Below are 72,089 nucleotides of genomic sequence, written 5' to 3'. Positions count from 1 at the left end.
CAGCTAGACACATGGTATTCATAATCAACAAACAGAGATACACTATGAACCCAGCCCAGGTGATGATGCCATGTGCATTAGGATAGGTCTTCTAACCTCAGTTAATCTAATATAGATAATCCATGAAAGAAAAGTTCACAAGCTCCTCTCTTTGATGATTCTAAACCCTGTCAAGTTGACAGTATTGACCATTATTATTCATAATCATCTATCCTTGTCTTGGAAACAGGGTAAATAAGAGAGGGGAGGGAAGTCAATGAAGAGAGAGAAAGGACAGAGGCTTAGTACAACATACTTGCACACAGGACTATAGATAAGAAACCCCATTATCTTCCAGTGATCTTTGATTACAATGACTACAGTCCTTAATCTGGAAAACCAATGAACCTATGGTCCAACTCACGGAAAAGTTTCCACAGGGAAGATGTTCCCTTGAAAAGCCATTCTTGATATTTTACAATTTAAGTTAATGTCTTTCTTTGAAGAAGGTTGGTAACATGGGTGGGTATTATGACCCTGGAGATCACCAGATGCTAGAGTACTGGGTACTGAGAAGGTATGGGAAGTCAGAGCATGACTACAGCCTTCAAGTAAATTATCAGCTCCAGAAAATCCACAGAGATCTAGCTCCAGAATTCACTTACAGAATATCAGAAAATGCAATACATTTATGAACTCACTTTCTCCTGTGAGAAAGTGAGTTAGAGAGCCCTCATCTCACTCATGAAGTGGTTTTCATTATCTTCTGCCTTTCCTTCCCCCCTGTCTCTGTCTCTCTGTCTCTATCTCTCAGTCTTTCTCTGTGTCTCTGTCTCTGTCTGTGTGTCTGCTGTCTCTCTCTCTCTCTCTCTCTCTCTCTCTCACACACACACACACACACAGAGTTCATTCTTTCAGAGAACACCATCACATACATATATTTGAAAAGTGATTACAGTGGAGGAATTACTGAAAAATATAAAAGGTGATAAAAATGCTTAAAATCTAAAAACATGAAGCACTGATGTACCAAAGAAATTATATTAATCTGATAGATTCTAGAGTTCAATATTTTCTTACTCTGTTATGAAAATAAATTGTTATCTTCCCTGGTTTAATTTTTTTAGAAAAAAATGGTTGACTAGCATTCTGTTATGGTGTCTGTAGAATTTTTCTTTTCTACAAATACAGAATATTTACTTTAATAGTCAAAAAGAGACTTAACAGTTTACCCCAGGACCTGTGGATCTCAGGGGATCAGCACAAATCACAAGTAATGCAGTTACTTACCTACAATGATATAGAACCTGCATACAACCTACACAACTCTAGTCATGTCAACTCATTCCTAGATTAATGATTATGCCTCACAGAATGATGATGAATTGTAAACAGTGTTGTATTCTTAAGGGAATAAAGAGAGCAAAAGGTATCTGTATATAATCATAAATATGTGATTCTTTTGTTAAATATACTTTATCCACAATTGATTTAAAAACGCAAATGCACAATGCTTTGACATGGAGGATGAAGTGTATATACAGCTTTATGGTTGTTGTTTATTGTGTTGTAAGGTGATGATACTGACCAAATAATCAAGTGAGATAATCTGTCATATTATCCATATATATCATAGCTTGGAATTGACTAGATGTCTCTGTATTTCTTTCAGGTTTCCTGATTTAATATCAAGATCATGTGGGAGTTAATTTCAGTTGTCAATTTGAAAAACAAAAGAAATTATCTGGGAGTGCGTACTTCTAGAAATTGTCTTGCTTAGGTTAACTGATGATCCACCCACTATGGGTGGCACTATTTCCTAAGCTTGTGTCCTAGTATGATATGTTTAAAAAAATAGAAACAGGGCTAAGCACAATTGTCTTCTCCTTCTTGACTGTGAATGTTATGTGACCACCAGTCGAAGTTTCTGTTGCTGTGACTTACCCACCTTCATAGACTAGAAACTTGACCTGTGAGACAAAATAACCCCTTCCTTCTTTAAGTTGCTTTTGTCTAATATTTTAGCACATCCACAGAAAAGGAACTAACACATGGATTTTGCTATCACAACCTGATGATTTTTTGCTCATCTCAGAGAAAGAATGAGTAGAGAGAGTCTAGGACAAGTGCCCATTCAAGGCAAAGCAATGAACTAGAGAAACTTGGAGCACAGTGGGGTCAGTAACGATCAGTAGGTGTTTAGAATGACAGTTTTTATAGAAGGGGATGGTTTTGATGCAAATTACTATAGTGACAAATTGTCATTTACCCTCCTATGCCCCAAAGAGGTATAACCACATCCAGGGTATTCTGCAGAGAAGCAGAATTGTTCTTCATGTGCTGTCAGAAATTTTAAAAAGGATAAAAAAATGAAATGGAGCTTATATTTGAGTAAAACTTGGCATACTTAACACACACACACACACGCAAGCACGTGTGTACATGTACATACATGAGAATCTGTTTTACATTGAGAATAGCAGGGAAGTACCATGGGAAATGAGAAAAGCAAAAGACCAACACATAGTACACCCCACATATCCCCTCTGACTAGAAGACCTTTGTCCTCATCCTTGGGAAGTATAATTTTTTTATTTTTATTTACTTTTATTTTATGTCCATTGATGTTTTGCCTGCATGCATGACTGTGTAACATTATCACAGATCTTGGATTTACAGACAGTTGTTAGCTGCCATGTGGGTATTGGGTATTGAACTCCAGTCCATTGGAAGAGCAGTTAGTGCTCTTAACTGCTGAGCCCTCTCTCCCACCCCTGGAAGTGTAATTTTAATGGGTCTTTCTGTGCACAGGAAATCAGACAGACTGTATGTGTTTTATTTAATGTTTAAATTATTATAGTTATAAGTATAAGAGAAAATCTATTGCAGCATAAACTTACGTAATTTTCATAATAACATGTAATTTTAAAAATAATTACAAACCTTACTGAAATACTATATCCATCTCAATAAAATCATAAGCTAAATGTTTCTTTATGTGCTTCAACACCCTGAACACATACAAGATATTTACATATTATCACAATAGTCATTTATATATTGCTATTTTGCAAACAAATTATAAAGAAATTATTAATCCATTGGTATAGTCAATTTCTTTATCATTTATTTATCTATTTTAAAGCAACAATTTACTGAATATCAAAGTGAAAAGTTATTACAAATCAGCTGACCTTCTGCGGTGATTATTGATTGGCACAAGAGGTTCCTTTGTGAGTACCAGGTATGTCTTACCTGATTCCTCATAGAATCAATACTGACTTACTTGTGAACAGGACTGTCCAAGGCCAAGTTTTGTTTTGTTTAGTTTTGTTTTGCAAGCTAGTACCTTTATTTCATCTATGCTATGCAGTGTGCCATCACAAAACTGTGTCTGCTAATTGCAAGTGTTCAAGTCTTCCATTCATTCGTGCCTCGGTATGTGTCAGTCCTTTGAAATAAATGTTATATTCTGAAGCACTAGGAGTTAGGTAGAGAAAGGGAATGAAAGTGGAATATTTGTGTGGCTGCTAATCCACTATGACTGGTGTCCTTGTGACAAGACTGGGCTAGGCTCACTGAAAGATAGCAGGATGCACCTGAAGGTTACCACCTCCAAGCAGTAGCAAGGTCCCATCCTGCCACACCTTGCTCTTGGGCTCTCACCTTCAGGGTGGTGAACTCATCACCACATTGGTTAAGCCACTCTTTAAGCTAGCCCTAGCAGGTAACTATGGGACATTTTGTTTCAACTTGCAATCCAGCTCATTGTCTAATTCCAACATCTCAGGACAATTTGTAGAATTTTCCAAGGCTTTCTTTTCCAGCAGGGAAGAAAACTGAGTTTTAGCTTTTCTTTCTGAAGTGTGTGTGTCTGTGTGTGTATGTGTGTGTGTGTGTGCATTCACATCTGTGTTTGCATGTGTATATATGTATACATGTGAGAGATAGAGACATTTTCACACAAACACAAGCATGAGGATATGGAGGCTGAGGCTGACACTGGATGTCTTACTTATTCACTCTCCACCTTACTTTTGAAAACAGTTTCTCTAGGTAATCTATGGGGCCTTGGGTAGTATTTATCCCTGATGTACAAATAGACTTTGAGTGCCCATGTCACAATATGGGAGGCTCTCTCAGTGGGGGGCTCTTGGGGGAGGGCCTAGGCCCTGCCCTGGATGAAATGACAGTTACTGGAGCTTCACCATGGAGTGTCTCACCCTCCTTGGGGATCAGATTGGAGATTGGGTGGGGGACTAGGAGATCTGGTGGGGAGGGAGGGGAGGAGGGGATGGAGAGGGATCTGGGATTGCATGTGAAACAAGATTGTCTCTAACCTAAATAAAAAACGAAAAAAGAAAACAGTTTCTCACAGGAGCTCATCAGTTCTGCCAGATTAGCAGACTGAAAAACTCCAGGGACCCTTTTGGCTCTGCTTTTCAGAGGGCTGAGATTACATATTCATGCCACCATGACTGTTTTTAAATAGGTGCAAGGATTTGGATTCAGGTACTTATATTTGTGTGACAGGCTATTTACTGACTGTGTCCTCTCCTCAGCTCCTCCCTCTGAATTTTGGCTATTTTATCATATAGCAACACTCTGACAGTCTTCCTGTCTGGTTTTCATCTCCCAATTCTCTATATTGATAGACCCTTTCTGATACTGATGACTTTCTATCTCTTTTCAGAACCTCTGTGCCTACCCCTCTCTACCAGACACAAAGGAAAGTAAAAAAAAATCACATGTTGGCACAGACAGGTTCTTGAGAAAGAGGAACGCCATCCATGTCAATCATCCTAACTAAGTTTTGTTGATTTAAAAATTGCATTTACTCTTCTTTTATATAATAATTACCATCTTATACATTTTAATGAACTAATTTTTTCATTGAATATGTGACTTTCTTGTAGATTCAATTCATTGCAATTATCTATAGTGCCTTTTATCTTTGATGCATGAAGATTTTTTTAAATGTGGCTGGTGGGAATCTTCTGAAGCTACTTCATTTCTCTTTTCAGGATGGCCCTCGATGCTTTTTAGGCTTTCTTGCTTGTCTTCTCACAGTTAAAGTCCATCCATTGTTTTTCTCCATCTCAAGACATAGAAGCAATAAAGTAATCTTGATTTTCTTGGACTTAAGAATTAATACTGAACAATGGTCGTGGCTGCCCTAAGTCTGTGAGTGATAGAGGAGGGCTATGATGTACCACTGTGGGAACAGAACTAAAAACAACATTCCTACTGAGTAGGTAAAGTCCACAGCTGCCATCTGACACAGTTTTATGATTAATACGTTATTTTAGTAGCTTAGCATTAGTATTTACAATGTAGCTTGTGATGATGGAAATAATACTACATGAAAAGGAGATCTAAGATATTTTATTGAATATAGGAATATAGAAAATAGAAATCGCTTACTGAGAAGAGCTCTAATGTCCTTGCAGTGGCCAGGATCCAAGAGAGAGAAAGATTTGCTTTCCCTTCTCCTTTTATCTCCTACTGTCCCATGTACCCTCAAAGGGACAGTACCTTGAGTATGTGGTCTTTACCCTACAATTTCCCTTTTAGTCTAAATAAAAGATTTAAACTTGATACAAAACTCAAACATAGACAACATATATACATAGAAGGTGATAAGTAATTATAATCTATTTATATCCTAAAGTAAGCATATATATCCCATCTAAATCTTAAACTTATCTGAAAGAGATGCCCAAATCTGAACACCTCCTTCCAATACCAACCCTAAATAACTGAAACTAACACTAACAGGTGTAACTATCCTGCAATATCAACAATAGGGAAAGGGGGCATAGTATTCTCAAGACTACTTCCTGCTGAAATGGGACGACAACAGTCTTATGGGAACCTGTAAGAAGAAAATGTTAGTGTAACAAGAGTTTTAAGTATATTAAATAGTCTCTGTTTGGAGATGCTTGATTGAAGTTCTTGACAGAAGTTCTAATGTTGATTGAAGCTTTTGTCTGAAACTCTGGCCAGATTGTAGAAAGTGTACCGTGTCAATTCATTGGTCTGTGGTTGTGTTGAGTGATGTAGTTCCGAACCGGTTCCAGGATGGTACTAGTCAGGTAGAGTCAATGATGTGGGGCAGTTCAGATGCATCAAGTCAGATCAGGTGGAGTTGATGAAGTGGGTTCCCATTTTCTTTCTGAAGGGTTTGAAGATTGCTGTCAGGAAATTCCTTGTTCTCTGGAAAACTCAAACATTAATGTTAACAGAGAAATTTTCAACTTTTATATGTATGCATACCAGGAAAGGTAATAATAAGGAAGATAGTAAACATGAAGGAGATTAGACTTTCAGAAAAGGAACCGAGTATAAACAGATGACAGTCCCTATTTTTGTTTTCTTCTGTCTAATATCAATGGCTCTTTGACATAATACAAAAATTCTGAATTTTATTTTAACAATATGCTTGGATTTAGAGTGGGAGAGCCAATCCAACTCCAAAGCCAGCTTCAGTTACATGAATTGGAACTAAAAGAATATTAAGAAGCAAGGAGAAACAGGAAAGAACCTAAGAGATATGCATGATACCCCAGAGAAGAGGAATGAGGCAAGATCTTCTGAACAGATGGGGAATACTGCGAGGGGTGGGGGGGTGGGAGCTGGGAAGAAGAGAGGGGGAGAAGTGGAATAGAGAGTAGGTCATGGGGGAACAGGAAGGTTGAGTGGGGAGTAGAATAGGAGGAAGAGGGAATCATAGGTTAGAAGACAGATCAGGCACCAGTGTGACCACTAGTGATCTAAAGGGATGACACCAACTGGCAAGCTAAGCAATAGTGGAGAGACCACCTCGAATGCCCATTCCTGATAATGAACTGAGGTCTATAACTATCCTGGAGCCTTCATCCAGTGACTGATGGAAGCAGAGGCAAACACCCACAGTTAAACACTGAACTGAACCCAAGGAACTCAGTGACAGAGAGAGAGGAGCGATGAGCAAATTGGCAAAGAATGGGCTGGCAAAACCAGCAGAGACAGCTGATCTGAACAGGGGAGAGCTCTTGGACCCCAGACAGACAGCTGGGAAGCCAGCATGGGACAGATCCAGACCCCCTGAATGTGAGAGTCAGTGAGGAGGCCTGGGAAACCTATGGGGCCCTGGGCAGTGGATCAGTGTTTATCCCTGGCATACAAACAGACTTCATGTGTCCATAACACAAAGAGGGATGCTCTCTCAGCCTGGACTCTTATGGGAGTGCCTGGACCCTGCCCTGAGTGAAATGACAGACTCTAGATATCCCCTATGTGGTAGGAAGTGACAATAGGAGGGAGGCTGGGGGAGATGGTGGGAGTGCGGGAGGAGGGGAGGGAGAGGGAACTGGGATTGACATGTAAAACAAGCTGTTTAAAACTAAAATAACAAGAAAAGCAAGGAGAAATGGATATTATAAGAACAAGATGGAGAAAGTTAGACATTAATACCACACAGTGGATTATTGTTTGTTTGATGGTTCTCTTGGTAGCTGTTTGGAGATTGGTGCCCCTGTTTAGACAAAAACAAAACACTTCCCTTCCTTTGTGAGGTTACCTTACATGTTGTAGAATATGACTTCGTGAATATACTGTCATCTTTCCTCTTCCTGAGGTTTCTCCTGTTCAGATAGAATCTTGATTAATTTTGATGGAATCCAACGTTTTTCTTCTCCTTTGGAAACAAAGGCAAAACCCCTTTCCTAACATAGCATATATCCTGGTTTCCAAAATGAGGTCATAACATCCTTGAAATACACTTGTTGGTTTAGTTCAAAAGTTTTTTTTTTCTGTAGTCCAGTGTCTTTCTGCAACTGTTTGTGCTTTTTCATTAGCATTAAGAAAGGTCAATGTTAGTAAAACATTATGTAATCTGTGTGTGGGGGTCTTTGTTCCTCCTGGCTGTTTTTGAAGCATTTCTTTTAGGGTTTAGATCTCTCAAGGACTGCTTGTCCTGTAGGGTTAAAAGGTATACCAGTTAGGTATTTTATGTTATAATATTTGAAAAACTGTTCCAATTTGCTGAAGACGTATGCTGGAGCATTCTCCGTTTTTATTTGTGCCGGTATACCCATAACAGCCATCACCTCTAAGAGGTCTATGATAACATAATCAGCCTTCTCAGAGCTGAGGGCAATAGCCCATTGGAAGCCTAAGAACATGTCTATGGTATGGTGTACATATTTCAAACTTCCAAATTCTGGAAAGTGAAAAATATTCATTTGCCAAATTTCATTTCTGCAAATACCTTTGGTATTACTGCCTGCTGGCAATGGAGTTTGATTATAGAATGAACAGGTGGGGCAGTTTCTTAGTATTTCCTTGGCTTGCTGCCAAGTGATAGAAAAATCCTTTCAGCCTTTATTCTTAACATGGTGTTTCTTATGAAATTCTGACACTTCCAACACACTTCCTATTAATAAACTATTAATCTCATCATTATCTTGTGCTAGAGGACCTGGCAGACCCACCTGGGATCTGATGTGTGTTTTATACATATAGGATAAATTCTATTTCTGATGGTTTCCTGTAATTGTAGAAACAATGAAATTAATTCTGTATCATCAGGAACAAGTTCTGCAGTCTCAATATATAAAATGACTCTTCTGCACACTGAGAATTCTGTAAAATTTTTAAGTACCATGAGAATGACATACAACTCTGCCTCTTGTACAGAGTTTAAGCACTTTGAACTCACAAAGATAGGACAGAGGATAATGTCTTTAAATCTTGATAAATGTTAGTGGACTAAATATTGTATTTCTAGTTCTTACTTAATAATTACCATGTTATATATTTTAACATGTTAAAGTTAAAACCTTTCTTTTCATTTAGATAGAAAAGAGGAGATGATGGGGAAGTTCTTTTGTGCATATGTAAATAAAGCACTGTTGGTCAATAGAGAAGCAAGATAGGTGGGAATAGGAGTCTAGGAGGATTCTGGGAAATGTAGTGAAGAGAGTGGTTGTCATGTGATCTCCAGGGAGAAAAGTATGCATGAGGCTGCGTCCACAAAAAGATAAGTCCTTATAAAATATATATTAGCAACTATGGGTCAATAATCAAGTCAGAGCTCACCGATAAAAAAACAAACAAACGGCCAACAGCTTCATAATTAATATAGTGTCGTTTATGTTATTTGGGGGCTGAAAGCAGCAACAGGACCCAGGTGGCAGGCAGAAGACTAAATGTTACAAATTTGGAGTCCACAATTCCAACTGTAGTTGTCTCCTTTTCTTCTTCTTCCTTTCTTATGTCTCATCAAACAATATAACTTTGTGATCAATTTTGTGACTCTTGGCCTCCTAGGCTACTTGCGTGCATTCTCCAGAAACTGTCAGCTTCTTGTATACAGGATGTAAATGGAAGCAAAATGAAACCATGTAAAACTGAATTTCAGAAACTTAAGAAAGGCATAATATGCCAACAACAAAATTATGAACTGAGTGACCACTGACTGTCCTTTTCCCCACTTCGCACTGCATTTAACTCACTTGTAATATACTTCAAAAATTTTATAAGTAAAACAAGGGCAAAAAGGAAGAGGCTGGCTTTCAGATTCAAAACTGAATAAGCAAGGCTAAGGGTGTAACTCTGTGGTAGGATTTTTGCCATTTCACACGAAAGGACTGGGGTTTAAACCCCTGGTTTTCAAAAATAAGTATATAAGCAAATAAATATACTCAGAATCAAGTGAGATTTGATTTCTATAGGATTTGCAAAGAATTAACTTGGAGGGCAAAACAAGAAAAACCAAGATCCCTCTGGTCCTACAAAAACAAATAGAATGAGAAAAAAATAATTGTCTTCAGTTATGCTTTTCTATATGAACCTGGAAACTTGAAAATTTTTATGTAAACTTAAACTGTGTGCATGTTTTCAGAATTATCTTACAAATGATATGTTGATTTAGGCCTGAAGGAGTTAAGGTGGCCACCCCAGTAAAGGCTGTGAAGTCCTCAAAGTTCGTGCCTTCCTGAGTTCCGATTCAGTGCTCTGCCGCAAGGCCACACAGAATTTGAGATATGAAAATTAATTCCATGGATAAAAAAGCAACCATTCACCCATGAACCAGGCTCTTGGCTTTCTCTGCACACCTGTTTGGAAAAGATCCAACCGGAGACCTCACTTACAGGAGATAAAGGCCAGTCCACCAAGGACTATGATGCCACATGCTTCCCCTCTCTGCTATGTAGCTATAAGGCTGCTATAAGGCTGAGGCACACAAGCCTTCATGGACTGCTATATTTATTCCAGTTCCCACGGATGACACACCAAACTCTGGGCAGAGGTACACCTTTGTTCTCATTCCAACATTTCCAAATAAAGCAAGCTTATGATACAGCAGTCTAATTACCGTATGCAAATTTTCATGCTCCCCTTGCCTCTTGTGTTTTCCAGGTCATGCCTTATTTAGAGGGAAGGAGCACACAGCTCATAAAAGCTCACATGATCAAAGAGTCAGGTAGAAAAAAAAAGATAAAGGAAGCAGTCTGCACTCTTCCCCAGCAAGTGTGGATGGAAGAGTGGCAAGGGAAAAAGGGCCACAGAGTCATTGTCCCAGTTGCTGCCATGTGATATGATAACCTTCAGCTTTAGCTTGGTTATGTCTCTTTGGCATGGCTGAAGGATGAAGAGGACCCACTGAATTATTTCTATGGTCACCACTGAAAACATACATACTAGTAATATTATATTGACTGTACAGGTTATATTTAGGAATATATATGTATACACACAATAACAATAACAATTTGTGAAATAGGCAATGAATTTGAAGGAGATAGGTAGCAGTATGTAGGAGAGTATGAAGGAAGGAAAAGAAAGAGTGAAATGTCATATTATAATGTCACAAATAAAATTTGAATATTTGTTTTTAATTTATATGTACTTCTATAGTACAGTTTTCTGAGACACGTACTGTAACCATCAGCACAAACAAGGTACATAGCAGCAGCAACTGCCACTATTTGATTCAACTATTCCCCTTGCCAGCCCTTAGTCTCAAGCACCATTATTAGCCTATCTTTGCAGATTTGCCCCTTCCAAAGCAACATACAAATGTATGTCTACTTTCATTCATTTCACATAATGCATTTTAGATTCATTCAGATGGCATGTGTGTTGGTAATGTGTTCTTTTTGGTTAGCCTGTTGCATTCTTTATCACTTGAACAAGCAGTGCTTGTTTGCATGTTCTTCAGGTAAAGATATTTTGATGTTTTCCGTTTTGAGTCATTAGCAATAAAACAGCTCTAAATGGTGAGATGCATGGTTTTTGTGACTTATGAGGTAAGGATTTGACTATATATGGAATTGCCCAACTGTGTTTGAAAGTTAAGGTACTGTTTTTGTGTTCTTCTCTGCAATGAAAGGAAATATCCATTGGGCCACAACTTCAGCAACATTAAATACTAGCTGGTTTTATCCCTATGTTGATTTTATTGCTGTCCTAATAAATGTCTCCTCTCATCTTAATGTGGTTTTGATTTGCATTTTCTCAATGACTGACATTTTTCATTTCATCTTTTAGGTGTATCATCTATTACTGTATTCAATTATTATTTCTCCAATTTTGAATGAATGTCTTCTTTTGCACTGAATTCCATCAATGATTTTATATTTCTTAATAACTAGCGGATGTCTAGCAATCATAAACATACAGAAATTACTGATAGACTAAATATATAATTTAAAGAGAATCAAAGCTTTATAATTCTACTACAATGATTCTCCAAGGTTGCTATGCAATGCAGTACACAAGGATTATTTTTGAGTATGGATTTTCATTGAGTAGAGCCAAGATGGAAGCTGGGTATCTTTATTTTAATAAGCTTACAGAGACTTTTGGTTCCTTGGTCTGTGCATTAAGTTTTTATTAAGAAGAGTCCACAGACTTTTGTTTCATTCAAATTCTCCCTTTAAGACGCTAAAGCTAACCAGTTTTCATTATTTAATTAATTTTCCTTTACTTTTGGAAAAAAATAAACAAAATTAACAAATGCATCGAGATTTTACATCTCTTTCTTAGGATATAATATTTAGTGTCAGAAGCCTCTTATTATATGTCCAAAATCTATTCTGTCTCATTCTATGCTCCTGGCAAGGCACATGGAAGATTTCATTAAACTTACTCCACAGAGAAGCAGCTTATATTTATCTTTCATTGAAACCCTAATTCCTTTTCTTGTAAGATATTTTGATGTGGTCTGTGACTACAGTCAGATTTCTCTCAGCTTTTCTCCTCCTAAAGAATAGTGTGGGAATGGGTGACTTATGAGTCAATCCCTTAGGTTCTTGCTAACTATGGATCATGGAGAATAAGAAGTGATGGGACTAGAGTGCTTCCCATCACTCTTAGAGACATGTTCTAAGACTTCTGGAAAAATATTGAAAACCACCAGTGGGATGGAACAATAGAGTCTATGTTTTTTATCTTACACACACATACATACATATCTATGGTCATGTCTCTGCCTGAATCAGATAGAAAGGTCAAGCTATATTCAGAACTTAATACTTCATCTTTAGGACATGAGGAACTACTCTGTGAGTTAAAAGTCTTTCCACATAGGGGCAGGAGAAGGACATGGAACATAAATGAACTTTGTTATGGGAAGAGTAGCAGTAAAACCAAGTAGCCCATCTGAGTGAAAAGAATGCTAGCAAGAATAGCAGACACACTATTGGATCATACAGAGATTCAAGAAAAGACAAAATTCATCCCATCATGGAGCCAGCTCTCCCATTATCAGCTTTCTTAAACCTCATGGTAAGATTCACTTACATCAGGTAGGAATCGTATCTTCTCAAGACCCTAGAGATTCTGGCTCAGGAGGTCAACATTGGAGCATTAGACATATAATATAAGCCCCACTATGTGATTCCTATACTCTTAAAAATTTGAATAAAACTATACAGTACCTAACCTGATGCAGCTATCTAAGAGATACTTAGTAGAGATTCTCCTAGTGTTTGGAGGAACCATCTCAGAAAAAAAACAACAACAACAACAACAAAACAAATGTGGTTTGAGGCCCTAGACAGTTTATAATTTCACTCATGTCAGACAGTGCTACATGGCTTTCAAAATATTGATCACTGGTTCTAGGCCAGAATTTCTAATTATATAGGTCTGAGGATCTGACAATTTCATTTCCAAGAGGGTCTTAGTTGGAGCAGAGTACATGCACATGTTGATGTGAGGAGAGGTCATGCTTTAGGAACTACTAATGGCAGAGCCGAGGGTACACATGTGTTCAGCTCATTGCAAGTCAGGCCTTAGAAACAATGGCCCCTCAGTCCTTATAAAACCACCACCATCCTCTGTCAACAGCACAGAAAGCTGAAGAGATAATGTCCCACTAAAACCTGCTTGCTCTACAACAAGCCAAATACCTACACCCATGTGTCAGAACATAAGATGTATAACCTTGGTATTACTGCCAAATAGAAACAGCCATTTCTTTAATCTGTCAATCCTTTTGAGACTGAATGAAGGGAAAAAAGAGAGAAAAAGAAAGGATACATACATGGAGGGGATGTTCCTATAGTTCAGTCTTGATGGAGCCCTGATTGAGTCAAGTTAAGTAAGTCAAATTCAGGTTTGAGTATTAGGAAGAGAGCAGATGAGATGCTGGACACATTGTACTGGAGATGAACTTAAAAGGTCAGGGTGGGAGAATATTGATTGGCAGAACAAGTTTGAGGAGCCACGTACATAAAAACTAAATTTAGTAAGACTTTCAATACCAATAATGGAATGTGCTTTCATGAATCAGGTCCTTAATACACTAACCTAATAGCTGCACATTGCTAACATTATTCCTTTCAGATTGGAAAAACTGAGGCATAAATATAGTAGTAGTCATTCAGTGAGTCTTTTTGTGGGTCACAGGCCACATCTCAAAATCAGATTGACATCAAAAACTATGGTATCACTTGGATATGTTGCTTCTTCTCTTTTGTCAGAGTTCCTACATCCTGAAGAGCTAATGCTGACAACCTGTGTTTCAACACCTTGGAGTAGTGATTAAAAGACAGACTTTATAAAAAAGAAGCATCTATTTCCTTTCTTGAGATAGATCACCATCTGATGGGAGAATAGACCCTTTCACAGCTAACTGGAAGACTGGGAGAACTCAAAGCAATTATGAATCATGGTAGAGGATGCAGAAAAAGACAGAATTGATAGTTGGGATGCTTGCTATTATTTAAGCATGAAGGGTCATCTAAAAAGCTAGTGTGTTTAAGATTTGGTACCGAATACCATTTTCAAAGGTGGGGTTTGTAGACAATGACTGAATCATGAGTGCTTGAATTTTCTCAGTGAATTGATTCACTGATGGACTCATAATTGCATGAATAGTGTTAGAAGGTAGGAACTAGGGAGAAGTTGAGTCCTGAGAATGTGCCATTGAAGGATGGAACTCTTCCTCTAACCCTGCCTCATCATTATCATCATCATCTTTCCCTTCCTCCTTGCCCTCTTCCTCTTCCTTCTTTTCTTCTTTCCCATTTTTTCCTTCCTGTTTTTTCCTGGCTCTTATGAGGTAAACTGTCACTGTCAGGTCACAGCCATGATGCTCAACTGTAGCTCAGCAACAATGGATCTAGCTGACCTTGAACCCAGTTTAAGTCCATCCTCCTTTTCAACTCCTTTCTTCCTGTTTTCTCTTTCTTTCTTTCTTTCTTTCTTTCTTTCTTTCTTTCTTTCTTTCTTTCTTTCTGATATTGTTACTGTGATAAGCAATGAACGCAATGGTGAGCCATGGAGATCTGATAAAGGGAAGTTTCGCCTTGAATGAAGTGTAAACAAAAATTAGTCAGTAGGAAAAACACCAGATTGTGAACCTCTGACCTCATTTTTCAAATTCTCCTCTATTGTGTGTCCTCTGACTCCATTATAGCCACCTGCTGTCCTGCTGGCCTCAGAGCATAATACTCAACTTTTCCAGCCAGACAGAAAAGACTTTTCACTTAGCTCCCCACTGTACAGCTGAGGTGAGGCTAGAATTAAAAATAATGAAAATCAATAGGCCTTTTACTAAATGCTGAGGAGCAGAAACAGTGAAATAAACAGTCCTATAATACCCAAACTTCATCTAAGAGGTTTTCCCTATCCCTGTGGGACTTCCGGAAAAGGAGGCCTGATTCTTGTCCTCTAGGCCCTTGTCTCTCTTAACTTAGCAGTTGCTATTTTTATTCATGCCTATTATCTGGACGCCCCCGAGTCTAGACAAGCTGATGGGCAATGATTCTCTTTGGATCTGGTGCCTGCCCTCCAAGGTACAACCTCCTGTGTTAAACTCACCCTTTATCCAAGTAATTGGAAGTGACTGACTTTCCCTTATGGGCTACAACTTCTTTATGATCTTTGAGAGAATGTCATGGCTACCTTCTCTGAAATCAGATCTGGATGTTACCATTAATTAATGGCATAAATTTGGTTCAAGCTCTAAACCTCTCTAAGTTTCTATTTTGCTGTCAGCAAAATTAAGGGTTTGTATCGGCACTAGCTCAGCCCATTTCTGCCTTCCCTGGGGTTCTGGGGCCATCCATTCACATGACTCAAGCTGTTCATAGCATATGCTTTGCCTCTGAGCTGTAATTCATTAAAGGACTATCTGAACCTGAAAGTCTAGCATAGGACAGAGGCTCACCTCTCTAAACTCTAAGTCTCTTTTCTTTTAAAGAAGCCCAGGTGTGTATGGTTTGTATTTTCCAACCCTTTATGCATTGTGTTTTGCTACAATAGGGATAAGAAAATTTAGAAGGTAAGTTTGGGGAAAGCTTAGTTGTGTGTTAAAGTAGTTGATATGAAAACAAAAGCTAAGACCTCAGAGCCTCCCTCACGCCCCAATGTCCAGTCACTGAGGCATCAGAAATGACAAGCAGGATTCAAACTAACCCACAACCTAAAAAATTTCCCAGCCTTCACAATACAACCTGAGTCATGTGCCATAGGACTATCAGCTCAGACACAGAAACAACTCCTAACCAATCCCTGTGCTTAGAGTCCTATCATGTACAAATATAAAGAATTTTGCATGACAGCAATGATATGCCTCAAACTAAAAGTGTATGTATGTAACAAAAATGCTTGATAACACTTGCAGGTGTCTCCGTGATACGCTCACCTAATTTCCACATACTATGCTGCATTTAGCCACAGCTAACTTTAATTTTGTTCACTTTACAAGATTAAGCTTTCTCTGTTTCTCAAAGGCATTGTGCCCTAAAGAAGACACAGATAAAAGCATATGTTAAATGAAAAGATGTATAAATTAACCAATGGAAAGGGCCTGATGTTCTTCTGATATCAGGGTGAGGTTATACTTTGTATCTTTCCAAAAATAAACAGTCTCAGTGGCTCCCACACATCTGACCAGAACAGCATCTATTATGCTTGCCCATATTAGTAAGACTAGCCATTCAGACAATAAATTCAACCTTGGCCTCTATTACAGCCACACCTTTCTCTTTAAAAAAGTTAAAAAGGAGGGGATGTTGGAAGCATAGAGATCCTTGTCCTCACAGATAAGCACTAGAAAGCTTGGAATATTAATTGCCTGGGGTTGTTCTTTTAAAGGGAGAGATACACAACCTGCTAATCATGCAGAAGACTGGAATAAGATGTGGCTAGTAACCTGATGTTGTTTGTACTATCTGTATGATGAGAAACTACACTGGATCTTCGCCAAAACCATTATCATAACATTGTTTTGCTCTGTAAATCTATAAAATTCATCTCTATGGAAAGTGTCACATGTACCTTACAAAGAATTTCATTGTAGTCACATCCTCTCTTTATTTAGCTTACTTTGTACTTTATTATATATGGGATTGAGTTAATTGTCACCAGGAAAATTTTCACCAAATTGTGCTGTGCTTAAATATGCCTGAAATGAACTATTCAGGGTTAGGACTCCCAGAGTTTGAACAAACACTAGCTATGTAGTTGTGTTGAACTGAACTACCCTCTTGCTTGTATCTTTGCTCTGCTAGCCATGGCGGTCACAGAGATCTCCCACAACCATTGACATCTACTAAAGTCCATGCTATTGACTGAAGGTTTTCACCAATTAAAGATGCAGCTGGGAGGCCAGCATGGGACCAATCCAAACCCCCTGAATGTGAGAGTCAATGTGGAGGCCTGGGCTACCTATGGGGTCCTGAGCAGTGTTTATCCCTCAAATACTAACAGACATTGTGTGTCCATAACACAAAGAGGGTTGCTCTCTCTGCCTGGACTCTTAGGGAAGTGCCTGGACCCTACCCTGAATGAAATGATAGACTCTAGATATCCCCTATTTGGAAGGAATTGGCAATAGGGTGGGAGGATGGGGGGATGGTGGGGGGATGCGGGAGGAGGGGAGGGAGAGGGAACTGGGATTGACATGTAAAACAAGCTATTTAAAGTTAAAAAACAGAACAACAACAAAGATCTTAAAATGTGCAATGTTTCTCCTAGGGCAGGAAGTCTGTGAGAATCACAACTAAAAGATAAAGAATAGAAGAAACATGGAAATGTTTGCTTGTATGAGCAGAGGACAAATCACATTGGGGAACCCTACATTAATTGGACAGTCAAATTTAGGAGGTCAAGAGGAATGGGAAGCAGATTTCAGATCTGGGTGCAGATCAAGAGATTCAAATGACAGGAAAGGTTGAGAGCTGGGATGACTGAAGCAGATGGGTGCTCAGATAATCAGTCTGTGGAAGATTCCAGAGCCTCTAAATTGCTCTAGCAGTTAATAATAACCAGTAGCATCCAAGCACCCAGAAGTTCAGGGCGCAGGAATCATCACAGCTTCTCTGAGTCAATCCAACCCTCTAAAAAGATACAGTAATGTGTTTACTTGGCCTCCCAGTGTCATAGGCTTTCAGTTTATTTTGGTTTCTGCTATTTACTTACATGGATGGTAGTTACACACTGATGGAGATTAATAGCACATATTTAGTACATCACAGGTTCTGTGGATTGTGAGCCCAGACCTGGCTCTGTTTCCAAACTGTCCTGAAAGCTTCAGTTCACGGTGAGCCATGGCTGCAGCCTCCCTTCAAGGTATGACTACAGAGCCATCCTTTCTCAGGGCCTGTGACTGCATGCTGTTTCTTTCAAGATGTCAGGGTAAGGGCATCAGTTTCTTGCTTTCTAACAAATAGTAACTGTCCTCAGTCCCTGGCCATGTAGTCTCATCCCAACACAAAGCAGCTACCAATAGAGAACCTGATTTCTTCATAACTAGCATAGTGAGCTGCCTAATAATACAATGCTATTATTGTCTGTTATCCAGTCATGGGTGTGCAATCACATATACTCCAGCACCTTTGTCTACCATATACTGTTGGTTAGAAGCAAACGACAGAACATGCATTTTACACTCTCAGAAACTGCGATCGGGGAGCCACATTAGAGTGTGTCACACACAGAGACAGTGTTAGTGCCTGGTATCAGGGATCCTCTTCAAAAGATAAGATTCTGCAGCAGTGTGAGGAGCAATATCACAAAATAAACTATAGGCAGCAAGATGAGACAATGAGATGCTCAAACTGTGTCAAGTTAATGGGACAAGGTTTTTTCTTTACTCCTGCGTGGATATCCTTCCCAGAAACCAAAGCCTCTCTTTTCCCAAATAGACAGAAACCACAAGCAAGATGAAATGAGGTGAGTAATCTAGCAGGAACAAGTGTAAAGATCAAGATTTGGGTCTCTAAATTGACTTCACAAGTTGAGGCAGGACTGGGTAATAAGGGCTTGTGAATAAGGCTTAAGAGATTTGGCTGACTCAGTGAGTCAGCAGCATGAGGTGGTTGCCAAGAATAGCAAAGCACTTGTGGGCCTTGTTAGACAAGTATAACTCATTCATCCAGAGGGAGAGAGATGACCCTTCCCCACTGTTCTACTGTGAGTTCACATGGAGGAAGGTGCACATTAGAGGTTCCCTGTGCTAAGAGAAACATAAGTCAATTAAAGCACTGAAAACAGAGATGTCCCAGGAAACTGACCAGATTGAGATAATAGTGTGGCTGTAAACTGAGACTATCCAATCTCAGTAGACAACTATAGTCTTTCAAACCCTAGAGATCTTTGTTCAGGGTTAACAGTTAGGTGGCATGTCACTGATTTATGTGTTTACTGTGACGAGAAACCTAACAACAGGCAATGGGTGAAAAGAGAGGTTTATTTGGGCTCATGTTTCAAGATGGAATATAGGCTATCATAGCGCAAAGACAGAAGGAGTAGAGCTGGCTGCATTCATTTGTTAGACCCACAGGAAACAGGAAGCAGAATGCTGGTACTCAAGTTGCCTTTTCCTTTTTATTTATGTAGGACTTCATCTAATGGGATGGTGCCACATTTAGGGCAAAGCTTCCTTGCTGAGTTAAGTCTTTCTGTAAATAACCTCATAAACAAGCCCACAGGTATATTTTTATGGTGATGCAAAGCTGGCAATGAAGACTAACCATCAGATAATTTTATCTAGACAAAGAAACTCAAAGGCACAAGTAGGCATAAGTCCTGAAGGTCAGCTTTTGCTCAGGGTGAAATTACATCCAGTAGGTTTTGATGTCCTAGTAAGAAATCTATTCTTCCCATTGGAAGCACTCAGTGAACCATGGACTTATTCCACTGACTGCCAAGCATAAGCTAAGCCTAACAAAGAAGACACATCCTCTGTCACCAGGTGTGTCCCTTGAGTAAGACAAGCAAATAAATTCTTGGAAAAATTTTGGAACTTTTAAACCATGAAATAGCCAGCACAACTTAAACCTCAGTGGCTTATTTCATGTAAATGTCAAGTACAGGAAGCCAAGGATCAATGGCTGCGCCTTCTGGAGCTGCCTTCCCATTCTTGGGATTGAGCTAAAGGAACTGACAAGCAAAAGGCAAGGCAGCAGGTGGGGAGTTTATGCCTTTGGACTTTTCCTCAGGAATGTTGTTAGATCAGTCCATTGGCTGAAGCAGATCACATAGCCAATGACAGCATGAAGGGTGGACAAGCGTAATCTTCCCATAGGTAGAAAGGAGAATGCTATAGATCACACAGGAAGCCCAACTCTCTATAGAGAAGGGCCCCTGGGAGGCCAAAATACTCCTTTCCCTGGCAAGTCAGATATTTTCTATAAAAGCAATAGCTCTTTCAAAGAAATGTCCAAGAATATCACTCTTTCCAGTCCTGGACTCATCATGCAGCTTTGGAAACCTCTGTTCACATATACAAATAGTAACAGCAGGCTTTACCGTGAACACCTATAAACTGGATAGCATTGGTCTATAGGGAACATTTTCCTTGCCTGAGAGAGAGAAGGAGGATGCAAACTACTTGGGAGAGGAAATCTACAGAAATTCAAATCTTGTACATGGAATCCAATAGCTGAGAAAGCAGCACTATGAAGAGCTAAATTAGTCTGGGCGTGGGGGAGGGAATGTATAAAAAGGAAAGTGAAGAAGCTCAATTTAATTAAGGGGCCTTAAAAGAAAGTATTAGTAGCTAGTCTCCATAAGGAATAATAAATGAAAACAGTCAAGTTTGGCAACATGGGCATAAATTGTGGTACCTCTATGTTTCCTTCCTCCAAACTGAACTTATTTATCTACAGAAATTCCATAGATGGTTCCAGAAAACCAGACTGATTAAAATTTATTTATCAGCTTTTATGAAATTCTTATTATCTGGCCACCAGGAGTAAAATAATCCCCAGTTGTGTGGAGAAGAAAGACTGCTCCTTGTTTCTTCGGTGTGTCCAGGGTGCCAGGGGAAGTTGGGTGAGACAGAAGGAACACTTAGCCTAAAATATCCACTGCTCTCCTGAGCGTCTTCTAATTTTAAAAAGGTTTTTAGTAGTCAGAGGGTAGTTTTATTTTTTTGTTTGTTTTCTTCGTATTCTTCTTTTACCACTCTTTTTAATCTCTTGTAAGGAAATCTAGGGATGCAGCTTGGTTGGTAGACTGTTTGCCTAACATGTATGAAGTTCCAGGTTCAATACTCAGAACCATATAAACGGAGTACTATAGTGCATGTGCAGTTGTAGTCCCAACACACCGGAGACAGGCAGAAGGCAGAAGTTTACAACCAGACTCAGCTTTACAGTGATTTCAAAAGCATCATGGATTGGGTTACATGAAACCTTGTTTCAGATGAGTAAAACAAAACAAACTCCTGGAATAGATAAGTCCAAAACTAGCCACACCACACATAGCTTATGAGAATTCAGATTCCCAAGTAGCTCTGTTTCAAGGCCAGTTTACTATCCCATGGGAAAAACATGTTTTAAAAATTGTGGTGTGATAACAAGCTCAACAGCATTCAGCTCCAAAGTTGCATTATGGCTCAGGGTAACCAAGATGATAAATGGGCATAATTTCTAAATGTCAAGTTTTGATCTCGCCAATGGAAATTGGAAGGCTTGGATGGAATCCTGTGTCACCAATGTTGGCTATTTCTATAAGCACTAAGCACTTACTGCATACCACATATGGCTCTCAGGTTTCACTTGTAGTATCTCATAAAGATATGATATGATATAGGCATTATTTCTATGTCCAGTTCACATATATGAAAACATAGCCAGAGTGGCAGACTCACACATATTAAATATATGAAAGTTCATTATAAAAAAAAAACAATCACCAGGCATTGGTGGCACACGCCTTTAATCCCAGCACTTGGGAGGCAGAGGCAGGTGGATCTCTGTGAGTTCGAGGCCAGCCTGGTCTACAGAGTTAGTTCCAGGACAGCCTCCAAAACAATACAGAGAAACTCTGTCTCGAAAAACCAAAAAAAAAAATAATCAGTATGTCAGGTATGTTAGCACAGACCTTTAACCCCAGCACTCAAGAGGCAGAGGCAGAGGTGGTAGAGTCGGGGAGGACCTCTGTAAATTCAAGGCCAGCCTCATCTAAAGAGCAAGTTCCAGACCAATTATCGAGTCTGTCAACGGTGTCCAAAATGGAATGGATTGCTGTGACCAATTCCTGGAAAAGGAATGCAATTAATGAGGCATGAGTAGATCCTGCTTCTTAGGAAGAATGATCAGTCTTAACCACCAGTATGGGGTTTGTTTTGGGAGATAGCAGCCTCACTTGGAGGTTTGATTAACATACATGTTAGCCACTGTGCACAAAAGATTGCATAAGAGTGCTCTGAGAGGGAGAATTTGTCAAAGTGTTAACTACCCAGAAACCACAGAAATGCCATCCACAGAAGGGCAGCTAAGAATACCCCTCACATTCAGCCCACAGCATTCAGCATTAAAAAGGAACTATAACCATGTGCAAAAACAGGTGAATTTTGTAAACAGTGATGAACAGGACTGAGAGAAAGAAATAAAATATGATGACACTTAAAAACAAGGAATCATTTGCAAAGCTCAGGCTAACTTAAGATGCTAGGGGTACAGGGAGGGAATGTTGGCGAGGAAGAGACCTCCAGGGTCTCCTGGAATGACATCAGTGTTCCACACTTTGCCTGAGTGAGAGAGAAAAAAACACACTTTTTGCATCCTGCTTCATGAATTGGAAGTAATTGCTGGTGATGTAACTCAGTGGTAGAGGCGTTGCTAAGCATACATGAGGGCCTGGGTTCAATTCCCAAATAAATAACAATGATACAAAGAGCGATAATTACTAGAGCTTTGCCTATTGCTTGTACTTCTTAGATCTCCATGTACAAGCATGCTGGTTTTTAATTTATTGTCTTATACAGTAAGTGTTGAAGTAATTGCTTTTGAAATGAAAATCTCTTCTCTAATTGTACCTGTGCCTGAGAAATCAGGAAACTAAATAAACAATCAATGTTATGTTTAATAAAGCTAGACATGAACTGCGTTAAATGCTAAAGACTTAAATACTGATGAACTCCAACAGACCAAAGGCTGAATTTGCCTCTCAGCTGAGCCTTGCTTCTCCTCTAGTTTTCATCTGTGAGTTGCCTTTGGGTAGTAAAATTAATGCTATTTTCTCCTTTATTATTTCTAATTTTTCCCAATCACTTTGAATGTTTAAAAGGGAGTACTTTATAATGAACTAAATTCAGAAATAAATCAACCATTGGGTTTAATTAGGTCTTGAAAGCAAAGATCGGTTGTTAAAAGCAAGGCATAGTGCTCTGGGCATCATTCCCTCACATGACACCTGCTTCTGTCCCCATGACAACTCACGATATACTGAACAGAGAATGGTGTCTTTTGAACATCCTTCCAAGACAGTAAGGTCATGCTGCATGGGTTCCTTTCTCTCATCTCTCTTGTGAGGATCACATTCTCTGACTAGCCAGAGGGAGGCAATACTCTATAAACCTTATTTGTAATTGCAGAAGGATCAGGAGGTTGTGGTCATCTTAACTATATGGAGAACTCTTGGGCAGCCTAGACTTTTTGCAACCCTGTTTCAAAAAATCTTATATATATATATATATATATATATATATATGTATATATATATATATATATATATATTTAAGCTATGACCAGCATTTTCTCTGCCAGTACACATTCTTAGGATAGAGCAATGCTCATGTCTTGACTGATTAAATGATTTACTAGTGCCTCAATTTTTGGTAGAGTGTTACTTATTATTTTATATGCCATTATATTATTATTACCTATTATGCAATGTGAAACTCTCAAGAAAAACATCTAAAATATGACTTCAAAGATTTTAAGAAATAATATATTGTAATTTATTGACCTTAAGGGTTTTGATTTTTAACATTTTTATACTTGAGAAAATTTAAATGCCTCATGAGGGATGGCAACTTACTCCTCCTTCTGGCCACGTGGTCACATGATGTTGGTTCCACAGCTGCTGCTGGTTCATACCTGCTCCCCTGTGCAAGGATGCAACCCTGTGGAATGATGCACTCCTGTGGAAGGATGTATCCCTCTGGGAGAATGGGCCCCTGGGGAAGGAAGCACCCCTGCAGAATGATGCATTGCTATGGGAGGATCACCCCTTTTGAAGGATGCCCCTACAGAAGGATGTTCCCCGTGGAATGATGTGCCCCTACAGAAGGATGTTCCCCGTGGAATGATGTGCCCCTACAGAAGGATGTTCCCCGTAGAATGATGTGCCCCTACAGAAGGATGTTCCCCGTGGAATGATGTGCCCCTACAGAAGGATGTTCCCCGTAGAATGATGTGCCCCTACAGAAGGATGTTCCCCGCGGAATGATGTGCCCCTACAGAAGGATATTCCCCATGGAATGATGTGCCCCTACAGAAGGATGTTCCCCGTAGAATGATGTGCCCCTACAGAAGGATGTTCCCCGTGGAATGATGTGCCCCTACAGAAGGATGTTCCCCGTAGAATGATGTGCCCCTACAGAAGGATGTTCCCCGCGGAATGATGTGCCCCTACAGAAGGATGTTCCCCATGGAATGATGTGCCCCTACAGAAGGATGTTCCCCGTAGAATGATGTGCCCCTACAGAAGGATGTTCCCCGCGGAATGATGTGCCCCTACAGAAGGATGTTCCCTGTGGAATGATGTGCCCCTACAGAAGGATGTTCCCCGTAGAATGATGTGCCCCTACAGAAGGATGTTCCCCGCGGAATGATGTGCCCCTACAGAAGGATGTTCCCTGAGGAATGATGTGCCCCTACAGAAGGATGTTCCCCATGGAATGATGTGCCCCTACAGAAGGATGTTCCCTGAGGAATGATGTGCCCCTACAGAAGGATGTTCCCTGAGGAATGATGTGCCCCTACAGAAGGATGTTCCCCATGGAATGATGTGCCCCTACAGAAGGATGTTCCCTGAGGAATGATGTGCCCCTACAGAAGGATGTTCCCCGCGGAATGATGTGCCCCTACAGAAGGATGTTCCCTGTGGAATGATGTGCCCCTACAGAAGGATGTTCCCTGTGGAATGATGTGCCCCTACAGAAGGATGTTCCCTGTGGAATGATGTACCCCTACATAAGGATGTTCCCTGTGGAATGATGTGCCCCTACAGAAGGATGCACCCTGTGAAAGATGAACCCCTACAAAAGTATATACTCCTACAGAGGATGTTCCCCTGTGGAAGGATACACCCTATGGTAGGCAGTCCTTCCATTTCCTACTTATGATCCCACCTGCTAGTATTTTTGCTGCTAAGTAACTCCATTATCACAAGAATAGACTGGATCCGGTAATTTGTCTCCAAAATCTGAAAATGGCAAATGCAAGATGACACTACAAGGATTCAGTTACAAAGACACTATGGAACCTACCTTCGGTGCCCTCTTTATTGTCACCTGCTCAGTCATGAGACTGACTACATTCTATGCACTTCCCTATAGCCCACATAGCAAGGAACAGAAGAAGGCCTCTGCAACAGCCATCACAGAACTCAGCCGTCACAATAACAACCTACCAAATATGAGCCTTCTCATTAGCCAACATGGACATAGGCCCTTGCCCACAGAGCCTCTGCAACTACAGTCATATCTTGTGACTAAGACACTGGATCCTGAAAACAAAATACCCAGCTGTGCCAAGTGAGATTCTTGGTCCTACAAGAAACCAAGAGATACTGTTTAGGACAAGACATTAAAACATTCATGATTTTAGGACAAGAACATTGCGGGTAACTGATCATGAAGCGATATCTAACCAGCATGTGTATAGTAACATTAGTTCAACTGCCATACTGGCACGATTTGAAATATAAGAGTGAAATATAACCACTTGAATATCTTTAAAAATACATAGTAAGATTTGACTTAACATATAAAAGGCAACCTGTATGCAGAAATTAAAAAGAGAAATAGGGATAGTTTGTATTTTATAGTTCCTGTCTAGATATAAGAGTGACCAGGAATTCTGTATTATGTAGTCAAGTCAAAACCAAAACCTTTATGGGACTAGATTGCAGAGTTTGACTGCCCTAACGTAGGGCCACAGACAAGATAACCTAAACAAGAGACATTTAGTATCTTACAGTTTTATAAATGAGGGCTTCCAAAATCCAGGACTGAGAAGATTAGCTCCTTTTGAGGAGTGTGAAGGAAAAGGTCCCATGCCTCCTCTGTTGTTGGCTGTTGATAGCTCAACCCTGCATGAGTATTCTACTTCTAACTCTGTGCCCATATTTACTCTTTTCACAGTTGCCATTTATATTGCATTTGTTTTGGGACCTGCAATATGCAGAAAATGGAATCTACCCTCTCTGGTGGGTTTTATGACATTGCCTGAAAATGTATTTGGAGGGAGCTGGGTGGTGCTAGTGGTGGTTTAATTCCTGCACTCAGGAGGCAGAAACTGGCAGATCTCTGGGCAAGTTTCATGACAGCCAGGGTTACACAGAGAAACCCTGTCTTGAAAAATCAACACACATACACACACACACACACACACACGCTCATAATTGTGTGTTTGTGGGGGGTTCACTTGCTAATCTTTACTAAATATAAGCAGGTACTAAATATAAGTAGGTACTAAAAGACATGGACTGTGAACACAGTGGAATTATAGTACATGAACACAAATATAAAGCCAGGTAGTATTTAAGGGATGCAAATAGTGGGTGGTAGAAGAAGGCATCAGGATCCTGAAATGAGTTGAATATAGAAAGTGCATAAGGGTTTTAGGAGGGCAGGTGTGGGTATAAAGTGACTCAGCAATAGCACCACTTCCCTGTGCTGATGCAACAAAGACTAAATCAGTTGAGAACTAAGCACATTCCTTTTCAATGATGGAGCTTAAGCTGGAGAACATTATCAAAGGAGAGGCAACAAGCCTGATTGCTGACCCCATACCAGCTATACTTATGCTGGAAGAAAGGGCCACTCTAGATCAGGCAGAACTCCATCTTGCAGGAAAATGCCCCTGAGTAATAGTCAGAAACCTTTGCCAGCTGGCCACTCCCTGAAGACACTTTGTTCCTTAAAGGAAGGAAGGATTGAACTGACAGAAGCATCTGCAGTGATCCTTTTCACATCTGTCAATAAATGCGTTCCTCCATCCTCTTTGGTAGGCAGTACACCTGCCAACTCAAAGTGGCTTCCAGCAAAACGTGAACCCAGACAGGCCAACCCCATCCATAGAATGAACAGGAGCTGGAGAAGGGCATTAAATCCTACATACAGTAGGCCAACACCTCTCTGATACGTATCTCCCCAGGGACAGGGTACATCTGTTACTTGACCTGTGTACCTCCACAGTTTATCATCCTCTATGCTGGGCTGAGTAGGAATGGCCTTTGACAGAGATGCTGACAGCACATCACATGAAACGAAGGGACTCAAAGACAGCTGAGATATGCCTGGGAACTATGAGTTCATAATAGCTTTTCTAGTTAAAGGCTGATTATATGTGGGAAGAGGAGCCCAATTACACAGAGAACTGAGCTCTTAAGCCTAGCATTTTCTTTTGTCAATTAGTTTATGCAATGCAATTACAACAATATCATGAATATTGCATTTAAATACTTTATGGACAGTTACATTCCTGGAATGTAAGTACATTTGAAGGCATAAAGAACTCAACTCTCTTTGAGGAAAGAATGTAGGATACACAACACTCTTCTCTCTGGGTCTATGATCATACACACAAGGAAGACAGCACAGCAGGTTTGACTTTGGCCTGCCCCTCTAGTCAGCATACTGTTTGAGCTGGGACAATCAGCCTTCAATTCGGACTTCTCTGTGTTTGTGTGTGAAACTTAGACATGAACAAAATATATTCAAATCTCCTAACATAGAGTTAAGTAAATGGTTCATGTTTTAACTATGTGCCTCTCCTGTTTTGTTTCATGTGGTCTAATTGAATTTTCTAATTTCACATGAAATAACTATTTTTAATTAATTTAAAATCTTACTTTGTGATATTGTGAAATATATTGAAAGATGTTTTATTTTAAATGCAATTTAATATATTTTTCATTTAGGAACTAATTGCCTAAATTTCAAAGCATGATATAGTTATTTATTACTATCACAAAGTATAGATGATAGACAGATATAAGCAGATAGAAAAATGATAGACAAGTAAATGGATTGATAATGGGTAGACAGGGAGATAAAAGGATATACAGATGATAGGTAGTTAGGTAGATGATAGAAAGATGTAGGTAGAAGATAAATACATGGTAAGTAGATGGATAGATAGATAGATGGATAGATAGATAGATGATATAAGTCAATAAATAGATTGATAATGGGTAGACAGGTAGATAGAGGGATATACAGATGATAGGTAGGTAAGTAGATGATAGAAAATGTAAACAGAATATAGATACATTCTAGGTAGATGGATGGATAGATGATAGATAGATAGATAGATAGATAGATAGATAGATAGATAGATAGATAGGTAAATAGATTGATAATGGGTAGAGAGGTAGATAGAGGGGTATATAGATGATGAACAGGTAGGTAGATGAAAGATAGATGGTAGACTGGTATATAGATAAATGAATACTCGATATGTAGACAGATGACAGATGACAGACCTATGATAGATTGGTATACAGATGGATAGATTCTACAGAAATAATATACAGTTAACTACAATTTATTTCATAAGCAGTTTGTTCACAAACAAGGCAAACTTAATCCTTATCAATTTGAGGAAACTGAAGGGCCACATGGAGAGAAAGAGAGCTTTACAGTTAACCTCAGAGCGAAGAAATCTGCCAAGGTCTCCATATGCTGCTTAACGCAGGCATTTGAAGGTGAGTTGTGAGGGCAAGGAGCTCAGAGTTCCTTCTACCTTCTTGGCACCCAAAGGCTCAGAAGTTTGGGAGACTCAGGACACAACTGAAATTTTCTGTTCATAACATTCACGTATATAGGTGTGTGTGTATACTTGTGTATTTGTGTGGTATGTGTGTATACCTGTGGATGGGTATAATATGAGCATGTGTGTGTGAAGATGTGCTTGCCAATGTCTATGTGTGCTCAGGAGGAAGTCAGAGAAAGACATCAAGTATCCTCCTCCATTGCTCCCACCATATTTTTTGAGACAAGGACTCCCATTGAACCTGAGCTTGCCATTTCTGCTAGACTGTCTGATCAGTGAGTCTGTCTCTGACACTCGCTGCTCCATTCTGGCTCTGGGGATGTAGCCCTGACCAATTTTTATGTGAGTGACACAGGGAGCTAGAACTAAGACTTGTCCTCAAACTTCTGTGTGTTTTCTACCATTTTAACCACTCTCAGGAGAATCACTAAGGCATCCTCATAGAACCATCTTAATCCCTCTCCTAGGCTCCACCTCAGTGACCCAAAGACCTTCCCCTGGACCTCACCTATTAATAAAATAAAATAAAATAAAAAAACAAAAACTTCCCCATCAGCCACATGAAGCCACCTTTGGGACTAAGGTGGTGGGACCTTTGGTGACGGTAGTGGGAATTCCAACCATTTTTAAATCCTAGAAGATGAAAAGGAAGGGGCTTATAGAGTCAGAAGTCCAAATTTAGCCCTGTGATCACACAAGACAAGAAGAAATCAGGTCATGTTTTCAGAGAAAACCATCACATCACCGCTTAATCACAGAAGGGTGGATTGTTTGTACATGAGTGTAGACAGATTGGGATTTGGGAAGGTCTGCAGGGTAGGCATGTGATGGCCAGCTGAGTTGGAAGGACATCCCAGCCTTCATGTTTGTGGACATGACCCTAGCTTCCTCTCTCCTAAGCAGACAACTCTGGATAATTAGCAAATCAAAAGAAACAGAAACAATCTTAGACCTCAGCACAATTGAATTAGTGGAGTGATTTGAGGGTGTCATTTCACACAGTGTAATCATACTCTCTTTGTTGTGGTCAAAAGGAGCGAAAATTATCCTGCAACCCCAAAGTGTTCTCTGTAACCAACCGGCTCAAAGGACGGCTTCATTTCCTATCAGCTCTCTTCAATTTTAGATGATGGCTTTTGATGAAGACAGGAATGCACAATGCACAATTAAGCAATATCCATCAAGCCTCCCCTACGAGGAGGACCTTTTAAAAATACATTTGACTTTTAAGGTGATTCAGCACAGAGAGCCATTAGCACACCATCTAAATCAGGACCCGGAAAGTTTATTAAAATTGGATTTTTAACCTGATCCCAATTTCTACTGCTTGTAAGGAATCCCATCGGACTCCTTAAAATTCAGGCTATTAACCTGAAAGACTCAAACATCCATTATTCGAAGAGAGGATACAGGGCAGCCCTGTAGGCAGGGATTGTAGGCAAGATCCCTCTGAGTGTGGTCAGGTAGTGAGTGTGAACTTTTGGCATCCTCAGAAGAAGCAGGCTACCTCCTTTCCTCCTCTCCCATGCTCCTCTCCTCCTGACCTTCTCCTCACCCATCACATATCTAAAAGACATGGAAAGTCTACCAGTAAGAAACTTAAGCAAGTTATTCAGTTGTTGAGAGCACTGGACTATGAGTCTACTTTTAACTCTAGATTAATCACTTTACCTGATGCACTAACTCTCAATTGCAAAGCAGAGAAGGGTTAATGATCCCTGGAAATAGTTAAGAGAAACTTATTTGTGTGTCACTTTAAACAGGTTAACAGGTTCCTTTCTGTGCAGACTAAGTTATCCTATTGGTAAAGTGGGGAACTTTTTGTTTCTGATCAGGTTGATGTTAGAACAGCAGATGCATGTTGGGTAGAGGGCTCGGAAAGTGAAGTGTTTGCCTGCAAGTGTAAGGATCTAAGTTTGGAATCCCAGTGCATCTGTGACTCGAGTACTGAGAGTAGGAGGAGAAAGGCAGGGCCTTTGGTTGTGGGGGAGGGTAGACACCAGCAAGCATCGGTATAGGTAATTTCCAGGTTTAGTGAGAGAGCCTGTCTCAAAAACTAAGGTGTTAAGATATAGAAAAGGCATCCAATCCAATCAACCTTTGGCCTTCATATATACTACAAGTATACCTACATATCACACTCACACACACACACACACACACACACACACACACGCACTGAACATTTGCGGTGAGCATAATTCATTTTGCCTAGCATCTGGCTCAAGTCTCGACTCTATCTTAAATACTATTATTGCAGATATTTTATCAAAGTCTTAGGTCACCAGCTTGTTTTTCCTTCTTATGGCTTTAGCTTTGATCTGTGCACAGAGTTTACAGTTTAGCCAGGACGAATGAGTATCCACAAAGGTGGCTTGTGCTTATAAACCTTACTGTTCCTTGAGCCAATGACATCTTAATGTTCCATTTCTGTCTCATATCAACATTCCAGAAACTGTTACAATAACTTAAATACACTCCAGTTTCCTAGTGGGTGGGACTGACTTGGATCATAGAACAATGAGAGACAGTTGGTTTTCTGGTTGGTTACTGGCATGTCTCTTATGTGCCTCAACTCTCACATCCAAACTAGTCTGGACCAAATCAAACCACCCTTAAAATAACAAATAAATAAACTTAAAAATTATTTTCATTTTCCATTTTAGGTGTGTTTGTGTGTGTGTGTATGCGCGCACACACTTGTGCATGTGCTCCTATGTGCACACTTGTGTGTGAGGCAGGGTCTATCAGGCTAGAAGAGGGTGTTGGAATCACTGAAACTGAAGTTACAGGTAATTTGAGCCCTCTGTCCTAGGCACAGAGCTTTGGTCCTCTGCTGAAAGATGCTGACTCTTGAATAGTAAGCTGTGCCTCCAGCCCCTACAGACTGTTACTATGTTTTCGTTTGTGTGTTTGTTGTGGGTTTTGTTGATGTTGCTATTTGGGGTTTGTTTGTTTTGTTTTTGGCTGCTTTTCTTTTTTACTCCTTAGGTTATATGTCAGACAATCTACAAAAGGCTGGTAAGGGATAATTATGTCATGGTTGCTCATGCCCAAGACTCTTCTAATCAACTGGAGAAGACAGATGCAAAAGCAGTTCTGGTCAATCCAGTACAGGGGTAATACAACAAAGCCGGGTTCTACGCTGGGTAAGCAGAAGCCAGGCCCAGAAGACATCTGGAAAGGACTCAAAGTCTAAGCACACATAGCCAAAGAACAACACAAAAGCCCATTGGTGCTGTTATTTACTTAAGTGTAAGAACATTACTTATTGATCAGGAATTGTTTAAGAAAGTTGAGGTAGAGGGACAACTGTAAGCCCTGAACTCCAATTCTTATCACTTGCAGACCTGCCTGGAGTCACTTCTGTAGAGTGAGGTGACTAACAGAGACTCTGAACCCAGGGCAGGGATTTTAGTTTCTTTTGAGGTAGGTAATTAAGAAAGCTGGTTAATTGGCCTCTGACTTCCATGATGTGCATAGAAGAATCCTTGCTAACCTCCCTTTGTGTCTCATAGATGACTTGTGGAATTCATACTGTGTGTCAGGCATTTACAGGGAAAGTAACCTTAACCAAGTTATGGCATCAACACCCGTGCCTGTATTGAAGGACTCCTGATCTTCACTGGGCTGGGTGTCTGGTAGAAGCTTAAGGAGACCTTACTTGATATTTGGCCACCCTTTAATCTTAGCTCTCCATTTGTACTGGACAGTCATTTACAGAATTTTACACAACTAATAGAATGGTAGAAAAATCTAATATAAAGTTTACATGCTAAGACTTTACAAGATGCAGATTTAAAGGGACTTTTGTAAGAAAAACTTTTTTTTAAAAAACCTGAAACGGCCATGCCAACTTTACATTCACTCAAAGGTGAAGTGGTCTAACATCTCCAAGATACTTCTAGTTTTATCTGCTGCATTATACTGTACAGGCATTCCTTTGCCTTCTAAAAGGACCGAGGCTAACCTTTGCACTATTTAAGTAGTCAATTTCCCAAAGGAATTTTCCCCCTTAAATGAGAGAATATTGATTCTAGAAATGCAAATGATAAACATTTATGTTCTCATTTTTAAGATATTAAAAGCTAAAGGAAGTTGTTTTGATTTGTATTTGGCTCCTTCTTTCTTCTTCCTTTCACGCCCCCCCCCGCACCCCCGCCTCTCTTTTCTTTTGGTAACCTGCTTTGGAAGGCTACTTGCTTGGGCTGAAGCAGCTCAGTGTCTCCAAGGAGATTCCAGCTCCGCTGCCCGCCACTTCTTAAATTGAATCACAATATGTAAGTTGGCTTCCACACAAAACCTCTCAGCTTTGGGACGCAGGAAGACCTTGATTAATTTCAGAGGTGAAATCTGCCAACCTAGTTAAGTTCCAATCCAACCGAAGGTGAGAGACAGGGTATTTCATGGAAACACCGCACACTAGGAAGCTAGCTCTTCAAGCGGCTCCTGTCCCCACTGCAGAGCAAGATGGAGCGAAGGGCTCCGGAGATCTCCGGGTCCGCGCACTGAGCCCAGGAGTCTAAGGCGGGTCACCTGTTCGGTAGGGAACGCTGATGCGAACACACGTGGGTACTGCGAGGATATTGGGGAACACGCGGATTTGCAAAAGGGGTAAGGAAGGGATGGACCCCGTTCAGACCCAGCGGGTGTCAGAGAACGCTGTGGGAGTCCAGGATTTCCAAGGTTGAAGTCACCCAAGCCACACTCCCCACCCTCTAGGCTGCGCTGGTCTCTCCTTTTAGATTGAAGTCCGAGGAGCCCCCACCCACCCAAGGAGATGGCTTCTGCGTACCCAGAAGCTCAGAAGCCGGGTGCTAAGCTGGGTGGCTGAAGTCGGCTCGCAGGGACGCACTGGGAGGCGGGACTCGGGGCAGCACCAGAGCCAACGAGGCAGCAGTGGGCGCTCGCGATCCTCTTCTGCCCTCGGTGCTCTCCCCGAGCGTCGGCCTCTGCTGTCCCCTCCTCCGGTTTCTGCTCCTCCTCCTGCTCCTCCCATCCTCGGATCCGGCACCAAAACGCCTGTCTGCAAGATCCTCTGTGCGCTGCAGCCACGAGCTGCCGCCACCGCCGGGTCTCTTTCGGTGAGTGCCTGTCCCTTCTCCGCTCGCCTGCCCGGAGGTGACTGGGGATTTGCTCCAAGTGGCTCAAGTGTTTGGAGGCGGTGCTGCCCATGGCCCGGCCGGAGAGACGTTTGAGGACGCCTGACCGGCTGGACGAGTACACGTCTCAGGTGAGCACTGTGCGCTAGCGGTAGAGGTGTCAGGCTGGGGAGTGGCCAGATAGGGCTGCCTAGGCACCTTCTGGTGTCCCGATTTAGGGCAAGTGCAAAGTCTAAGGTGAGTGGAGGCTGAAGCTGTTAGACTGAAGAGTACTCTGAAGGAAGACTTGGGCTTTTCTAATCCTCCTGTCCCCCCTGCCCTGAAAACTCATCTCTAAAATTCATAAGATGGACTATAAGGGACCTGAGTTTCTGACTTACAAAACTGGACTTACGTCCCTACGCGAATCAGGAGAGCCGTGGCTGCCCGCTGCTCAGCGCCGCGGATTCTCTCTAGGACCTTGTACAAGTTCAGCTAGAGCTCAGAGCTTCCGAGCCGGGTACCACTTGGGGATGAGAACTGGGCAGGAGGGGGGAGAGGGGAGGGACAGCTGACTGGAGTCACTCCGGAATAGGGCATCTGGAATGAGCAAACCTTGGTCTAGTTTGCCTTTGCGTTCGGTAGCTGTAATGGGGAGACCCAGCATCTCCCGAGGTATTCGAAGAGGAAGGCGGCAGGCAGGACTGTAAGTATTAAAAAAGCCGGTTACGAAAGGCTGTTGAATTTTCGTGTTACTTTTTACTTTTTTTCCTACCTGGGTTTCTATTTCGGATATGGCCAATAGGGGAGGTGGATGGGGGCATGGTAAGGGATGTCGGGACACGAACCAGGGGAGACTGTGTTTTGAAGGAGCAGGGCTTACTCATAGCGGGACTTCTTCAGGTGCGACCCCCACACCAGCCTTTGCAGCAGTGGGCTCCACTGCTTCCCCCTTCTGGAACCTACCTTTCCGGGAACTGGAGTGCCAGCTCTCAGAACCTGGGGCTCAAGGCAGAGATGGGATGGAGAAACCATCGCTGAAGCCAGATGCTGGTCAGGGATTGGTGCGTTGTGCCAGACTCAGCAATTATTTTTGGGTGCTTCAGATTATGTATGGCACAACCTAAGCTAAGGAGGCACCCTATCTTCTTTGCACAGGCAGGGCTCCCCTCCGGACTAGGTGCTTTTCTCTAATCCCCACTATGCAGAAGCTGTGGTATCCTTGCTTTGCCTTCCCTTGCGCGAGACTTACTCCTCCTCTTGCCTAGCGTTATGATATCCTGGGCTATTTTTATCCATAACTATGCTAAGATGCTTTGGGGGATCCCAAGGAGGCAGCTATGGAGCCACTGTCTCCAAGCTGCTCTCCCAGCAGCAGTCTCTTGTTAGCCAGGACCTAGGGTGAGGAGAGCAAAGAGTGGACTAGGGAGGAGAGGGTGCCCCCACCCCGTTTCAGGACGAGTTCACCATGCTCGGGAAAGCTCCACCAGCACCCAAGACTGACCTAGGCCCAGGTACCACCAGCACCCCCGGGGAGTCTCCTTTTGCCCCAGCCCTGGGTATTTGACCAGCTGCTGAATAGAGAGCAAAGTCTTGTGGTCTCTGCTTTGCCCTCAGATTTCCATGTGTTAGTTGAAATTCAATTACCAGCTTCCACCCAGGGGTTAATTCCAGGAACTCTATATTTAACTTTAGTTTTTAATAAAAGGAGATGGAGATAGCTCAACTTCTGTACCCGCGCCCCAGCATATCTAAAGTACTGATTCCTTTTGACGCTTGCTACTTTCCCGGTCACAGTGAGTACAGTTAGAATTAACTGGACCTTCCAAAATTCCAGATGAATGCTTAAGCTTCAAATCGCTGCCCCTTTCTTCTTTATTTCCAGCATGCTTAGACTTTCCCATTCCCAAAACTGGAAAAATAACATTGAAATGGACCCTTGTGTTATGCAAGGTAAAAGCCCCCCCCAATACCACCCCTCTTCACAGTCAGGTATGAGAAGGTGAACTTTTCAAGGAGTCCCCATTGGCATCAGTTACCCGTCTAATTCTTGTTCGACAGGGATGGACAACTTCCTGACTAAGCACTCTTGAGTCTCTGCAGTTAATTAGCCAGCAGTCAGAGAAGATGTCTTAGTGAGCAGGGCTGAGCTATGTAGGCTTCTGGGCTTCACTTCCTCTGTCAAGCCTCTGCGTATTGCAATGCACCTTGACTTTAAGATGAGAAGTTTTGAACAGGGAAAATGGTGAGAAAGTGATGCCTTGGACACATTGAGGGAGGGCCCTTACTCCTGGCATGGGAGCAGAGACTCTATCCCTGTAGTAAATTATTGTCTTCCTACACCTTGTTAAACAGAGTGAGTTTTGCCTTGCTCAAACTCCTTTATGTAGCTGAGACTTGTGTTTTCATCCTCAAAAGAATTTCTCTGCCTTGAAAAGTCCTAGGGATTCTCTAAAGGGAAAAGCTTCACGGGAGCTTTTCTTGTCTTAAGTTAAAATTCAGTGGCGATTTGAAAGCAACTGGGAATGGATTGGCTGGTATGTGCTGTTTATTGAGTTCTGCCTTTCTGAGACCAAGCATACACCCTGGGTGGCACACAGCCACCAGCAGGACCAAGACAGGGTCTCTCCTAGGTCATTAGGTTTGGAGGCAGGGACAGTGAAATATGTGGAAGCGTTAATGGGTTTTAATGTGTGCCTGTCATGTCTAGATACCAGTTCCAGGGCCCCGAGCTGACTGCTTTGTGACAAGTATACTGGCTTCCTAGATGTTGAAGAAGGTAGGGACTTTGCAGATGAGATTAGAAAAGAACAACGCTGCTGTTCCTTAGTCCCTAGCCTGGGCACAGAGCCCTCTGCTTTTCTGTCCAGGCTGCCTTTCTGGAAAGAGAAAGTAAGAGACTACCAGCTGGGATGAAGCCAACTTCTGACCCCATGACCTTAGGCGGATTGTGTTCTTTCTCTAAACCTCATAGTCTTTCCTGCAGATTAGTGACTGGAGGATGATTAAGAGTAAGTAACAAAATGCACATAAAAGACACTTCACCAACTATAATACATGTGAAATTTTGTTTATCTGATTTGGTTTTCTGACATTTATATTTTATAGATACTTAATGTTCATGTTAGTTGTAATAAGTTTCATCTTAAGTGCATTCTACATGAATTACATCAGCACTGAGCCCCACTGTTTCTAAGAATTATAATTTTAATTTTCAGGATCAGTATTCAGTTTTAGAGTTGTTTTTCTTCATCTTTTTTTGAGACAGTCATGTCTCCTGGGATGACCTCAAACTTGCTATGTAACCAAAGATGACCTTGAACATCACCTGGCCCTCTTGCTCCCAATTCCATGTGCTGGGATTATAGACATGAACTATAGCCTCAAGTCATTGTAGTGCTGGACTTCAAACCAGTGTGCTACTCAACAGCTCTACCAGCTGATCTACCTCCCTTGTCCTTTAAAGGCTTTTTGCTGTAGTTTTGCTTTTAAGTTCAGAACGTACACGTGTCTTAGGAGATATATTTGGGGGGAGATACTTAATATTGCTTAATCAAAAGCAGAGAAAAATTAAAGAACAATGACTCAGCTGGGGGAGAGTGAGGCATGACCAGTTTTGTAGGTCTCCCTTGTCTAACTTGGTCATCTATACAGACTTCTTTTTTTCTTTCTTTTTCATTTTTTTTCTTCTGGAATTTGTCCCCAGAGCCTAGTTCAGTAACAAGCACTTAATAGGCAGTCCATAAATGTGTTTGGAAAAATGAATGAATGATTGAACGGAATCTTCGCAGCTATTCAGGAGAGCAGATGGCACCATTTCTATTTTAACAATTGAGAATCTGCAGATTAGGAAATGTTGTCAGTTTTCTAAAGGTACAGAGGATTCCAGAATGGAATTCAGATCTATGTGTTCTCATTACAGTCTTCAGTACTGCTTTGGGTGACTATCCCTCTATCACCACTCAAAGCCCTACTACGTGACTGGAAGATATCCAGCAACCAAATTATCTTCTATAGAGAATCTCACTGTCTTGCTTCAGAGATATGCTCCCAGCTGGAGGTGGAGTTTCTTTTCCTAGTTTGTACCTTGCAGGCTTGAACTCAAGCTGAGTTAAATGGCCCCACCAGGGGATTGGAATCTGGAGGGAGCAGCTTAAGGACACAGGAACTGCTGAGTGTTTATCACCCACTGGGGTCATGGATGGAGTGGCTGGCGTCAGCAGCAGCAGCATCCGCGTCTCAAGATGTGCTCCCAGTGGAACCATTCCTGGGGCACCATCTTGACATGATCCCTGAAGTCTGTTTCCCTTCATTCCTTCTCGTTTTCCAATCCTGGATTTTTAGCATCGCACTAGTTCCTAGAGGCAACACATAGTCTTCAAACAAATCCCCCTTTGTGTCTGAGTCAAGCAGCATTGTAAGCAGCTGATGCACACAGCCTCTACGATCCATCTTCAGGACTGCCTCTGGCATGCAGCCTTCTCAGCTCCCTCCACCCACAGGGAATTAAGTCCATAGCTTTTGCAGGCCGTTAGAATAATATTTACTGGGCCATAGTCTGTCAATAGTTATGTGCTACCAGGAGAGGACTAGAAAAAAAATGAATACATTATTCTTCCAAGGAATGGCTTAAACATAACAAAAATAGATCCCAAAGGACATTTTTTTTCTATTTTTTTTTCTCCTGCATACGGCCTGCTTTTTGGTAGCCTTCCAGCAGGGGTCGCAATGGCAATGCCTTCAGCTGCTAGGCAAGGAAGGATCAGCCTGGGTAGAACAGAAGTATGGACTTAGAGCTCAGATCCAACTTTGTTCCCAATGAAACCCGAGGCCTAACCTTGCCAGTTTTATTTACTGTTTAAGATAAATTGCAGGTTCTTGTTTTCCATGAAATTTACTGACATCAGGTTCTAGCAGCTAACTCAACATGTCTAAACAGTACATGTGGGCTCTATGGAGCATTTTTCTATAAAGGGACCTTGGAGCTCTCCCACATGCCTGCAGTATGTGGCTGCTGGTGCCTGGAATTTGACTCTGAAGATCTTGTATGATCAGAGATCACTACAAGAGTGTGAAAAAGGGGATATAGACTGCTGTAATCACTCCCTTCCATGTATGTAGACTGCTGTAATCACCTACTTTCCATGTATGTAGACTGCTGTAATCACTCCCTTACATGTGGACGCAGCATCTGCTTCAGTCAGCTGGGGATGCCTCTGGTCCTTGTCTCAGTAAGCAGTCTCAGAATCCCATTTACACCTTTAAGTCACTTGCAGAGTTCCAGCCCTGCCACACTCACTGTTCTTCCCACCACTAACATGGCAGGGAATAAAACAGATGGAAACCTTCACCCCTGTGCACATCTTCAGGTGAAGGAGACAAAGGTAGAGAACTAATGAAAATCTGTCCTACTTAGATTGGGATACACTAAGGATTAAAAAAAAAGACAGGGAAGTATGATACAAAACGTCAGGCTATCTGGTAAGTTGGGAGGACTTCAGCAGGTAGCCTAGGTTCTAGTTCCTTGTAATCAATATAAAGTTTCACTGTCTGACCCAAACCAATTTTCAGCACATGAGTATAGACCACTGAATGTATTTTGCAATGTTAAGTTAATCTCTGGTATTTCTCTGAATATCTAAATTTTTAAGTGATGAGTGGGCATGCTTGTTGAGCATCTTCCTTGAACAAGGCATTGTGTTAAATGTGGTCATGGACCACCATATCAAGCAATGTTGCTGTAGACAAACATGAAAAATATCAACGCAGGATTAGTGGAGATTAGGTCACAAGAGCTAGGGAGGGGAGTGGAGAAGATGTCCTTGTAAACAGTCCATGCTCAGAACACTGGTGTTTAGTGCCTTTTTAATTGAACAGTGAATATGCATATGTGCCAGAAATAGTTTACATGTGTGCCTTCCAACTTGCTTTCCGTGCCTAGATTCCATCCTCGGTGACAATTTCTTTGGAGCTTTAATTTCTTGGTCTGGCACTGACTTAAAAATTATTATTGCAGAAATTCACTTTGTCTTTCAGAAACCAGGTATTTAATTTTTTTTTCTTAGTGCGAAGTGTCCTTGTGCCCTTGGAGACTCTGATGTCACATCTTCCAAATCTGTCTGACCTTTGTTGATGGGCAGTTGTCCAGGAGATGAAGAAATACTTTGGGCTCCTGACGAACTTACAGTTTAGTGAGCAGTCCCATAAAATAGCAAGGTTGTGTATAAAAGGTAGGGAGTGTATGGACGTGTTTAATGCCCTCATCTTGCTGATAAGCCTCTGTCGTCACTGTCCCCTTTGTTCACATCAGGACGTTCTTAAGACAATTGTGTAGCTCTTGAATGTGCTTAGCTGTAGTTATCCTGCTACTTGACTGACTCACTTGCTTACTATGTCACACTCCCCCACAAGGAGATACGCTCCATGAGAGCGAAGACCTAGAGGTGTATGCTTGCTTCAGTTGCTCGAATGCTGTGTCTGCTCCCAAGTCCTGGCTCAAAAGAGCAACCCCGGGAGTCTTCATCTGGGGAAAATGATGGAGGGCTTCATGGGAGAGGAATACTTAAGAGAGAAAGTCATTAGAGGGAAAAGAAAAAAAATCAAGAATAGTCAAAAGTTATATAGATCCAGTCACTGAGAACACAGCCAATTGTTTTAATGTTTGCAAAATGTAAATTCGGCTGAATAACTGACCCTTTAGCAGGAACCCATGGCTGAGGCTACCATGGCCATGCAAACCTCTCTGACTCAGAAAGAATATGCAACGATGAGTCCTTGCTTTGGCACCTGGTGATAATAGCAGCTGTCTCCTTTCTCTTCCCCCTCAGTCCTACAAAGGTGGAAGGGGAAGCTCAGATCCTTTGGTTTATGTTTGAGGAAATGGAAGCCTCTAAATGAGTCACCTTTTTTCCCCATTTCCTGCATGAAACTGGTAGGTGCCTGACCTGCAGCCAGAATCTTCTACCTGTGCTGAGCAGATAGCTTGAGATTATTCAACCCCAGGAGGACTGAATGAGTAGCCCACACTCTGTAAGTGAAGAAATACACTTACTGTTCACGTCTTCTTTTATCCACCAGGAACTTCCACTTCAGCATTTTCTGTCTTGTCGCCTTTCCCCTAGAATTCCTGCAGATTCAGAGCATGTAAGCCCTGCAGTAGGTTGTTTTATGTAAATGCCTTCATTATTTAGGAGAGTCAATCAAAGTCCTATATCAGCAGTTAGAATACAGTGAGAAAAAGGTGATTGCAGATGAAGCTAAAATGAAAAGGCATGCTCGCCTTGCTGTGCTCAGAAAAATAACTACTTCAGAGGCAGGGACTGTAGTAGGCTGGGAGTCCCCTCTAGAAGCCGGTTTGCCCTTGACTCCCACTGTTTCTCCAAACAGACCCTCCCCAGGCTGGAGAGGAAGGAGGCACTGGGTGTCAGGGAAAATATCTGAAATTCTTTCTAGTTTGAAATTACTTTTGTTTTGCTGGCAATATGCACTCATGTTGGCTTTCAATAATGGGTAACGTTTTAGGACCGTAGTTTTCTCAACATTATCCTGAAGACATAAAAACATAAGAGTGCTGGGTGCCATGCTCAGAAAGTACTCTTGTATACAGTTGGTTGATATTGCAGATGAAAATGTAAGACTGTCAAGTAAATTTGATTTTTAGATAAATAATGAGTAACAGTTTAAGTATATCTCAGATATTTAAGAATTCAGTTCCTGTGTGCTGAGAGAGAGCATAGGTCAGTGGTAGGGTGTGTGCTTAGCATTCCTGAGTCCTGTGGTCCATCTGTGGCCATGTGCCTTCAATCCTCTATCTTATAAAGTCTCATTAGGTTCCCGAGTTTTCTGAGAAATTATTTCTTCTGAAAACTCTGAATCATATGAAGCTAAGCAAAGGGTTACAGTGTAATCTCAAAGGTGAAACGGTTTAGCCTGGGGGAATGATCCAAGATGAAAAAGAAATGTCGTTTCCTGGGTGAGCTAAGTAGGGAACAGCCTGGCTTAGGAGATCTTATTTACCTGCTAAAAAGAGGAAAACAGAACCTGGGATGTATTTAGTAACAGAGGCACACATTCTCTTTTTACCACCATGGTATCAGGAGTCATGTCTTTCTCAGCAGTCTCTGTGAAAAAGGGATGCCAACCTGTGAGGCTACCTGAGGAGTACTGGGTCCGCTTAGGCGGGGGCCTTATTAAGGAAAATATGCTTCCAAGCACATCTCTATAGACCTAATTCTGTGTGTTTAACTTGTAGTACCTGTAGAAGCCAGGAAACCAGAAAGAGGCCATTGGGAGGATTATAGTACAGAGGAGAAGAGCATAGTAGAGCATAGGCAATGCCAAAATAGAGCAGGGGTAGGGTGGGGCAGGGTGGGACAGGGTGGGGTAGGGTGGGGTGGAGTGCATACAGGGAAGATTTAAGCAAGAACATGTGGGAGGATAGGAGAGACAAGGCAGTGGGGAGGAGGGTTAACCAGATGAAGGGATATTAAAAACTGTATGGAAACCTACTATCTTGTAACCAAATTAAAATATGTAATTTATTTTTTAATAAACTCTTTGAAGGGAAATGCCCAGCGAGGCTGGAAAAAGCTGCTCCTATAAGTCATGGGTTATTAAAACAAAATCCCTGTGCAATGGGTGGGATACTTCTTACGAGTTGTTGGTCAGCGATCCCCAGACAGTACAAGTTCTTATCATTTTCTTTGTTGATAGTCAGGACCAAATGGTAAGACAGTGTTGCTAAATACACCACATTCCCTTGGAAGTATAACACAGAGAAATCAAGCTGGAATGGAGGTGAAAATGCCCATCGACTGGCTAGCTTTTATGGTTCTAAAAGGTGCTGTACAGGTTGCTGGGGAAGGGTGAGGAGATATCCATCAATAGATGGTCTTATACAGTTATGAATCTTCCTATGTATGAAACCACCATGCTGGGCAAGATGTTTCTACCCTACTGTCATGTGTGTAATGAACGATTCTCTGGTTGAATTTGAGACCTGTCCCACAAGAAAGAAATCATGCCTGGTACTGTAAACCCGAATAAAAAAAAGAAAAAGAAAAGCATGGCAGGGGAAATAATGGATGGGCCCTAGTGGGAACTGTATATTATTGCTGAACTAAATTGACAGTGTCACGTTCATACACATAGATGGTAATCAGTGAATTCTCTCTTTCTAGATAGTGAACAGGAGTGTGAGAGAGACAGGGGAGGGGGGAGGGGCACGGACTCATAACTTCACTGCGTACTGAGAATATATGATAACTGAGTGCGTAGCCTGAAACAAACAGTTTATATCAGCTCCTCTAAGACAAAGGGAACACTATGGAAGAAACGGAGGAAAGATTCCAAAAGCCAGGTGATAGGGAGTAGGGCTGTGAATGTTATCTTCTAGGCAGGACAGATGCATTGTGTGCACAGCCTCAGAGCAGCTCTGGTTCTGCATGAGTCAATCGTGGTTGGAGGAGGGACTCAGGGGGCTGAACTATTTGCTCCTGTCAATTTAGGGAGAGGAGAGAATCGTTGTCTTTAGATGCATCCCCACTGGTGACTCCATCAGGCTCTAGTGTGTTGTTCCAAACCAGTGGCCACACCGATGGCTCTGGTTAAACCAACTAAGTCACAAAATCAACCCCAAAGCTGTGATTCTGAGAAAGTGACTATCGGGGATGGTGGGTGGTATAGAGATTGGAGGGAAATAAGGAGCAGTGAGCATTGCAATACTTTATATACATGTGTGAAATTGTCAAATAATGAAACTAATAACAGAGGAAAGCTTAGGTTCCCATAAGGCTTCACTAGGGCCAGATGTCCACTGCTTTGCAAGTTGCCCCTGAAATTGCTCTTCCCTCAAATGACTACAAAGTTCATGAGCCTGTGACACGGCCTTTCTGATGTCCTGGGCCTGGTGTGCTAGGCTGGGATTGGGAACTCGATGGCAATTCCCCCAAGGTTCTAGGAAGACGCTGTGAGGATGAGTGTGAGTGTGCCGGATCAGGCAGCCACTTGATAGAGACTCATATCAGCAAGGACTTTGCTGCTTGTACCGTTTCTAAGGCATATTTTTATAGCTTTTTCAATGGTAAGATCTTGCTTAAGACAAAACAATCCATTCCTGTTGCATATAATACTAGTACCTTGTGTAACATGAACAGCTTACTAGCAGCATGTTGTCTAGAAAAATATGTGCACAATGGCATTCAGGTATCCAGCCAGATGGATCTGTTTGGAACTTGCTTTACTCCTTCTGAACCATGTCATAAAAGGTAAGCTCGTTTACATGATTAAACCTCAGTCTTTACATCTGGGAAATGGGCATGCTTAAATTTATACCAGGTGGTTGTTTAATGTTCAGTTAGCCAAATAAACTATGTCAAGAGGTACATGATGTCTGACAGACAGTGTCACATCAAGCTGACAACAGAAAGGGACAATGATCCTGGATAGGTAATTGAATAGTATGCCACGGGGGTCAAGAACTAACGCTCATACATGACATTTATAGGATAGTGTCTCAGTATTTTGGTTTTCCAACCTAACTTACCTTTCCCACATGAAGTAGCAATGAAGAAATGGTATAGAATGAGGGCATGAGAAGACCCAGAGTGCACGTTGTGGGAAAGAAGAATGGAGAAAGGGAGGAGCAGAGGATAGAGGGAGAAAAGAGAAGATGAGACAACAAAAAACCTAAGAGGAGCAGACCAATCAAATCTGGGGGCAAGGAGTCCATTAACATGCGACAGGAATGTCCTCAACAGCAAGCCCTGCTTACATCCTTATGTAGACACTTAGTTTAAAGCCACCTCCATCCAGTGTCCCACAGCTCGGGGTTCCAAAATGCTCTTTATATGGAAGGAATAAAAAGCTATAATTGTTAAGGTGGAGAGAAGCTGGGGGATCTTTGTACAGTGTAAAATGGCAGGTGACAACACAGGGGTACCGAGTGCCACCTTGTGGAGGGACCATCCACTGGCCACTGTGCCCCTGCTGACCTTCTGGTGAGGTGGAGCTCATCTTTAGTTGGGTTTTACATCTGCATTGTTTAGATTAACGCTTGGAGAAGCCTTTCAGAGTGGAATCCTGTCTGATTTGTGGCAGTGGGTCTTCTGGAAGTATAGTACCTCTGCTTGGTACTCTCAGTTCCTTCTGCACACCTTGTGTGTATGATCCCTTCATGAGAAGTAAGACCACACATAGGACTGACTGGAGCTCTTTTCCAAGAGTAGTTTGAGTTCACAGTGAATCTGGACACAAGAAAATATCTCTGACCAGGAAAGAAGTATTTTCCATTGAATTTCACAATTTGGAAGTTTAAAAGCCACCACTGTCTAAAATGTCTTTCTATTGGAATCTTATCTGTAACATATGTAGAACATCCATCATGAAGCCTGGCACATAGCCAGAATCAACATGGTGGCACCTAATACTCATTATTAGTTTCTCTTGCTGGAAAGACAGATTTTGATTGAAAATCAGATCAAGAGTGCCATGTTGCGTATAGATGATTGCTCCTTTCTGCATGCTGGTGCCCCACCTCAGGGGGTGAAAGGTCACAGTGTCCCTCACACAAGTGATCTCATCACTAGGCTCTGAATCAGAAAAAGATTGACTAGAAGAAAAACCTCTAGATTTTTCCAATCATTCCTAGCAGCCAGAAGTTAGCCCAAAGGTGTGTGTGTGTGTGTTTGTGTATGTGTGTGTATATATGCAAATATAATAGGAAACTAAGGCACATAGGCATTTGAAACAATGAAAGCAGAAAATTAATTGACTATGGCAGCCCTGAATCGATCCCTCTTACTTTGAGCAACTATTACAGCTGTGTTTGTACACGGCAGTCGGTGATTGATTAGGCTGAGCCTCATAACTTCTTTTTTATTGCTATGTTCAGCTGAAATACAGATCTGTTATCCTTCTGCTTTCCTCTTTTTTCCTCCTCTGGCTCCATAACATTGCAACCATTTGCAGTCTCCAACATTTCTCCCTGTTAGTCTCTCCTGGCGTCCTGAGTAATCTTTGCAAAAGTCAGAGATAAGCAGAAACCTCCCCGTTCCCCAGAGCAATGGGGAATCCCAGGAATTGTTGTGTTTGACTCTTGGACGTAGATGTGAGCTCATCTCAGAACATGAGGTTTCAGTGCCAAGGTCACCTTGGGCAAGTAAATCATCTCACTTTTCCTTAGGTATTCACCCATAATTTCAGTTATACAGTTCTCTTTGCTTGTTTATTTAATATTAAATATATTTCAAGATGTGAAGTTATAGAGTTTGGGGAATTTGTCTAGAGTCCCCCAAAGCCAAGCAGACTATTGTTGGTACATAATAACTGTTGAATGAAAACACCAGAGACCCTGCCACCTTCCTTTTAAGTCTTCAAGATTAAGTGCAATGATGCATTTAATGGTGATTTTAATGACAGTCCATTTAATTAGTTAGAACATTTAATGCATATAGTAGGTGTGTAAAAGCTCTCTCTTCTTGTTCTGTTTTACTTTTAAAAAATATTAATGAGCTTCCAAGTTGGGTAGCTGGTGTGCCCACTGAAATCCTTCACCACTCTGTTCTCTTGAGTCTGACGATGAGAGCCCCATGATTTCCCCCATTTAGATCAGTGACATGAGTATTCCCATATTTGGTGCACTCTGCTTCCTGTCTGGAGACTCTGTGTCTTCTTTGTCTCATCAAGTTCGCAATGCTTCATTTTTTGAATGTTCTCTCTGGATGATCTTCTAATGCATGGCCTCCATATCCCTTGATAAATTATTTTCTATGTGGAGAGCAGCACGGATCTCTTTTCTAGGTATATTATGGTCCTATGCTTTCTTTCTCAAGTGACTGGAGGGCAAAGGATATGTCGCCTGACCTGCAAATTGAGGAGCCACTTCTGTTCGCTGCTTTGGGGTGTGCTTGCTTCCCCTTCAGGCTGGTGACATCCTTTGCTTGCCTTAGTGCCTGCTCTCTTTAAAGGTCTCTGAAAGACTTGAGTGTATAGATGCCTGTCACCAGCCTGCATGAGGAGGAGGAGTAGGCAGTCACCTAAGCTTAAGCACCCTGAATAAGTATGGATACCTTTCCTGCACTGAGAGAGTACTGTTCCTCTGGGTGACATGGTTAGGACCACTATTGACTTGGCTAGATCCCCGAGGACTTGGGTCCCAGACAACAGGACCACCAATTCTGCATGCTTCTTTATGCCTTACACTCAGGCCAGGTGCAACAATACAACAGAGATTTAAATGTATGTAGATGGATTTGTTGAGAAAGGTTCAAGAGAGGGATGTGGTCCTTGCAGGTGGGAAGTGAAAGTACTATTATTACAAATTCAAAGCTCATTTATTATAAATAGAAACACAGCTTTGAGGGCAAGCACATGTGTTAGTTTAGACTTCCTGCATTCACATGCACAGCTGTCCTATGTCTCCTAAGAATCTTAACACAGCCTGTGTGCAGATATTCATTGTGGGGTCAAGGTCATGGCTCCCAGTGTTGTGTCTTTGGCTGAGCTTGCTTTCCATGCAGTAATTCTCCCAGGGCCCAAAGGCTTCTACTCCCAGGGCACCATTACTCTTTCCATCTTGCAGGTTGAGTCTTCTCATACTGGTCTCAGTCCTGAGTCTCAACTGCATCACATACATTCCAAAGAAAGCTGTGGAAGGGTCCTGGTTTGCCATCAGGCAACATGGTAGGAATCGGGTTGTGTGGCCCACTAGATTTGGGCCTGGCTGGCTCAGGCAAAATGGTGTGTGAGTGTGAGATTATCATCATCACCTACTTTCTTTCCTTACCTGGGTAGTTTTTAAGATTCTACCATAATGACTAATTGTCCCCTAATAGCTGTCCTTCATATACACTAGGCTAGGAACAGTTGTGTCCAGTAGTCTGCCTTTTTCTGTTATTGTTTCCTATGTAACTAAAAGTATGCAATGTTTTTGTATTTTGATTTAGTGTTTGGAATGTTTCAGTTCCCTCCTATACTTAGGAAAATTATTTAAGGAGACAAAAAAGTCATTAAAAAAACAAATTATTATCATTATAATGCTTTGATTTTTTTCTTCAAGTGTCATCAGATCATGAAAGATCATATGTCACAGAGTCCTATGTACTGAAAACCTACCTTGTATCAGGAAAGTGAGTGTGATTCTTACTTTTAACTCATATATCCGCCCAAGTAGGATAGCAGGGTGCCCTCTCTTACTTTCTTAATCGAAGACTGAGGCCCAGAAGGAGAAGTAGAGTCCCCAGGGAGACAGACCCAAGCCAGCACGTAAACTCGAGGTATTTCAATTACATCACTGTGTTTATACATTTCCCTCTTTCTGTGCTGGAGCCTGGACGCCACTCAAATGTGTTGAACTTTCTTCTTATTCTCATTAGACGCCCCCCCCACCACCACAAGTAGTCTTCAATGTCTTCTCCAAGAAGTATACTGCAAACTTCTTTCAGTTGCTAAATTCATCATCAGCTCCAGTCTTTGGCCTCTCATTGTGGAAGTGATTGTTTTACTGTCCAGTTTTCTGGCACAATGAGAGCTTGGGGAGGGAGAATCAAACAACAACATGTCCACAACAGTATCATATTATTGCCATAGTATATACTTTATTCTTGTAATAACTAAGCATCTCTTATAGAATGTTTTTTACTCTATTAGATCCACTCTAAACTAGATCTTTGGTTCAGTTATATTAATTGAGTGTTAACTGTGATCCTAAGACAGTAGATTTATTTATTAAAAACTGTGTCATTCTCCTACGTCTCAGCATCAAGAACACCTAAGCAGCTTGAAAATTTGGTATGTGTTCCTGAATTTAACCTGTGTCTGTCAGGCTGATGATGGATAAAGTGATAAGGCTTTATGGCTAACTCAACAGGAATCATCCTGTTTGGAATCTTAGGTAATTATCAAGACACATGAGTATGTCTTAATTTTCTGAATATTTCTCATTTAAGATGTGTGCTAAGTAGTTAGAATCTGTGTCTTAATTATTTCTCTGTTCAAATGAGGTTTAGAATACCCACAAACCTTGGTCAAGGTCACAAAGAAGTCAAAGCACAACACTAGATTGGATCCCAGCACCTGACAATAGCTTAACAGGCATCCATTTCCAAACAATGGCCCTTTCAAGCAAGGGACCTTTTGTGGAGACCTGTTGTGTATGGTTGAGATTATCTAGGTGAGTTACTTAGACTACCTGAATAGAGCCTTTATCAGCTACAGTGGAAAACAGAAGTCAGAGAGTGACAATGCTGACATTTCATGAGGATTTTCTTTATGCCAGGCCCTCTCTTTAGCCTTTTCTGTACTAACAATTCCTTTGGTTCTCATGACAATCGTACAAAGTCGGTACTGTTGCAATCTTCACATCTCAGATAAGAAAACGAGACACACAGAGCACACGATTTGATCTGGGTTACACAGGGGAATATCTGTGCAGCTGGGATTCAAAGCCAAACTCTTAACTCCACAAACCTTCCCATTATGAGGGCCAGGATTCATCTAGCTGATTCTAGAAAATTTCCTGCTGATGTCAACAAGTTTCAAGTGCTTTATCTAAGTAAAACTAAATAATATGTTAAACGTAAAAAGTGCAAATCAATTATTTTGTGTTTATATTCTGAAAGAATGAAAGTTAAGTCTCATAATGATCTCTCTTGAAAAATACCATCGCATTTGATCTGAAGATACTGAAATTATAGCAAGAAATAATGAGAGAACTCCAACACAGGTGTGTCAAGGGCAGCAATATATGGATAAAGGATGTGACTTTTTGATGAGTAAGATAACAAAATAGGTGTCCCTTGTTTACAGTGGATTCTTTATGGATAAATTGAAATTTAAATAAAAAATGAGGTACTAATTAATTTTGTAGCACCAAAACTGAACATAAAAAAGATATGCTGAACTCTAGTAGCACTTAAATGTTGTTGCTTTTGTAAAGTATAAATAACTGTGGTTTGTGTGTGTTTAGCGGTATGTGTGTGTTTGTAGCAAAGAGGTCCTATTAATGGCTACAGGTGTATTCAGAGAAAAGATATGGTCACTATGAAATCACTGCCGGCTGCGGTGCCCAACTTGGGTTATTTCCATTTCAGCTTCCCTCGTGAGTTCCTCGTGGGCATGTTTTTGTCTTAAAAAATCTCTCTCTCTCTCTCTGTCTCTGTCTCTGTCTCTCTCTCTCTCTCTGTGTGTGTGTGTGTGTGTTTGTGTTTGTGCATCTATGTCTATGATATTTCTGTATATGATGTCTCTGACTATATATGTGTTTATATGATGTATGTATATATCTATGTCTATGATATATCTGTATATGATGTCTCTGGGTATGTCCATGTATGTCTATATATTTCCCATCTATTTCTATGTATGTATTCAATCTATGTATATATTTATGTGTATGTGTGCATGTGTGTGTACATCTATGTCTATGTTGTATTTATATGATGTTCTGTGTGTGTGTGTGTGTGTGTGTGTGTGTGCAATTATACACATGTATGATGAGGTCAGAGGATCACCTAATGTGCAGAACCTCACTTTATGCCTTGTTATAGACAGGGTGTCTCTTCTTTTGTTCATAGTTGTACATTCCAGATCAGCTGGCCTTTGAGCTTCTTAGGGATTCTCCTATGTCTACCCCCTAGATCACTGTAACACTGGCATACATGTAACCACATTGAGATTTATATGGGTCCTAGGGATTCAAACTCAGGTCCACTTGCACACCAAGTGTTTTGTAGAGAGAATTTCCGCAGCCTGTGGTTGTCTATGGCATTGTTCTCTCACTCTGGTTCACTCCTGGTGCTTGCCAGTACAGATAAGATGTGATATTAACAGAAGACTTTTCACATTTACTCTAGTAAGAAAGTGATAAACATTCAACAGAAATCATATTTTAGTTTTAAATTTGGAGTTATTCCTGAGCCAGCAATGTTTGGTACCATCCTTTCTTGGGATGTTGGGCAGCTCTCTGATGCACTTCCAAGTCAGGTGTGAGGTCACCACGGAAATGACCAACACTCTGTGGCGCAACTCGGCACTCAGCTAGGATGTTCGAAATGCTGTGTGTGTTCAACATACATTTTTCACAGGGATGTGTCAAGGCAGCTACACTGTCAGTACAGAATCCACACGATACAAAATGCTAGATTTTAATTTAATTTTGTATTTGAGATAGAATCTCATTATGCAGCCCAATCCTTCTGCCTTTGTTTCCATAGCATTAAGATTGCAGGTGCATGTCACTGTACCTGGCCTAAATACTTGTTTTTTAATGCCTATGATCAGCCAAGAACACATGTATACAAACATCTCTAAGCAGAAATTTCCAAGAATTTCCAGTAATTTTCCCCCAAGTTGGAATCTATCCAATAAAGTGGCTTTGCAGGAATTCAAACTCAGAACACTGTTTTCGTTCTGTTGGGCTTATACACTGTGGAGTCCTCAGGCTCCTAAACTTAATCTCTGTCAGGACTCAGCAACAACATGCAAGCCCCATAGCAAATGCTAGGTTAGAGGGTATACACACCTACCTATGTTTCCTGCTCCAAAAAATCTAGAATGCATGGCTTCTTAAGGGCCTGTAGAGTAAACACCATGTCTCTTTCATGATTGTGCCCGGGTGTCACCTCCACTGTGGCCTCCTTTTAGGTACACTCTGCTTCTCTCCAATTTTCTACCATTGAAGTATTTTATTTACAGGGCTCCCTTTCTGTTCATTCAGAAACTTTGCAATTAGCTCCTTTATGTTGTCTTCCACATTAGAGAGAACTCTTCAAAGACAATGAGCAGATTGTTTATGTATATCTAGAACTCCATGCAAGCTCAAAAACTTTGCAGAAGCCACTGTGAAGCAATGAGTGCTCACCTGCAGGAGAAGTGGAGATCTTAGGCATCAAAACTTATAGGTTTGGATTGCTCTCTATCTTTTCTGTTCTTACCTTCTCCTTATTTAACAGCAAATATTCTTTTACTACATTAACAAAAAACCCAATATTTTTCACACTAATACCCACAGTCGAATCTGGAAAAACTAGAGTATCGGATCATTCTAGTCCTCGGACTTGAATGACATCAGCCAGAGTGGACAGCAGCTGCCAATTTAAACAGATCAGGGGCACAACTTGTTTGCCACAGCCCCTAACAGTCCACTGACTTGATACATGATGTCACCTGCCTGAATCCAGCAGGCGGTCCTGTGCTTACACAGCAGAAGGGCTCCCAGCCAAGAGCTTAGTTCTGCTGTTCTGTCCCTGAGGACTTTGTGCTAGTGGAGCTGTTCTACCAGACACTAGGGATAGGTCCTTTGCTCATGGTCCTAGAGGATGAGATCTCAAGAACAAGTTGCATAGAAACTCACTTCTTTAATATGGGTTTCTTCCTGGCCTACGAACAGCTCCCTTCTTTGTCTTCACACATGTTGGTTGCATAAAAGAACTCGTTTCATTTCCTCTTCTTAAAAGGATATCTGTCCTTTCAGATCAGGACCCCAACTGCACGACCTCACCTAAATCACTTCTCAAAGACTCTCACTTGCAAATACAATTGTATCGGACATCAGCACTTCCAAGTATGAATGTTGGAAAGACATGGAGATTCATTCCTTGAAAGTGGCTGAGAAAATGAGGCAAATCCTCTCTTGAGTTTTGTGCATGAAGAAGAATTTGCTTTGCATTGCTTTGCTTTGCACATATTTGTTTACGACTGTAAATTGTTCTGGCCTCCCTTGCCCAACACCCTAAAAGCACAGATCCAAACTGTAGTTTGTGTCCATAGGTATGGGGTCATGACACTGTGCTGTCCTACTCTGTGTAGTGCCTCTGTGCATGACTTTGGTCGTTTTGCTCTTTGCCTTCATCAGCTTCTGTTTCTGTGAAATGACGCCATAATATGACAGGTGAAGGTGTTGGTACATGGCCTTTGAGCCTCCCATGTCTCTTATATGTTTGCATTTCTGGGAAAATGCATAGAACTCATGAGTGCTTGCCACATGTGACATGATGGATGATGCTCATGCCCTACCCAGGAAGGCTCCTGCAGCTAAGAATGCACCTTTCAGAGGTTGAGTCTCAGCTGGAGCATGTCTACAGCTACACATGCAAGAGTCTGCAGCGCCTGGTTCCATCCCCCAATCTACTGGTGGTACCCTTTTTCCACTCAGCTACATGGTAATAAGAGAGGCTCTATCCTCCCTCCTGCCACAGAGCTCTGCCATGTGCTGCCTATGCCAGTATGTTTCTGTGTGTAATGAAGGATTTATTTAGGTCATTGCTGCCTCCTGTGCCCAACAACGGCACACAAAGCACACTGAGAAGGAACACTGTCTCCCTCCTTTCTCTGGGGCTGCAGCTGCTTGCACATGCTGTTCCCTTTTGTCTAGGGTGGGGGGCTCTTATCAAGGCCCTGCTCTGTGCTGTCCTCAAACAGAGTCTGATCGTGCCTGTGTGTCACTGTCCCTTCTTCCTTGAGCTCTGTCGGCTTGAGTCACTGCAGCAGTTTGGCTCATGAACAAATGCATTTGACTAATTATCCCTAGATCCTATTTATACCATGCAGCATTTTTAGGGATAAATTTAGCCATCATGGCTTGAAACGTTGCCATATGAACTACGCAATAAAGCAGTGTCCTAAGTGTCCATATATACTGTTTTATTTAATCCTTCCAATAAAAACACAAGGTCAAAACTCTTTAGAGTTTCAGGGCATCCTGCAGGTTTTAACTTACAGAGCTGATATACAAACCTGGGCTTTGGTTAGAAATCCTCTGTTAATTCCAAATTCTTGTTATCCTCTTCCTCGAATAGCTCCACCTCTGTGGCCAGACAGATCTTTCTCTTTGTTGTCTACCAGGATTGTTCTTAATCCTGGGTTTAAAAGCATGCTATATCCACCCAGTGAAAAGCAAATGGGACACAAAGAACAGCATTTCTACAGGCTAAAGCAGTGAGAATTGTAGTGGATATTGAGGTCCCAGGCCCATTTCATGGGCTGGTGAATAGACAAGTGCCCCTGAGAACTTAGGGGTACAGAAATCCACACCTCTCCCTGAATTTTCAGAAGGCCATTTTCCTCTTTAACTAGATCCCAGATGGTTGGCATGTAGATTCCCACTTGGTGTAGCCTGGACTGCTAGTTGAGGAAGCTGGAGTCACTTCCGTCTAACACCTCCTCGGGGTCCTTGGGTTCTAATCTTGTACGGGGAGGCGGGGGATGACACTATTGTGTTGCTTGACTTCCAGCTGCCCTGGCAGGAGATAGGATTCCTTGATCCTGCAAGGGCACATGATGCCTTCCTGTCCTTGACAAGATATCCCCCCCCAAAACACACACACACACACACCAATCCAATTCTATCCAGCAGTGTCCATTATCCAGGTTACCTTTTGTGGATTCGGTACCTTTCAGCATTGTGGAGGACTCCAGGGAACTCAGAAATCTTGGAGGAACTGCATTCCAAGAGTATGAATCACGTTGAAGGGAACTTGGACCCAGTTTTACTTGTTTTCTTCAGACAGAAAATGTGCTTCAAGAGCATTTATTAACATTATGTGAGCTGCCCTTTGGTCCTTCCTACCCTGCATTCTTCCCAGCCCTTCCTACGACACAGCAATTATCATAACTCAAACCAAACCGAATGTCAATGTTGGCTGAGGAGTGTCATGTATAGGCAATTTCAAGAAAAATAAATATTTATGGAGGTCTCGAAATACCCATGTCCTTTCACAGACTGACAGGCACAGGCTGAATCTGTTTCCTCTTTCTTGCCTTCCAAGATGCCCTGCCAAGGATGGAAATGTGACACCACAGCAACAGACTCTTAAATCATTTGTGTAAAAGTGAAAGTGAAGACATTTTTGACTCTTCGGAATGAGCAAATAACCTGATGCTTTCGATTGCCCAGTTTGGTTGCATAAAAATAATGACAGTTTTGTTGTTCAAACTGTCTCTACTCGGGTTTCAGTACATTCCAGAAAATTAAATCACTCATCTCCATGGGAGACTTGAAAGAAGCAGTTTTTTGCACAGCAGTTTATTAGCGCAGGTGCCTTCTGCCATTTTTTTCAGGAGTTTGCTCCTCTGCTGGGAATGCACTTGTAGTGTCCATAGAGAAGGCAAAGCGAGGGCCTAGGAACAGGACTCTGGAGTTTAGTTTTGATGCTTCATGGTTCTGTGGCCTTGAAAAGGTTGTTTAACTTTAATAATGTGCTTCCATAACTGCCATGGAGAAAAAAGAAGGACATTGATGTTTGTTGAGGACCTACTGTGTGCTAGACACATACCGTGATAATTATTTAGCATGAGTTATAAATTTGTGCTGATTGTGTAAGCTGTAGGCTTAGATCCATTTCGTAGAATTTGTATAGGCATGGCTCCAAGTCTCAGCGCCACTTACTGAACCTTTCCAGGTCCTGTGTCCAAGGACAAAGAATTGGACATGGGACTTGAGGCTCATGGCTATTTATCAGTCTGTTACAAAGTACCTGCCTCTGCCATATTGGTGAATCTTCAGCTTCTCTCAGACAAGTTCTGCTTATTCCATCTGTGCCAGGTCAAGAAGTATTCTGAGACCTTCCCTACAAACTGGTTTTGTGCACCTGTTAATTTTGATGCTGATGTCTATGGGCCCCACTCTCTTGACACAATACCCCCCTGACAGCTGTGGTTCCATATATTTTCCCGGAGAGCAGAGGAGGCGATACACTGAGTCCTTAAGAGGTGATATTCTTACATGGTATCACGTAACTATAAGAAGCCCCATTTAGGTCTGTCTTATTACCAGAACCCTCTACCAACTTTTCATTGTTTAAAAATACGAAATAAAATGAGAACAGCACTCTTGCTGGTTGTGGTGTTGTAGGTTTTAGAGGAGACCTTTGTTTGGGTGCTTACTGTCTGGCACATAGTGGCTGCTCATCAAATAACCTTTTCCTTTCCACCTCTTTTTGTGAAATCTCCAAGTCCCTTAGCCTAGAGAATCTCCTTGATTGAGCCAGCTGTTTTCTCACATTAGGTGGAGGGACTGGGGCAGTATCTTGAAGAGAGAGACCATAGACATCACTGTTTCTCTCATGAAATATTCTGCTTATATCCTCTGACTGTGGATATGTTCACCTTCAGACTGGTGGGACTGTGAGGGTATAATAAGTTAACTACATTTGGAGTTTGAGTCATAATGTGATTTATATAATAAGGAGACTTATGGAGAAAATTAAAATATTTTTGAAGAGTTATTTCATAGATACCCCTCTTTTTAATTAAGATGTTTTCTAGACTTCTGGGCGAGCTTATCCAATCACTGAGCAATATGAAGCCCCTTTCAACATCTGGCTTCTTCTTGACTCTCTTGGAATAGAAGAAATGTTACATTTTGGCAGTCTTTTCAGTGCATAGACTGTTGTGTTTCACCTTTTGCTAAATTAAAATCTGTTCTCAGTAACTTATAGCCATTAGCCTTACTAGCTGCAGCATTTGACAAGTTCATGGAGGACCTAAGTCTCTACCCCATACAATGTGCCAGGAATCATGCCATACCCAGGGACGGGCATCTCAGAAAGATAAGCCACTGCCAGGAGACTCAGTGGTATGCGTGATTGTGTGGAGATGTGCATAGCAGATATGATTTGGAAAAATGGATGAGGACTTTAAAATGAGATAATGTGAAAACTGTTGATGGAAAGCTGACATTTGGAACTAACCCTGAATACCAAGGAAGAGAGAGCTTCACAAACTCTGGTGGCAGGGAGCTGAGAATGCCAAGTCCAAAGCTGGCATGAATTTGGTACACTATAAAGGATAGAGAAGCTAGTGTGGCTAGAACTCGGCAAAAGGAAGGAATGGAAGCCTAAGGAGGATGCAGCTCCCACCCTAAGAGTCTCCCCAGTCTGCACAATGTGAATTGAATTCAAAGGATAATGAATGTCACCCTCTGAGAGAGCCTATGTACTAGACACTTGGTTTCCCTTACCTAATTCAGTATTGTCACAGCAGGCCTAGGGTATCTGAAGCCTTCTGGTTCTTAATTTGTCACCCCAATCCACAGAAAACAGTCTCTTTATTTAAAGGAGCAGGGAGGTGGATGACTTCCCTCTTAGACCTAGTAATCCATTCTATAAAAGACGAGGGTTAATTTTGTCAGCCTAGCCAGTCTGAGTCTTCACAGAAATTTTGTTCACCATTTGAGGTTTAACTACACAATGGGATGTGAAAGCAAAGACCTGTAAGCTACACAAGTTTTGGTTAAGACTCCAAAGAAGGAGCTGGAGAGATGGTTTCTCGGTGATTAAGGGCACTTCTTGCTTTCCCTAGGACCCAGGTTTGATTCACAGGACCCCACACTAATCCCAGAAGCTGTGAAAGAGTGAGAAGCATAGTAGACCCTGTATCTACTTGCCCAGATTCCATTTGGAGGCTAGCTGAGCTGTGTTCATACTTTCCTGAAAAACCCTATTCCTTTGAGTCCAGCTTTCCAATACCAATGCTAGTTGTCTTGAGGGCTCATCATGAAGACTGCAGGCATGCTTTATGTGAAACTGCCAGTCTAAGGCATAGTGCCAATGGAAGCTGGAGCTGCTGTCACTGTGCTTGCTAGGGTGCCTGGCCTCAGCTTCAGGTGCTGTGATATAGTGTGACTGTGTCCTTGGCAGTTCCAAGCTTTCAGATAGCCCTCAGTATTCAAGGTCATCCAGTTTATTTCCGGTGGGAGAATAAAGAACTTATCAACAGATAGAATATGAATGTATTTATCTCACCTGCGGGTTTGGGCTTGCCTTCCTTGTCCTTTTCCTGCACAGAGACTTCTCTATGAAATTGTCAGATGAAGAACTACATTGTACACAGCCCTCTGTTCTTACCCACCTCAATAAGCCCAGGCCACACACGGTCCTGGAGTGGAATGTTGTTGTCAGAGAGAGGCACACCGGATAACCAAGACTTACTGTACAATACTGAAAAAAATTGCTCATCAATTTTAAAACATGATTTTATTCTGGAACAATGACATCGTGTATACACTGAATTTTATAAAATGTATTTTTCTCATGTGGCTTCTAGGAAAATTTAAAGTACAAAATGTGGTCTGTTTCTATTATGCAATTCTCTCTGGTATACACTTCTTTATTCATGTTTCAAAGCAATCATTCAGAGTAGACTGAAACACCCTTATTTCACAGTTGATCAGACTGAGGCATAGTGACAAAGCCACTTTCCAAACTCAAAACTAGACATAGGACCCCTGGCTCCACAGGCTGTCCTGTCCAGATCTTGTTGCCCACCTACTGCCTAAAGAATAAATGGGTTTAATACTGTGCTAAATGTACTATGTGTATATTTATATCCTAGAATGGGGAGCTGAGGGATTGTCATAGCTGAGTATATTACATTGGGTCTTTCTTTTTCAATACCCCTTTAGCATTATCATTGTGATGTATCAAGATTGTCTGCTTGGGAGTCCGTTATGACAGGACCCAGGCCACTAGTTTGGAACTCAGGGACCAAAAGTTCCAGGCCCAGAATTTCCATGTGGCCATAACCAAGACATCTCAGGACCTCCTCATGTGTGAAATGAAAGGCAAAGACTAAAAGACTCGTCTTTCTTGTTTAAAAACCCATTGTCAAGGTCAGGATGACCCAGAGACTGTTTGCAGGTTCATGTGAGCTTGGAGATGTTTTTCTTTCTTGTGAGTAAACGACAAAGTAATTGTGGTTGTATCATCAGGAGCCTGAAGTGTCAAAGCACAAGAAACATAATGTTACTGCGTGCATATATATTATATACACAAATGCGTAAATATAGTAATGTATGTATTATATACAGTTACATATGCAACAAACAGTTTTTAAGTCACTAACAGTCCAGTTTTAAATTTTTCTTCTTTTTTGTATTGTAATATAATCACATCATTTCTCATTTCCATTTTCACTCTCCGAAACCTCCCATACACCCCTTATTGCTCTCTTTCAAATTAATAGCCTCCTATTTTTCATTAATTGTTGTTACATGCATATGTGTATATGTGCAAACACAGATGAACATGTACACACACACACACAAGCGTACACACACACTCACACACACACACACACACACACACACACATCCTGTTCAGTCTGTATAATGTTATTTGTATGTTTGTTTTCAGGACTGATCATATAGTGCTAGATAACCAGTTGGACTATTTTTTCCCACTTTTAGCATTTTAGACAAACCATATTTAGTATCTTCTCTACTGTCTGCTGGTAACTACCAGATAGGAAGAATTCTCAGGTATATGCTGTGCTGACCAAATTACTTCAAGTTAAAGTGGAGAAAGCATGAGCAGGCAGACGGTACAGATGTCAGCTGTAGCCTGTACGTTTGTCACATGAGGGCTGAATGCTACCAATCAGTGGCTGTCCCAAGTCCTGAACCCAAAGGCAGAAATCTAAGAACATGGCAACCGTGCCACCACACACGGTGGGGCATTCTCTCATGGCAGAGTTAGTGCCACCTATGCTTCACCTGTGTGTCATTATGTCAGCCTGATCTTCTGTGCACTCCCCCCTCAACTGTATACAAGGCAGGTAAAAGTGGTTCCTTGGCTTCCCCCATGTGAACAGTGGAGAAGGAAATGAAATTAGACACAATTTTCATTAAGGAAAGCAGTTCTGTCACACTGAGGTCACCCCTTTATAAAACCAACCTAACCCACACTGTGTAGTCATAACTCCAGTGAATAACTTTCTCCCAAGGGCTTCCACACTGATCTCAAGTTCCTTCTTGCTATGCTACATCGTCCATGCATCTATTCTCTGTGTATTTGGCTCTCTCTAAAGGCTTGTGTCTTGTTCGGTGCTCAAGATTTTTGCCTTTTTAAATTTTTATTACTATATTATTATTATTATTATAGTTTTTATTTCATATGGATGAGGGTTTTATATTCACGTATGTATGTATGTATACCACATGTGTGTCTGTGACTTTTGAGATCAGAGGGAGGTATCAGATCCCCTGGAGTGGAGTTACAGCCAGTAATAAGCCATCATGTGGGTGCCAGAATTGAAACTGGGTCCTGGAAGGGTAGCAAGTACCTGCACCTGCTGAGCCACCCTCCAGTTCCTTGCTCATATTTTAAACACACTTTCCAGACTATCTAACCTAGTCTCAGGAACACAGATCAATTGGAAGTCCTGGATTTGATCTTTGTCCATGCATTCTAGCAAGTAAATGATAAGATTTAAAGAGGAGGCAAATGTTTCACTGAGTGTAAAAACCCTACAATCCTAGTGCTGGGACTTTCCCAAGCCTTTGTTGATGACCAAAGCAAATGAGTGCTTCTGCTTCTTCTAAGTGGGAGAATGAAAAGCACGGGTTCTCGTTTGTCCACTTTTCAGAGTGGTACCCACAACTTGTCATCTGTGTGAGTCCCTGCATCTAGGCTAGCAATTAATGTCTTGGTAGGACATTATCCCAACAGGCAATGCAGTTCAGGCAAGCAGAGGGAGGAAGTTTGTAAGCCCAAAAATCTCCATTTAAGCTTTTAATCTGGGCACTGAGTTGTGAAATGAATTATGACTTTTTTTTATGTCCTTACATAAGAACATCAGCAATAAACTGTTGATTTTAGTAGCCCTGACTTCCTATGCCACACTGTGTGGTTGTGGTGAGAATGAACTCTGCCAGCTGTGGGCCACTTTATAAGTAGTAAAACTTTGTTCTCTTCTGGATATGTTACCTCTTTCATCCCATTAGGCACACTGTAGTGGCTTCCTCTGTTCAGAAGACTTCCCAATTTTTAGGCAAACGAATAAATATCTCTCCATAGAATATAATCCTAACATATAGCCCCAACCTGTTTCAGTCATCCTGCTCCCTCCTGCCTGCAGTCAGTATACACACTTTAACCACTGCCAAATTCAAGAAACCATTCCCAAACTTAGTGATGAAACCATAGCCATTGATATTTGCTCATGAGCCAGGGAGGATTTACTTCCTCCCAATCAGACACACAGCTGACCAGACCTGTTCTTATTGCAAGAGTGTAGCTACAGATGCTGGTTCGGCCTATTGGCTTATCTGCCTATATACAATTTGTCAAACCCAAAGCTCCAAAACATACCACACATGAGGAGAGGCAGCAGAAGAGTTTGATGCTGGGTGAAGCACTAGATTATTCATTCAGTCATCCACATATCATTATCTACCACATTGGAACAGAAACCTCTCGTGGGAGACATGGGTTGCAGAAGTCAACTTGCTTCTGTATCACTCACGCCTCTGCGGGAGGCTGACAGGAGGGAAATATTTCTTAGATTCTTTCTGGAGTCTAAATAATGTTTCTAGTCCTTTTCTTTCTACCAGGGATTAGTAAACTATGCCGACTATGGAAAGCCTCCTTTTGTACAACTATCCAGCTATTTAAGACGTTTAGGAAGATGTCCCTGTGGCTATGAGCACATAATGCTCTTGCAAGAACCTGAGTTCACTTCCTAACACCCACTTCTGTTTAGCTCACAACTGCCTGTAACTCCAGTCTGGGGTGACTCACAGGTCTCTCGCTTCTGCTGCCACCTGCACTCATGTGCAAAGACCTGTGAATGCACACACACACACACACACACACACACACACACAAACTTAAAAGTGAAATAAATCTTAAGATGGAGAGTGATATTTAATATCACATGAGAATTATTTGACAGTCGAACCTTTGTGTCCATAAACAAAGTTTTATTGAAACACAGCCATACCCCTGCTCTATCTATTGTTTCTGGATTCTTCAGATCTATATAAACTGTTGGAATTGGAGTTGCCATGGAAACCGTATGTCCCACAAAGCCTAAAATATTTACTCGCTAGCTCTTTACAGAAAATGTCTGCCACTCCTACTTTATAGTATAAAGAGAGAGTTTGGGAGAGGCAGGGCAGGGCTCACCACTATAGATGTTCATTGGATTACTTCCATGTTTACTTGGGGTTAATAGTTTCTTCCTTTCCTCCCTAGTAATTTGCAACTGGAGATACTCATGTTCCAGTAATTGTGAGACATCTCTGCTGCCACTTCATGACCCAGGGGTGTGTGGCTCAGTGAAGTTCCCAAGGTGTACAGCATGACCTTGCTGCTCCTGGGCGTGGTGCTGCTGGTGGCCCAGCCCCAGCTTGTGCCTTCTCACCCAGCTGTTCCCGGCCCAGATTCCAGACAGCAGGAGCTTCTGAGAAAAGTGGGTACCCTCCAGGAAGACACCCGAGAAGGTGCAGCGGCCAATGGTTCCACAAAGCAGTTACCACAGACCATCATCATTGGGGTGCGCAAGGGTGGTACCCGAGCACTGCTGGAGATGCTCAGCTTGCATCCAGATGTGGCGGCAGCTGAGAACGAAGTTCATTTCTTTGACTGGGAGGAACATTACAGCCAAGGCCTGGGATGGTACCTTACCCAGATGCCCTTCTCCTCCCCGAACCAGCTCACCGTGGAGAAGACACCTGCCTACTTCACTTCGCCCAAAGTGCCTGAGAGAATTCACAGCATGAACCCTGCTATCCGCCTACTGCTCATCCTGAGGGACCCTTCAGAGCGCGTGCTGTCTGACTACACCCAGGTGTTGTACAACCACCTTCAGAAGCACAAGCCCTACCCGCCTATCGAGGACCTCCTGGTGCGGGACGGCCGGCTTAACATGGACTACAAGGCTCTCAACCGCAGCCTGTACCACGCACACATGCTGAACTGGCTACGTTTCTTCCCACTGGGCCACATCCACATCGTGGATGGCGACCGACTCATTAGAGACCCTTTCCCTGAGATCCAGAAAGTCGAAAGGTTCCTGAAGCTGTCCCCGCAGATCAATGCTTCGAACTTCTATTTTAACAAAACCAAGGGCTTCTACTGCCTGCGGGACAGCGGCAAGGATCGCTGCTTACACGAATCGAAAGGCCGGGCGCACCCCCAAGTGGATCCCAAATTACTAGATAAACTGCACGAATATTTTCATGAGCCAAATAAGAAATTCTTCGAGCTGGTGGGCAGAACATTCGATTGGCACTGATTTGCCGTCAGTTAGGCCCGGGACTTTACCTGTTGTTAACTTCTGGTGTACATCTGTGGGCAGGGGGGAAAGAATTTTAAAAAGACATTTAAGCTATAATTTATTTGTAAAACCCACAAATGACTTCTGTACAGTATTAGATTCACAGTTGCCATATATAGTAGTTATATTTTTCTACTTGTTAAATGGAGGGCGTTTTGTATTGTTTTTCATGGTTGTTAACATTGTGTATATGTCTCTATAATATGAAGGAACTTAACTATTGCACTGAAAAAGATTTTTCTGGAGACATCTTTTTTTTTAAATATAATTAACTTGCCTCCAATTCAAATAGCTCTCTGTTTGCACCCTCCTTGTCAAATTTATTTTCTTTTTCTGCTTAAAAATTTTATTGGTATTATGGACTTCTTTCTGAATTTGTTCTTTTAATATTTAATATCTCACTGTGGTAATCAGATGAAGTTTTTACTTGCACTTTAAATTTTCTCTTCACTGAGAGTCTCTATTATTTTTGGAAGAGGCAGTTGTATCGGTTCTCAAGTTAGCCTCAGTATGGGTTTAACCCCTGTCAGCCTACATAGGAGTTTAACCTCTGTCAGCGTACACGTAGATTTAACTCATGTACATTTACCAGTTCAGAAGATAGTGCTGAGGATGGAAACACAAATGATGGCCTGAAAGAAGATCTCTAAGATCCACTTTTGTCTCAGAGGATACCTGCACATACCTCCAATCTCAGCAATAGGAAAGACCCATAATACACAAGATTACATTTTAGATTTCAGAATTATCTTGGGGCTGGAAACTTTGTCTTTTGGAGCAACTGGCCTCTGAAAATTTACTTGATAGAGAAATGGAAGCACACACAGTCTCGTTGTGTGTGTGTATGTCCGTTCTGTAACTTGCATGAGGGGAAGAGTAAGAAGCAGATTTCCTGGAAGATCAATATGTGCTTATGATCTTCTAATTTATACTCACAGACATATAAACAAATATGCTTCAAAGTCCGTTCCAACTTTAAAGGAAAGAAAATTAAAACTCTCAAGGGTTGAAGTTAAGATGTGAAAAGGTCACAGGACACATAATTGGGAGAGTTTCCCTTCTCCCTAGAATATCTCTTTAGTAGAGGCTGCTCACAAAAGCCGGTTGTAAGCCTCTGGATTGTCATGCATACCTGTCAATCAGCCTTTTACAACTGAACAGACTAGACCTTTTCCATAAGAAAGTAAAATGAGGCCATTGCAGTAGGAGAGAATACTCACCAGGAGTATGAAACCATTTCCTGACAGTTTGTTTGGAAGGAATGAAACACAAATAGGCATTATTGATCCTATTCTCTATCTAAGAACACTCTGAAACTTCCTCCAAGCAAACTCAAGATGAAGGGGTTACTGCAACAAGTTCAAAGAATAGAGAATAGGCCTCCAAACACAAGGAACTTGCTGAAGGTCACAATATCAGGCTTAGAGTCCAATTGTAGCCAATGTACAAGTAACTGGTTACTTATTTACTTCCACCCTGCTCTAGCTATACCTGAACTCTAAGCAAGTAGCTCAAAACCAAAGGAAATGTTTGTCTGACTTGACTTGACATGCTTTTCCTGGTGCCAAAACACTTCCGCCCTGAATGCTGTGTTAGAGCTAGAGGAAGAGCAAGAGGGACAACAAAATTTTTCTCAAGAGCAGTCTTCTTAGGGAAATGAATCACTTTGGTTGTTTTAGCAATCCTATCCTGACCCGACCTTAGTCTGGTCCACACCCCATTCCTGGCTAGGCCCTGATAGAAAGGAGGTTGCCCTCCTTTTCAGAACCCATTAGAATTGCCATTCAACCATTGTCTCCTTATAAAGGGAAACAGAAATATTTATAGCAGACTTCTATAGACATTGTGATACGCAGGGTACTGCCCTCTGCAGCATATCCTTGTGTCTTTTGTGTCATTAACTTGAAGACTGAGAGGAACCACAAAGGGTAAATCAAGGTTCCAAAGATGATCAGGAATGTGGTGACTGAATCAAAGCTCCAGTAGGAATCCCTGGTGATCAAGAAGATGCCTTGGTGGAGATGATATAGATGGAGCCTGGTCTGTTGCATCCAAGGATGCTGGTTAGAAATAAAGAAAGTCAGAACTGGTACCAGATGTAAGCTTCACCTGTTAGATCTGGCATAGCTGATGGCATGTGGCAACACAGTGTAAGTGATTAGTGGATGTAAATTCTATTAATTGCTTTACTGGGCGCACACATTATCGACTCGGGGCATCATATTCCAGCATACCACTAGGGAAAATATCAGGAGTCCCAATAATATCATATATTCATCACTTTTTGATAAAACTCCAGTGGGTCATCAGTACATTCTGAGGAGCAAAAGAACCATCACTTCCTCCTTTGCTATAGATGTCTTCTAACTCCTGTTACCTTCAGAGAATGCTGTAATGGACCCATGGTCATTCCTGTCAGAACACAATGCAGGGCGATAAGAGTCGAAAGGCATCTGGCCTCTCCTGACCATTGCAAATGCTAATCCTACTACAAAGACAGTTTCCTGATTTGGTGGGGTGGGGCTATAGGTTCCCAGGTTCCCACCCCAGCCCAGGTCACAACCACCTGAGGATTCCAGAGGAGCAGCTGAGATTTGCTGAGCCAAGAATCACCTATGGGCTTGGACTCACACCTCATTTGTTGTTCTGGAGTGAAAATAGCATCAATTTTCCTTCCTCCAGGAATTAGACAGTATTAAAATCCTGGTGATACTATGTGACTATCAATTAACAGCCTGGAAATTGGTTAGTTTGTGAAGAACCATGATAGGCCTCTGAGCTCAGGATGCCTTGATCTTTCCACCCTCAGCAGAAGATATATATAGGATAGAAGAAACCACTGTCCATCATGTCTGATGCTTAGAGATGTGGAGACAAAAGATCATTATATTCATTAGAATGACCCTTTTCTTGAGTTCATATTGTAAACCAAGGGTGGTGATAATTCTTCAAAATGTATAAAAAGAAAAGCCGCAGGAAATAATAGCCATTAAGTAGATGAGGTTTTAATAAGAAGAAAAGAAGTGCTAAGAAGGCAAATAAAATGGCCTTGAGTTGTATACAGGCTGAGCAGGACACTGTGTTCCAAAATTTGGCATCAATTCGACCACATCCCCAGAAAGATCATCTAGTCTGCATGAAGAGCATGAATGAAGAATGAGGTATGAGATTTTTCTGAATGCCAATCCTTTGCATTATGTTTTTTTAGAAGAAAGGAAAGAATATTATCTGAAGGTTTCACTAGCGCTATGGTCAAAGCTGCTTAATTCAAGGGTCACAGAAAACCGACCCTTTTGTAGGAAGACTTTGAGGAGGAATTGCCCTAGAGCCAGAAAACGAAAGCCATTGATGTTACCAAAGGGAAATATCATAAGGACATGTCTTGAAACAAAAAATGGTGATGGGGAAGGGGAAGGAGGTAGGGTAAGTACAGGAAAAGTCTTGTCTAACAAGTGTTTAGCCTGTGTTAAACACATTAAACAAGCAAGACGTGCCAGCTGCTTACAGCTTTGGAAGGTGTTTACCAAGATGGAGGTGATGAAAGCCTCATGGCCTCCCATATGTCTTTAACTCCTGTGCAAGTTTATTAATTACGTAAGAATAACCATCATTATTACATACCCACTTTGTGCTTGGTATCTTAAATACATTGCTTCTAAACTACATACAAACTCTGAGAGAGGAAATAGTGCCCTAGTTTCATAAAAGAAGAAACTCATCGTCAGAGATTAAAAAGGGTTTTCCTGTGATAACAGAGAAAGTTATTGATTTCATTTGCATGTGTTTTTCCAGTGTCCTGAATGTGGTCAACTTGCACCCATCCTGTGGTGAGTAAAAGAAAGAAGTAACACATAGATCTCTGTTAAGAAGGCAATATCTAAAAGAAGCTATAGGGTGTGAGGTTAGACACAGTAGGACACTGAAGTCACCTCCCGTAGAACAGCACATGAAGGATGTCCTAAGTGTGGGCAGAAGTTAAAAGAAAAAAAATCACTGAGCATGAGATAAAGGGCAGAACATGTAGCACCAAATAAGCATATCACCTCATCCAGACACCCACCTAAGAAGGAACCCCGGATCTTTAGGTCACTCTGGTGCCAAGGTATCTCCATTTTCCTCAAATTCTACAGATGGGTAAAAACAGAGAAAAAAAAACAATTACAGTCAGGAGACCTGGTGTAAACCTAATTTTGGCCATGTGGCCTTCAGCTCAAATTCTCAGAGCCTTAATTTCTCTTTCTTTCTTTCCTTCCTTCTTTCTTTCTTTCTTTCTTTCTTCATTGCTTCCTTCTTTCCTTTCTTTCTTTTTTTGGTGAAAATGGGCTGCTACTTCATTCAGTTTGGGGAAAAGTCAGTGACATGAACTGTAAAGACCACACAGTGGTGCACACATATGGCTTAACTGTGAACTGGGGTTAGGGATTTAGGAGACACACAGGATCTGATTGTAAAGTAGTCAGCAAAAACTCACTGTCTTTGTTCTTTCACCCACTGCCCAGCTATGTGACTATAGGCATTGCTGTTAGTGCTCCCAGGCATATCCTGTCTTCCAACACTTCTCCATCTTCCATCTCCCACAAAGGGAATCTATTAATAGCTATGAAGAAATGTGTTCTTGAATTTTTATCAAATGACATGTTAACTGGAAATGGCTACACCCCATTCATGCTGGGAGCAAGTCATTAATGTTTGACTGTGTGAGGTGGAGAGTGAACTGGGTGGTGATGGGGAATGTTTTAGGTTCTTTGCCTCTTCACAGGAGACTTCATAGTACAATGTCTGCTCATAGATCCCCCTGAAATCAGCCTAGATACAGACTTCCAAAAAGCGTGCCTGTTGTTTCTCCCCATACTTTTCTACTCCTCTTATTGCACTCACTTCTTTTGTCACCCCATCAGCAGGAAATGAATTCCATGTCAACTTTTGTCAATGCAGTAAAACATGATGGCATGTGACTATAATCCCAGCACTTGTGACATTGAGGCAAGAGGATCACTAGTTCAAAGTCATCAGGAGCTACATAGGGAGACCCCATCTCAGGAAAGAAAAAATGTCAATACATCATTGTAAAACTTCAGGTTACAGTTCATGGAATATTTCTGGGGCCCATAGATAAGTCTGCATTGCTGTGATTTACTTCTGTTCCACAGTACAATATTTTTATTCATTTACAATGTTCCTTTCAGGGTCAACACAAGGGTGAGACTTCCTCTTGATTACAACTTTGTGGTCCTTTGCACTGTGCCTGCCTAAGTAGGAGGTAAACAGAAAGTACTTATTTGTGGATCAGATGGTAAATCTTGTCTAGTTGTCAATCTAATGTGAAAATTCGCTCCATCACATTGCAGCCTCACAGTGTGGCCTCCCCCTGGGAGTCCTTTATGTGGTCCACTTAACAATATGGTGTTTTATTCAGTCCTTGAAAACCCCCTGGGGAAATAACCAAACTGAGTTCTATGTGTTTCCTTATTAACATATCGCCAGCAAAGAGTGAAGTACTTGATGTTAGAGTCCCAAATGTTTTTAACTAAGTAAATCCTCCTGCTGCCCAGCCTCCTTCCACTCTGCTGTACTCTGATGCCTCTTTAATATTCAACTAGTTGGTAATTCAGTATTCTCCTAGGCAACCCATTTTGTTTTCATACTGAATATTGACATTCATACTTCCTGTACTTCATATTCTCTAGCTTCTGCCCATGGATGCATGAATGAATATTCCTTAAATCCCAAACACCTGGATTTAGAAGTTTAAAATTTATTTGTCTATGAATCTCCTCATTCATTTATTGTGTGGGTGAGCATGCAATGTCACACTTCATATTTGGAGGTCAGAAGACGACTTGTAGGAGTCAACTCTATCTGTCTACCATGTGAGGTCAAGAGACTGAATTCGGATCCCCATGCTTGAGGGAAAGCACCCTTAATCATTGAGCCATCTCCTCAGCCCAGACTTAGAGACTCAGGTCAGCCCTGTTCATAGCTATGTGAACTTGAACACATTTCTTAGTTTCTTTGAATTTCCAGTAGGAAAAATAATGGCTTTCCCACAATTCCATGAACAATTCATGAATAATGGACAACTGGATACTTTTGAAGTCATTAATTCCCAAAACAACAGGTAAGTTATGCTTGATCTTCACAGCAATTGATGGGCCTTAGTTACCATTAACCTTGTTTATGCATGAGGAAATCAGAGGTCAATGATAGTCTTTGCCTAGACTCCTGCCAAGTAAGGAAGAGCCGAACTCTCTCCTGGGTAGTCTCTTGGCCTCCAGAACTCTTCCTGGGGTGCTCTGTGGCACACTTGATGTTCAGGCTACACTCCATTTCAAAGTAAGTGCAAAGAAGTCAAAGATAGAGGTGAGTAACTAACGACAAATACCACATGAAAGTCTCTTGCAGAAAGAATTCCAGAATGACCCCATGATACCCACCCCTTTGGTGTATATATCTTGTTTAGTAACCTCCCCTTACAGCTGAGAAACATTTGAAAAGATGTCTAATTTATTATATTAATTGGTTTACTCTGTATGGCAAAAGAAATGGTATGTGGTTTAGTTGACCAATTCAGAAAGAGAGGGAGGAGGAGCCAAAGGAGGGAGACATGGATACTCTTGGCTTTGCCTGCTATGCATAACAGGACTCTGAGAAAATGGTATAATAAAGGACTATTGTGAATAGTAGTAGTTAAGACTATTTCTAGAAACATCCAGCAGGGATGTTTGAAAATATCTTATTTCTCCAACAATGGTGAACATGGATAAAGATATTGATTAGAAAATGTCCTGGCCGTAACCTTGTTTGCTTCTGCAGAGACTATCCCAGGGCAGGTTTGGGCTCCTGAGTCACCTACACTGAGCTAATAGATGTGTATTGGTTTAACCTGCTAGTATCTAGTAATGTGCTTGCCTTTATGTTAATACAAAGACTTGAGTCAGTTTTTCTAGTTCATTCAGAAATGACTTGTACTCACTTTTCTATAGCCTCCTTCAAAACAAAATCTGTGTCTTTTTGTTGTTGTTACCAAGTAAATACATGTACATAGTATAATAACCAGAATCTTCATTTATGAGTACTCAGAAATAATAATTGCCAACATTTGTGTTTATAGCATTCTGGTTTTTTTATCAACCTGAAACCCACACCATCATGCTTTCTGTGTACATATTTTTTTTTGGTTTTACGAGACAGGGTTTCTCTGCATTGGTTTGGAGGCTGTCCATGCAGCCCGGCCTCGAACTCACAGAGATCTGCCTGCCTCTGCCTCCCGAATGCTGGGATTAAAGGTGTGCGCCACCACCACCCGGCTCATATTTTTTTCTTATTACTCACTGCTCTAAAGGTCCTTGGCTCCATACACTGCCTGTTGAAGCTAGTATCTTATCCATGTCTCTGCAACGAGCAGGAGTTCAACTAGAAGATTCCAGCTAAAGCTGTCCTCCTTGATTAGTAGTGTTTTGGAAGTGAAGAGAGTATCAGTCAGATCTGGTTCACTTGATATTCACCTCTCTGTAACAAAATACCTCAGCATTGTTGATTCAATGACAAATGTATAATCTCGTAGATCCTGAGGGGTTAGATGAACATATCTGGGCAAGTCTTACCTGGAAGAGCCTCATATGTAATCAAATGTTAGCTATGAAAGAAAACACTGAAGGGCTGAACTGGATCAATATACAATATGATGTTTCAGTCACATGTCTGAATCCTAAATTCTGAATCCTAAGTTGGGATGAATCAGCACCATCCTCTCCCCCATAATTCTCTCCCTACCTTCCCCCTCTTTCCATGTTGCCAACTTGAGTGTCTTCACAGTATGACAGAACTAGGCTAATAAGTAGATATTTGATATGGTTGGCTTGCTCTACAGAATTCCAAAGGAGAAAGCAAAAGTTATTAGATAATAAATTGAAAGTGTGGTCACAATCTTCTGGTCCAAAAATAGCAGTTAGGAATCTTATGGGAAAGGACCACATTCAGAACTAAATAATAAAAGGTATGGTTAATGGGGGTCCATTTATAGAGACTATCTACTTATCTGCCTACTATATATACTTTAACAATAAATGGATAGCACACCTGCTTAATGGATCATTGACCATACTTTAAGGGAGGATTAATATAGGTTTAAGCTTTCATGATATCAAAAGTACATTATACTAATGCATGTTATTGTAAGTCCTTGTGCCTCCTATGTAATTTCGGCTATTTTGACCTCAGTTGTTTGACTCTTTTCAACCCAATTCTTTGATGATATTGATGTTCATTAAGTGATTTTACATAAATCCATTCACAAGACAAGTAGAATACAGGCTTGTTGCTGTGTTGCTTCTTCTGAATTTTGCTGGGTGATTCCATTGAACCATTTAAAGAATAGATACACTTAAAAGAAATTACAGGTTGAAAGCCACTTGGGAAACTGTGCTTTATGGAAATACACAGCCTGGCAAACCTATCACACTTCTTAGACAATTTGTCAAACACTAAAAAGTGTTGCTGAGACTTTTAACACTGGATATTAAAAGCTATGTGTGGCTTTCAAAAGCGAATGCACAGCGGGTTCTATTTCCAGCTTCCCAATTTGGAAGTTCTATCTTTAGCAGCAATTTACATTTTCCACACAATTAAAAGCTACCTAATTCTGGTTCTTCAAGTATACAATTCATCTGTAATTTACATTTTTTTCTTTTATTTACCTGTTAATTTCTTCAGAAACAAACAACCACAAAAATCCTATGATTTAAATGTTGGCATGATGACTTAAAATCTGAGTGACACTAGGAAAATTGGACTAACCATTTCAGAGGGTCAGTCTCCTGGCGTGTTGAATGGGAATTAGGAATGGCTACAGCTCTTAAAGCCTATGAGCATATCCAGGCACACTGTTACATCCAACATTTATACAATTAATAGTCTTTTAATATATTTCCATGGAAACAAATGGTCTTTAAGTAGCAATTTACAACTGACAATACAACATCTATTACCCATAACTGGAACACCCTCAATACCAACACCAATATATCTAAATTTTTATTTATTTATTTATTTTAAAATTTCATGTCTTTTTTCTTTTTGTCTTTTTATATTTTAAAATTTAAATTAGAAACAAGGTTGCTTCACATATCAATCCCATCTCCATCTTCCTCACCTTCCCCTCCTCCCACGCCCTCCCACCAATCTTTCTATCTACCCTCCCCCAATCTCCATTCCTTTCCCAAGAGAGGATGAGGCCCTCCATGGG

General features: G+C 41.4%; 1 protein-coding gene across 2 annotated transcripts; it reads left to right on the top strand.

Annotated features, from left to right (window-relative positions):
* The first annotated feature begins 33,811 nt into the window (after positions 1-33,811).
* Hs3st1 (heparan sulfate-glucosamine 3-sulfotransferase 1) lies at positions 33,812-63,200 on the top strand. 2 transcript variants are annotated; one of them, XM_005068819.4, is made up of 2 exons: positions 33,812-33,945; positions 61,762-63,200. In XM_005068819.4, the coding sequence occupies exon 2, from the start codon at positions 61,868-61,870 to the stop codon at positions 62,801-62,803; it is 936 nt and encodes a 311-aa protein (XP_005068876.1). In that variant the 5' UTR covers positions 33,812-33,945; positions 61,762-61,867; the 3' UTR covers positions 62,804-63,200. The 2 variants fall into 2 exon arrangements, with proteins under 2 accessions (XP_005068876.1, XP_012967898.1); XM_013112444.3 differs by lacking the exon at positions 33,812-33,945 and adding an exon at positions 34,375-34,499.
* The last annotated feature ends 8,889 nt before the right edge of the window (positions 63,201-72,089 follow it).

The sequence above is a fragment of the Mesocricetus auratus genome, unplaced genomic scaffold, assembly GCF_017639785.1.
Source record: "Mesocricetus auratus isolate SY011 unplaced genomic scaffold, BCM_Maur_2.0 Super-Scaffold_100006, whole genome shotgun sequence".
In the NCBI taxonomy this organism is placed as follows: Eukaryota; Metazoa; Chordata; class Mammalia; order Rodentia; family Cricetidae; genus Mesocricetus; species Mesocricetus auratus.
Note: the sequence above shows the minus strand (reverse complement) of the source record. Positions and strands in the feature narration are given on the sequence as shown.

What these genes read in the sequence shown, in the direction of transcription:
- Hs3st1 (XM_005068819.4), top strand. Translation starts at nt 61,868, where the DNA reads ATGACCTTGCTGCTCCTGGGCGTGGTGCTGCTGGTGGCCCAGCCCCAG.